General features: G+C 43.9%; 2 protein-coding genes across 2 annotated transcripts; both read right to left on the bottom strand.

The window, feature by feature from the left end:
- Positions 1-31,090: 31,090 nt before the first annotated feature.
- LOC306785697 (uncharacterized protein) lies at positions 31,091-42,670 on the bottom strand (the record flags this gene model as incomplete). Its single annotated transcript, XM_079280152.1, has 3 exons — positions 31,091-31,352; positions 31,467-31,752; positions 42,616-42,670. 3 exons carry the CDS (start codon positions 42,668-42,670, stop codon positions 31,091-31,093), a joined length of 603 nt encoding a protein of 200 aa, XP_079136278.1.
- A 629-nt stretch (positions 42,671-43,299) lies between these two features.
- LOC306785696 (uncharacterized protein) lies at positions 43,300-47,239 on the bottom strand (the record flags this gene model as incomplete). The annotated part of the gene is made up of 3 exons (XM_079280151.1): positions 43,300-43,561; positions 43,676-43,961; positions 47,200-47,239. 3 exons carry the CDS (start codon positions 47,237-47,239, stop codon positions 43,300-43,302), a joined length of 588 nt encoding a protein of 195 aa, XP_079136277.1.
- Positions 47,240-72,089: the final 24,850 nt, after the last annotated feature.

Raw genomic sequence — 72,089 nt, 5'->3', positions numbered from 1 at the left:
GCCCAAATATGCAACTTCACACGTCAATCTCAAAGATAATGATCTACTGGGTAGTGCTTCCTCATTTCTCTTCGTGCTCACCTGACTGGGCAGTAAGAAGAATGGATAAAGTAACATTTATATTGCATGTACAGATCAGACTTGTTGAAATAAACCAAAACAGCTTCTGAACCTTAAGTGGACAGACAACAGGTCCTACAGTCTAATATATTGTTCAGTTATAATGCTGCCTGATGGTTTGGACATTAGCAGTGGGGATAAGAGCTTTAAAATATTTCTAGACATCATCACGTATTCAGGTGATTTGGTAAAACTGTCAGAAGTTAAACAAGCAAGGATCAACAAGATGTGTCTGTTAAAATGAATCAGCATTTAAGCTCACAATAACTCTTTGAATTTGTATTCCTTTCCGTGGGAAAAGTCTGTGCTGTGCATCTCGAGTATGAATCTTCCCTCACTTAGTGTAGCGGTTTGCTTTCCCAAAACAAAACCTTTTGTGCCATCTAGTGACCACAAGACCAGCTATACACGCTAGCGTAATTACTAGATGTGACCACTGGAGGGCAGCATTTGTTTCTAACGCAACACGACCAGCTGTCACTCAGCAGTCCTCTCTCCTTTTTCGTTTTTTGCAAAGTGTCATTTCTTAGGGCATCTTTGAGTGAGAAGCAGCTGGAAACGGATGGGGAAAAATAAATGTATAAAGCTCTTATATTCATCATAAACAGCTAATGAGGTGCCCTAGAGCAAGGCACTTAACAGCCAACTGGTCCAGTGGAGCTGCTGAGTGGTTAAAAGTGGCAGACTGTGGTGCAAGCTGCAGGTCCTGGCTGTGAATGTGCGTAACTGGTTTGTAACGATGCAGGACAACAGTGACAATGCGCAACCAAAAACAACAGGCTGATGAATGCATTACTTAAGACTACAGAACGAGATGTTTATTTTTTTTAACTGCATTTAGCCATTTCAGTCAACATATGCTGAGGCATTTTCATTACTTTGTGAAAATATTTTACAGATTTAAAAAGTCAGTGTTGTAACTTCATTAAAAAAACAAAACAAGACAAACAATCCAAAGACTCACTTCTTTATTACCACATATTTAAAAATGACACAAACAGTATGAACAAAAATCTTCCAGAAGTCTGATAACATACAGCCTTTTCATAGGAAAAGTAGGTTTTCACACCATGAACATTTTAACACGAGAACATTACTTTTTCAAGTCGACAGCGAGGGTCTATTTGTTATTTTTGGTCTCTTTTAACCGCCAGACACTTCACTTTCAATATCTATAAACCAGTGAGTATCAGAGATTACCTTTACATGTTGAAGCCTTAAGTTAAGATCTCTGAATGTGCAGTAAATGGACATGTATTTCTACATCTCATGTCACCAGCAGTTTTGCTACCTGAGGTGATTGAAGGCTCGTAGCCAGTGTGAGCCCAACACCTCTCTCCCGTTGGCCCTTAGTCCTCTCCGGTGACTCCGGGTCCTCAGTCCTTTCAAAGCCTGAGCCAGTTCAGCCTCATCTCCGTGACCCCAGACCAGCTGGGCCCTCTGCTCCGCATCTTGATCCCCCGCTGACCTGAATAGTCTCTGTAGCTGACACAGATTCACGTCGCTGAAAATATTCGCAGAGCCAGCCTTCCTACTCCTCCTCTCAGCCAGCCGCCACAGTGAGGAGGGGCCCGCTCCTAATCATTGTCTTTAACAGCAAATACACACGTTTTATGTCACTCTCACACGGAGCCATCTAAAAATACATATTACAGGGAGGAACTGAGACAGAGCTCCAGTATTTATCCCACTATGACTACGTCCTCCTCAGTGAACTCATAGAAGGGAACCTCCAGCTTTAGAGGAGCAGGTCCCTTTCTTATCCTTCCTGAAGCATCGTAGTGGGAGCCATGGCACGGACAGTAGTAGCCTCCGAAGTCTCCGGCGTTGGCGATGGGCACACAACCCAGATGGGTGCACACACCGAGGACGATGATCCAGCGGGGGTTAATCACTCTATCCTTGTCATGCTGTGTGTGTTTGTGTGTGCAATCATAATTCCACATGTTTGAAACCCTTTTCCCCTGTAGGCGGTGCTGTCGGAGGCCTTCTGGGCTGCTGGCTGACCAGTGGACAGTTCAAAGTTCAAAGTAGCTTTTATTGTCAATTTCTTGCATGTCAGGACATATAAGGACTCGAAATAACGTTTCCCACTCTCCCACGGTGGAACATAAAGTGCAAGCACAACACATAAAACATAAAACACTTCCTAGGCTAAGTGAAGACAGATATCCTAGTTAAAACATATACTATACTACAATAAAACATTCAATACACATAAAAACGGGAAAAGTGGGCAATTAATATAATAAATAATTAATAATGTAAGGGCAGGTGGGCAATTGATATAATAATGATGGGAAATGGGTAATTAATATAATACTGTGTGTGTATGTGTGTGTGTGAAAAGTGGGCAATAAATATAATATAAATATAAATATGAATACATATTTACAGTACTTCTGTACTTTCAGCTTCAGCTTCCCGTCAGGCTGGAGGATATGATTGGGGGGAGTGAGGGGAGAGAGTTCAGTGTCCTGACAGCTTGGTGGGTGAAGCTGTTCTTTAGTCTGGTGGTGCGGCAGCGGAGGCTCCTGTACCTTCTTCCAGAGGGTAGGAGGCTGAACAGACTATGTGCAGGGTGACTGGTGTTGCTTGCAATTTGAATGGCTTTCCGGGTGAGGCGGGTGGTGTATATTTCCTGTAACGAGGAGAGTGGGGCACCGATGATCTGTCCGGCTGTCTTTACAATGCGTTGGAGTGCATTCCTGCTGTGTTGGGTGCAGCTACCACCCCACACAGTGATGCAGCTGGATAGGATGCTTTCAATGGTGCCCCTGTAAAATGATTTCAGCACTGATGTGGGGGCTTTTACTCTCTTCAGCTTGCGAAGGAAGTAGAGGCGCCGCTGGGCTCTCTTTGCCAGTGATGCGCAGTTGGTGGCCCAGGAGAGGTCGTCAGTGATGTGCACCCCCAGGAATTTGGTGCTTTCTACTTGCTCCACAGCAGCACCATCGATGGTCAGTGGCAGGTGTACAGTGTGGCGTCTCCTGAAGTCAACAACAATCTCCTTAGTTTTGGTGACATTCAGCAGGAGATTGTTGTCGCTGCACCACGTGGTCAGAAGGTTGACCTCCTTCCTATAGTTGGTCTCATTGTTCTTGGTGATGAGACCAACCAGAGTGGTGTCGTCTGCGAACTTCACCATGTGATTGGTGCTGTATGTAGGTTCGCAGTCGTGAGTCAGCAGGGTGAAGAGCAGGGGGCTGAGCACACAGCCTTGTGGGGCCCCAGTGCTTAGGGTGATGCTGCGTGAGGTGTTGTTGCCGACACGTACTGCTTGTGGCCTCTCACTGAGGAAGTCCAGGACCCAATTGCACAGTGGGGTGTTGAACCCCAGCTGGTCCAGTTTGCAGATGAGTTGTTGTGGGATTATGGTATTAAATGCTGAGCTGAAGTCTATGAAAAGTATTCTTACATATGAGTCTGCTTTTTCTAGGTGGGTGAGGGCTGGGTGGAGAGCAGAGCAGATTGCGTCCTCTGTGGAACGTTTTGCTCTGTATGCAAACTGAGAGGGATCCATGGTGGGGGGGAGGATGGACTTGATGTGGGCCATGACTAGCCGTTCAAAACACTTCATAATGATGGGGGTCAGTGCCACGGGGCAATAGTCATTGAAGCAGGATGGAGCCGGTTTCTTGGGTACAGGTATGATGATGGAGGTTTTGAGGTGTGATGGGACAGCAGCTTGACTCAGAGAAGTGTTGAAGATAACAGTGAAGATATCTGTTAGCTCCTCTGCGCAGTCCCTTAGTGTGCGGCCTGGGATGTTGTCTGGGCCTGTTGCTTTTCGGGGATTGATGGTGGAGAGTGCTCTTTTCACACTTGCAGCAGACAGGCACAGGGCCTGGTCGTGGGGGGAGGGTGAGGTTTTCTGTGGGCTAGTGGTGTTTGTTGATTCAAACCGTGCGAAGAAGCTGTTGAGGTCGTTCAGCAGAGAGATGTTGTCATCACAGGTCTGTGAAGCAGGCTTGTAGTCCGTTATGGTCTGGATGCCCTGCCACAGGCTGCGTGTGTCTCTGCTGTCCTTGAAGTGGTTGATGCTTTTTTCAGAGTAGTCCTGTTTTGCTTTTCTAATGCCCCGGGACAGGTTGGCTCTCGCTGTTTTCAGGCCATTTCTATCTCCGGCATTGAAGGCTTTGTCTCTGGCCCGCAACAGCTGATGGACGGCCCCTGTCAGCCAAGGCTTCTTGTTAGCCCTAGTGGTGATGGTCTTTTTAGCAGTTACATCATCTGTGCATTTCCGGATGTAGGAAAGAACAGTGTCTGTGAGCTCCTCATTGTCTATGTTGTTATTGTACGTAGCTGCATGTTTGAACATGTCCCAGTCTGTTGTAGCGAGACAGTCCTTGAGAGCAGATCTTGATCCTTCCGGCCACACTGTGATCTCTTTTCGAACCGGTTTTTTCACTCTCAGTTCAAACCGCTGCCTCAGATCATAATGGAGCTCAGTCCTCAGCAGCAGCAGAATCTTTATGGTATCTTCTGGCCGTGCTGGGAGACATTCAGTGGACAGATTTGGCTCAGCTAACTGCTCTAGTGATGGCCAACGCCACCCTGAAGCAGCAGCTGACGGCGACCCTTCTCGGGTACATCTCCAAGGAGCTCCAGTCGCAGGTGCACTACGTGGATTTGTGTCTGTGGAAGAACTGGGATACTCTGACTCAGGGGCCCACATGCTCAGAAGGTCTTTTGAAAAGAATGTGAACTGTTTGTATGACGATGGAGAGACTCTTTATCAAATATGAAATCACATATTGTAAATTTGCACAGACGCCATCACAGTCTTGGTTACAGGTTACTGTGAAAACAGCTGAATACCTGGATTCATTTATTATTGGAAGTACACTCATCAGATGAAGGAATTATTTATTCATCAATGGCACTGTTAATCATATAAGAGACAAAGTGGTTCTGTTTGTGATTACGGTTTTATACAAAATGTATAAATACATTTGACACACCACATGAAACATCACACAGGGGAGGAACGATGGAGCTTTCATCCTATCTTTATCCAAGAGCGTGTTCTTTCAATTTGAGAGCATCGCTCATTGAGTCCATGCTCAGATTTGGTACTGTCTTTAGCTTGATCCACTAATTGAGTTTTTATTTTCTAGTTCGTGTTGGTTTTCTAGAGGGGGCCGGGGACACGCTCACCTGGAAGAAAATGTTGTACATTTTAAAGTTAAATGCATCAGTCTGGTGCACTCTGAGACCAACATAGAACATGAACATAATTCATGCTGAAAGTAACGCAGTTTAAACTGACAAATGCAGGAAGGACAGCTGGCAAGAAATCACTAACTGTCATTCTGTAAATGAACCGATTTATAATATCACTGCTTCATCTATAACGCGATAGATCTGACTATAATAACACGTGTATTCACGTCAATGTTTTACTTTGATGTATTCTTATTCTTTCAGCCGAGACCCCAGCGATGTGAAACTGACTTTTGGGCAAATCAATCAAAATATATATAAATATAATTCGAAGCAGTAAGGAAGTTTCCTTCCATAACTTAAAATCACCCACACCAAACATTAAAGTAGCCGGAGACTGTAAGACACGACTCAAGAAGCCGACACACGTCAGTGAATGTGTGATGAGAGAATATTTACACATTTATTTTCTATTTACTTGCTGAGGGAGCAGAGGGGCAGAAAACGGTCTGAAGGCAATTCATTGGTGATATTTTGTCTTCAATAAATAAATGTTGGAAAACAATCACTTGAGTCGTCTCGTTGCACGACCCACAACTGTTACATATGTACCAGATGGAAGGTCACTGAAGATAGGAGTAATGATATACTATTTTATTAGTTTAAGGGGCTTTTGTTACCCACCAAGTTGCAGCGGAACCGGATGTTCCTCGTAGAACCTGTCTGAATGGACTTTTATCTGTTCACCTTTTCTTCTGGATGGTTCTCCTCTGACTCATCTCCCGAGTCAAAACCACACCCATTAATGCATTGCTGGTGAAATCCAGGCAACTGCCATTACATGTGAGGAGAACTGAGTCAGCACTATCACACTGGATTAGAATTCAGGGTGGACTTAACGGAAACACAGCATCGACTGTCCTGTACAATGGTTGGGAGTACTCGACATTCTCTGGTAAAAGCTTTGGATGGGACATCTTGGCAGGAAATTTGGAATAATGACAATAAGGGTAGAAATTACAACACAATTCAGACATCAGTCAGAGTGAGAAGTGATGGAAGTAAAAGTAGAAAAGAAGATGTTACTTTCAGATTCAGGTTCGGACATACAGGACTCAATGACACATTATACACATCATGAAAAAGACAGAGTGGGCTAAATGTGAGATATGCAACTGTAAAGAAACTGTAGAACATGAGCTGATAGAGTGGAGGAAGTTCAGGGTGGAAAGAGAAAGACTGAAGAACAGAGTGGTAGATACAGGAAGGGAGTGGAGCATCAAAGGACTGTTAGAGACAGGGGACAAACAAGTTCAGCTTAAAAGGGCTTTATTTAATATTTTGAATGGAACGGGTTAAAAGGCCAGAATATGACTGCAATATGAAGTTTATTTCTAATTGTTTCATTATATTTATAAATGACATTATTATTGTGTTTAAATGATAACTGTCATGAAGTCATGATGTTACACACTCCGGTCCAGTAGGTGGCGCCTTAAACATTGGTTTGTAGTCCGCCATTAAAGTGAAAGAAGAAGAATGAGAAGAAGACGAAGAAGAAGGAGGAGAGGAAGAAGAAGAGGACGAGGACTAATGTCGTGGTAGCCTATAAAGCTATTGAAGTTAGCTTAGCATGCTACCTGGAAACAGACGGACGGGGACGGAAGTGACCAACACAGCGCTAGTCAGAGTTTAATGAGAGTAAACGGTGTTTTTAACGGAGTTCGTCTGGAGGACAACTTTCTGTGGTTTAGTGAAAATGTCTAAAGTAGAAATGTTGAGATCTTTAATCAACCAGCGACTAACTGCGGCTGATGAAGACATATTTGGTCTGTTTGAAAGAACGATAGCAGAGTACGAGGAGGAACTCTCTCGTTCAAAAGAGGCGAATAAGCGACAACGGGAACTTCTGGACGCTGTTCTCAACCCGGAAATCCGGATACAAAGAGCACGTAGGTTCACTTTATTTAACACTGTTCATGCTCCGGCTGATAACTTGTAATGTAGTTTGGAGTGAGACTCTGTTGCAATTCGTCATTTTCTTCTTCTCCTGATTGAATACCTGCAAACATGTCGCTTTTCGGCGAAATAAGCAGTTTTGACTCAAAATATATTTTTATTTGTTTGGGGGGGGTGGTCAACTGGCCAGCCAGCGTTTATCAGATTTGAGTGAGACAAGGAGAACATGTGATGTCGTGATCTTCGCAATAAAACATTTGATGCGACACGTGTCGAGTCCTGGCCAAACAGCGTTAAGATGTCTACACCGTCTTCATTTCCCTCCGTTAAAGTTTAAGTTCCGTTACCGTTCAGACTTGTTGGGTTAAGTTAACATCCACTGCATGCGGAACTTTGTCAACAGCTAACGCTCATCATTATCAAGATTTAGGAGGAAAAAGCGTAACGTGATGAAACATGAATCACCCTCCGTGTTCCGGTTCAGTCCACGCGGTCACTCGTTAACGTTAAACCGGAACACCGGCGGTTCTGGTTTTTTTTGTTTAACTCAAAGTAGAATGAGGCGATTTCGTGGTGATAATAACTTGAAACATGAGGCCCAGATACTGATGAGATGATGAGGTCAGAGAGCTTCAGGAAGAGGATGTTGTGTGTGTAGCGCAGCTTGACGCAGGGCTGAGATGTGAGTGGAGCTGGGCCTGGATAAAGGTGGAGGTCTAAACAGACGTGAAGAGAGAGCAGTACAGCTTCCCGCTGTCAGTGTTTTAAATGCATTGATAAGGCAGGGTATGCTAACTGCAGCCTCTGCTCCAATGAGACGAAGTACAGCAACAAGGGCTCACGTGCCCTCTCATCACACTGTTCACTGTAATGACCACAGCCAGTGTACTTCCGGTCCCAACTGTCCCACGTGCAGTTGCTCCCAAAGGCCCTGAAGTAATGCGAGAGAGCGTTAAGGAGCCTGAACCTTCATGATTTCAATCATCGAACCGGATTGAATGCATATTAATTGTAAATAGAAGATAGGCCACAATTCTAACGGCTTTACAGTAACAGTGGAAGTTAATATTAAGCCATACAGTAACAGGGTTAAATGAAAACGAATCACTTCATTTTGTATAGGCGATGGTTCTCGCCACTGTAGAAATATGCGTGCTGTATTTACAGGCATTAAATGTATACATATTGTGAGGAATTTAAGTTTTAAAGCGCTCCTAGCGATGGATATAATGTGTTACAATATGTTTACTTTTAGAAGGTTTAAACTAAAGGGAGAGTTACTGAATTTGTTGAGCACTGTGAGAGAAACCAGAGAATTTATGACACCGCCATAAAGTCAGAGAGAGGGGGATGTTGCTGAAGAGTTTCTGAGCACAGCCTTCAAGAAGGGGGGTGAATTGGTGAAGGAAGTGGCAGACTGAAGTCCGACGGGTTCAGCCAATCACTGAGCTGATCGATGGGCTAAGGAATGTGTAATATGAGACATTTCAGAGACTTTGGAGGGACAAAGAAACTGAATCCCCGGAGATAATCAGACCTCATCTGGACCATGAGGCGGACACACCAGTCTGTCGTGTGGTGTGGATGGGGCCTCTATTTCATGAAATATTACTGCTGATAGTGTAATTCAGTTTGTAACTGCATTTTATTTTGTTAGTATATTAAATTCCTTTTGATTTAAACTTCAACCTGCTGATTCGGCCCTGCTTAATGATGGAAGAAAGAGAGCAGGGCAGGGGGGAGCTGCCTCTTCTCCTCTGCATGCTTCTTCTCTGGAACAAGGAGGGGGGCTTTTTCCTTTACCTTTTGTTTGAGACATTTTGAAGTGTATGTTCGTGTTCATTTGCAATAGTGTTGCGTGTGTCATAGAGCAAAGGTTTGAATCTCCGGGTGAGGCACTCACGCGCTCCCCGTACAAAGAGGGAGCTGTGACACGCAGGTGGTAGCTTAAAACGTATAACTAGTTGTGTTGTGAATCGGGTTAGTCGGTGGGATATTGTGCAGCAACCTGCAGGAACAGCACCTTCCCCATCCCTGAGACTCCAGGACTCCCACACACAATGTGGCCCAACCCTGGCTTGTGTGTGGGTGAAGATAATGCGTCCCTGTGCTGGACAAGTTCAAATAAAGTATAAAGATACAGGGCTCACAAAACACTGAGAGGAGAGGTGCGTATACGGAGCCCTGACTTTGTGTCTGTTGCTAGGGCTACTTAATCAATTCTTGTATTTTGTGAAACCATAGATCTGTTTTTTATGCTTTGATGCTTGACTTAATAAATTGTTAATACTTGTAGATCGTCTACCGTCTCCCCCCCCCCCCTCATTCACCGCTTATGAGTTTGCAGGTATGCTGATTTGTTCTCTCAGCTTCTAGATGACAGGAAATATTTCAACTTAAAGTACAAGTTTGCTCTCTTTGATAACACCACATGGATTTGGCAGCTTAAAATGGTTCATGTGTTCATGGTCACATAAGTTGATTACATTATTGTATTATCTGGTTCTAGTGATACTCTGGAAGTGTATGTCCAGGAGACTCTTTGCTCAATTCTAAAATGTCTTTGTAACCCCTCTGTGTGTGTTTACTGTTTTCCTGCAGACGTCCAGCAGCTGTTGTTGGTTAAAGAAGAGGTTCCCTCTGAGCAGCAGGAGTGGAGCTCCAGTCTGGACCAGGAGGACCCAGAGCCCTCACACATTAAAGAAGAACAGGAGGAACTCTGCACCAGTCAGGAAGGAGAGCAGCTTCAAGGTCTGGAGGAGGCTGATGTCAAGTTCTCATTGACTCCTGTGAAGAGTGAAGATGAAGAAGAGGAAGCTCAGTCCTCACAGCTTCATCAAAGACAAACTAAACAGATGGGAACAGAAGCTGATGGAGAAGACTGTGGAGGACCAGAACCAGACAGGAACTTGGATCCAGATAGACATCCAGAACCAGATACTGATGAGAAGACTGGAGAGTCTTCTGACACTGATGAGGGTGGTGATGGGAAGAAGACCAGAGAACCTCAGTCAGGTTTAAACTATGTGAAACCTGATGAAGTCCATGTCAGTGATTCAAGATGTAGCGCTGGTGAAAAACATTTTAGATGCTCTGAGTGTGAGAAAACATTTGGCCAGAGTGGAACTCTGAACAGACACATGAGAACCCACACAGAAAAACCTTTCAGCTGCTCAGTCTGTAAGAAATCTTTTAACCAGAGTTCAACTTTACAGACACACATGAGAACCCACACAGGAGAAAAGCCTTTCAGCTGCTCAGTCTGTAAGAAATCTTTTAACCATCGTTCACATTTACAGATACACATGAGAACCCACACAGGAGAAAAGCCTTTCAGCTGCTCAGTCTGTAAGAAATCTTTTAACCATCATTCAAATTTACAGAAACACATGAGAACCCACACAGGAGAAAAACCTTTCAGCTGCTCAGTCTGTAAGAAATCTTTTAACGATCGTTCAACTTTACAGAGACACATGAGAACCCACACAGGAGAAAAACCTTTCAGCTGCTCAGTCTGTAAGAAATCTTTTAACCAGCGTTCACATTTACAGAGCCACATGAGAACCCACACAGGAGAAAAACCTTTCAGCTGCTCAGTCTGTAAGAAATCTTTTAACCATCGTTCACATTTACAGATACACATGAGAACCCACACAGGAGAAAAGCCTTTCAGCTGCTCAGTCTGTAAGAAATCTTTTAACCATCATTCAAATTTACAGAAACACATGAGAACCCACACAGGAAAGAAACCTTTCAGCTGCTCAGTTTGCTGTAATAGATTTGTGTGCAACAGAGATCTGAAGGTACACATGAATACCCACACAGGAAACAATCCCCTTTAGCTGTTCTGGTTGCAGTAAAGTTTCCGTTTGTGATAAAAGCTTTCAGCACGAGTCACCTCTGAAGTTACACATGATTAACCGCGGTTCAACTCCACTGATTTCAATTCAAAAAGTTATTCACTGAATGAGTGCCAACTGTACAGTTTGAAATAGTTTTGATAGTGTGTAATGATAAAAATGTTTTTACATGTCCTCATCATATTTTCTGTGAGATATGTTGCTGTTAGAAAGTTCATTTGTCTGGATGTCTGAACACATTGACCTATTTGTTCTCGTACAAAGGTCACTTTTCTATCTTAGTCGGGACAAACAACCGACGTGTTCTTTCTGCAATCAACTGCTTCTTGTTAGACTAAACATTTCTGCCTTAGTCTCCTGTGTGTTATCTGCTCCTCTGTGCCGGCCGGTATGAATACCTTGTTTTGATTCTGCGTCTCTGGAGCATATTCACAGTTCACTGCAATACGTGGTTGTGTTCTCTGTTTGCAAACATTAAATTGACTTTTTGAAACTTTGATCATTCATCAAGACTCTGTTTTTATGTTAAACACTTTGGATAAAACTAATTTCACTCCTGAACTTTTGAAGGAAATATTCCACAACAGGTGTCACGGATCACAAACCTCACGGTTCGGATCACGGTTCAGGAGTCACGGTTTGGATCAACAAAGAAAAGGGGAGGAGCCAAATATAACTTTGCTTTCCATTTATTAATTAAAGAACTTCAAGAACACTTAAAGCAAAGAACTTTGGGCTATAGTCTTACATGAAAACAAAAATATTGAAGATGTCCAATTTGAAACAAAATTAAATCAACAAATAAAAATAATACATTCAAGAATTCTGTTAAGTTGCAAGTGCAACATGAGGTATGTTGATATCCTCGTCCTTTCATCAATACTGAAAGAAAGAAACAGCCAGTGAGCTAGCTTCCACTGTTTACACTGAACTGAACTGCTCAGCAACAACTTGGGTCTGTGTTTACTTCCTGTCAGGTTATGTCATTCAAATACACAACAATGTTTACCATTACTGTGACATTACTTTCAAAAAGATGAGAATATCTCCATTGTCTGGGGAGAGGGTCGACCTTTCTGTGGTGACTGGAATATTATTGGGCCTGTCTAGCTTCACTCTGACACTTCTGTCAGCACCTGAACCAGGTGTGTGTCTGTGTGACGCTCAGAGGGGGCGTGTCTACAGCGCCTGAACCAGGTGTGTGTCTGTGTGATGCTAACAGAGGGGGCGTGTCTACAGCACCTGAACCAGGTGTGTGTCTGTGTGATGCTCACAGAGGGGGCGTGTCTACAGCGCCTGAACCAGGTGTGTGTCTGTGTGATGCTCACAGAGGGGGCGTGTCTACAGCACCTGAACCAGGTGTGTGTCTGTGTGATGCTCACAGAGGGGGCGTGTCTACAGCGCCTGAACCAGGTGTGTGTCTGTGTGATGCTCACAGAGGGGACGTGTCTACAGCATTTTAACCAGATTTAGAAATCCTTTGTTTTCTACACCGGAGTGTCCCCGTCGCTGACATGCCCGATGTTTTGCCGTTGTCGTGTGTCTCTCTTTAAATAACGCCTACATACCGTAACGGTTTCGTCCACCACCCTCATCCGTCATTATATCTTACAGGGAAGACAAAATGTTTCCAAACTTGCGACTTAAATGACGTCGCGGCTTCTGACGTTCCTCCGCTCGCCATGACTTCACTGTTAAATGCTTCTAACCTGCTCCGTTCACGTGAACACACTACTGCTTTATATCTGTTCACTGACACTGCATTGATATTCGGGGACTTGTTACTTGAAAAGGAACAGCAACAGTCGAACTTTACACACTATGATGATTACACTGTAAAAAAAAAAATAGAAATACTGGATTGATCCGCGGTTCACGAGTGATCCGAACCGTGAGGGGTGATCCGAACCGTGAGGGGTGATCCGAACCGTGAGGGGTGATCCGAACGGATCACGGATCGATCCGTGATCCGTGACACCACTAGTTTTGATGATTATATTGATGATTGATTTGATGGTAATGTAAGACAAGAGGGCTTTTGTTGGGTCACATCCAAGTCTAACGAGGGACCCTGAGTACACACTGCGTCATCTTTAACACTGCATTGTGAGCTTATTTGTTTTGGTTAATGTCAAGTCTTAATTTAGTGACGATAGCTGCCAAATATATGTAGACGAGCAACGAATACTTCCCACTGAAATGCAGTGAGGTAGAGTCAAGGAGCATAATATGGATATTCTCAAGAGAAGCACCTCAGAGTTTCCACCACTGAACAGTGAAGAATGAGCTGAGGCACAATGAAAACCACTATTGCAGCTACAACTACTGCTGGATCATCATTCCACATCTACAGTCATAAGATTTATGGTTGAAAAGTTAAGATAAACTATATGAGGTAAAATTAGCTTACTTTACACAATAAGGGGAAGCTCAGCGCTTTGAGGATTACCTGAGCCAATCTGCTGCTTTCTCTGCACTGAGGGAGTCTGCTGAGGTTTCAGGACCTTATAAAGCTGCCCTACAGATGCCTCAGTTTGCCATTGCACCAGTCTGGCACTGCTGAGTAGATCCAGAATACACAGAAAGGACTTTGTCTCCCAGATTGCCTGTGAATCACTTTGCATCAGCCAGGAGGAGATGGAGGAAACTGAACATCTGGTGGATGCGAGGTAATCCGAGCCCAAATATGCAACTTCACACGTCAATCTCAAAGATAATGATCTACTGGGTAGTGCTTCCTCATTTCTCTTCGTGCTCACCTGACTGGGCAGTAAGAAGAATGGATAAAGTAACATTTATATTGCATGTACAGATCAGACTTGTTGAAATAAACCAAAACAGCTTCTGAACCTTAAGTGGACAGACAACAGGTCCTACAGTCTAATATATTGTTCAGTTATAATGCTGCCTGATGGTTTGGACATTAGCAGTGGGGATAAGAGCTTTAAAATATTTCTAGACATCATCACGTATTCAGGTGATTTGGTAAAACTGTCAGAAGTTAAACAAGCAAGGATCAACAAGATGTGTCTGTTAAAATGAATCAGCATTTAAGCTCACAATAACTCTTTGAATTTGTATTCCTTTCCGTGGGAAAAGTCTGTGCTGTGCATCTCGAGTATGAATCTTCCCTCACTTAGTGTAGCGGTTTGCTTTCCCAAAACAAAACCTTTTGTGCCATCTAGTGACCACAAGACCAGCTATACACGCTAGCGTAATTACTAGATGTGACCACTGGAGGGCAGCATTTGTTTCTAACGCAACACGACCAGCTGTCACTCAGCAGTCCTCTCTCCTTTTTCGTTTTTTGCAAAGTGTCATTTCTTAGGGCATCTTTGAGTGAGAAGCAGCTGGAAACGGATGGGGAAAAATAAATGTATAAAGCTCTTATATTCATCATAAACAGCTAATGAGGTGCCCTAGAGCAAGGCACTTAACAGCCAACTGGTCCAGTGGAGCTGCTGAGTGGTTAAAAGTGGCAGACTGTGGTGCAAGCTGCAGGTCCTGGCTGTGAATGTGCGTAACTGGTTTGTAACGATGCAGGACAACAGTGACAATGCGCAACCAAAAACAACAGGCTGATGAATGCATTACTTAAGACTACAGAACGAGATGTTTATTTTTTTTAACTGCATTTAGCCATTTCAGTCAACATATGCTGAGGCATTTTCATTACTTTGTGAAAATATTTTACAGATTTAAAAAGTCAGTGTTGTAACTTCATTAAAAAAACAAAACAAGACAAACAATCCAAAGACTCACTTCTTTATTACCACATATTTAAAAATGACACAAACAGTATGAACAAAAATCTTCCAGAAGTCTGATAACATACAGCCTTTTCATAGGAAAAGTAGGTTTTCACACCATGAACATTTTAACACGAGAACATTACTTTTTCAAGTCGACAGCGAGGGTCTATTTGTTATTTTTGGTCTCTTTTAACCGCCAGACACTTCACTTTCAATATCTATAAACCAGTGAGTATCAGAGATTACCTTTACATGTTGAAGCCTTAAGTTAAGATCTCTGAATGTGCAGTAAATGGACATGTATTTCTACATCTCATGTCACCAGCAGTTTTGCTACCTGAGGTGATTGAAGGCTCGTAGCCAGTGTGAGCCCAACACCTCTCTCCCGTTGGCCCTTAGTCCTCTCCGGTGACTCCGGGTCCTCAGTCCTTTCAAAGCCTGAGCCAGTTCAGCCTCATCTCCGTGACCCCAGACCAGCTGGGCCCTCTGCTCCGCATCTTGATCCCCCGCTGACCTGAATAGTCTCTGTAGCTGACACAGATTCACGTCGCTGAAAATATTCGCAGAGCCAGCCTTCCTACTCCTCCTCTCAGCCAGCCGCCACAGTGAGGAGGGGCCCGCTCCTAATCATTGTCTTTAACAGCAAATACACACGTTTTATGTCACTCTCACACGGAGCCATCTAAAAATACATATTACAGGGAGGAACTGAGACAGAGCTCCAGTATTTATCCCACTATGACTACGTCCTCCTCAGTGAACTCATAGAAGGGAACCTCCAGCTTTAGAGGAGCAGGTCCCTTTCTTATCCTTCCTGAAGCATCGTAGTGGGAGCCATGGCACGGACAGTAGTAGCCTCCGAAGTCTCCGGCGTTGGCGATGGGCACACAACCCAGATGGGTGCACACACCGAGGACGATGATCCAGCGGGGGTTAATCACTCTATCCTTGTCATGCTGTGTGTGTTTGTGTGTGCAATCATAATTCCACATGTTTGAAACCCTTTTCCCCTGTAGGCGGTGCTGTCGGAGGCCTTCTGGGCTGCTGGCTGACCAGTGGACAGTTCAAAGTTCAAAGTAGCTTTTATTGTCAATTTCTTGCATGTCAGGACATATAAGGACTCGAAATAACGTTTCCCACTCTCCCACGGTGGAACATAAAGTGCAAGCACAACACATAAAACATAAAACACTTCCTAGGCTAAGTGAAGACAGATATCCTAGTTAAAACATATACTATACTACAATAAAACATTCAATACACATAAAAACGGGAAAAGTGGGCAATTAATATAATAAATAATTAATAATGTAAGGGCAGGTGGGCAATTGATATAATAATGATGGGAAATGGGTAATTAATATAATACTGTGTGTGTATGTGTGTGTGTGAAAAGTGGGCAATAAATATAATATAAATATAAATATGAATACATATTTACAGTACTTCTGTACTTTCAGCTTCAGCTTCCCGTCAGGCTGGAGGATATGATTGGGGGGAGTGAGGGGAGAGAGTTCAGTGTCCTGACAGCTTGGTGGGTGAAGCTGTTCTTTAGTCTGGTGGTGCGGCAGCGGAGGCTCCTGTACCTTCTTCCAGAGGGTAGGAGGCTGAACAGACTATGTGCAGGGTGACTGGTGTTGCTTGCAATTTGAATGGCTTTCCGGGTGAGGCGGGTGGTGTATATTTCCTGTAACGAGGAGAGTGGGGCACCGATGATCTGTCCGGCTGTCTTTACAATGCGTTGGAGTGCATTCCTGCTGTGTTGGGTGCAGCTACCACCCCACACAGTGATGCAGCTGGATAGGATGCTTTCAATGGTGCCCCTGTAAAATGATTTCAGCACTGATGTGGGGGCTTTTACTCTCTTCAGCTTGCGAAGGAAGTAGAGGCGCCGCTGGGCTCTCTTTGCCAGTGATGCGCAGTTGGTGGCCCAGGAGAGGTCGTCAGTGATGTGCACCCCCAGGAATTTGGTGCTTTCTACTTGCTCCACAGCAGCACCATCGATGGTCAGTGGCAGGTGTACAGTGTGGCGTCTCCTGAAGTCAACAACAATCTCCTTAGTTTTGGTGACATTCAGCAGGAGATTGTTGTCGCTGCACCACGTGGTCAGAAGGTTGACCTCCTTCCTATAGTTGGTCTCATTGTTCTTGGTGATGAGACCAACCAGAGTGGTGTCGTCTGCGAACTTCACCATGTGATTGGTGCTGTATGTAGGTTCGCAGTCGTGAGTCAGCAGGGTGAAGAGCAGGGGGCTGAGCACACAGCCTTGTGGGGCCCCAGTGCTTAGGGTGATGCTGCGTGAGGTGTTGTTGCCGACACGTACTGCTTGTGGCCTCTCACTGAGGAAGTCCAGGACCCAATTGCACAGTGGGGTGTTGAACCCCAGCTGGTCCAGTTTGCAGATGAGTTGTTGTGGGATTATGGTATTAAATGCTGAGCTGAAGTCTATGAAAAGTATTCTTACATATGAGTCTGCTTTTTCTAGGTGGGTGAGGGCTGGGTGGAGAGCAGAGCAGATTGCGTCCTCTGTGGAACGTTTTGCTCTGTATGCAAACTGAGAGGGATCCATGGTGGGGGGGAGGATGGACTTGATGTGGGCCATGACTAGCCGTTCAAAACACTTCATAATGATGGGGGTCAGTGCCACGGGGCAATAGTCATTGAAGCAGGATGGAGCCGGTTTCTTGGGTACAGGTATGATGATGGAGGTTTTGAGGTGTGATGGGACAGCAGCTTGACTCAGAGAAGTGTTGAAGATAACAGTGAAGATATCTGTTAGCTCCTCTGCGCAGTCCCTTAGTGTGCGGCCTGGGATGTTGTCTGGGCCTGTTGCTTTTCGGGGATTGATGGTGGAGAGTGCTCTTTTCACACTTGCAGCAGACAGGCACAGGGCCTGGTCGTGGGGGGAGGGTGAGGTTTTCTGTGGGCTAGTGGTGTTTGTTGATTCAAACCGTGCGAAGAAGCTGTTGAGGTCGTTCAGCAGAGAGATGTTGTCATCACAGGTCTGTGAAGCAGGCTTGTAGTCCGTTATGGTCTGGATGCCCTGCCACAGGCTGCGTGTGTCTCTGCTGTCCTTGAAGTGGTTGATGCTTTTTTCAGAGTAGTCCTGTTTTGCTTTTCTAATGCCCCGGGACAGGTTGGCTCTCGCTGTTTTCAGGCCATTTCTATCTCCGGCATTGAAGGCTTTGTCTCTGGCCCGCAACAGCTGATGGACGGCCCCTGTCAGCCAAGGCTTCTTGTTAGCCCTAGTGGTGATGGTCTTTTTAGCAGTTACATCATCTGTGCATTTCCGGATGTAGGAAAGAACAGTGTCTGTGAGCTCCTCATTGTCTATGTTGTTATTGTACGTAGCTGCATGTTTGAACATGTCCCAGTCTGTTGTAGCGAGACAGTCCTTGAGAGCAGATCTTGATCCTTCCGGCCACACTGTGATCTCTTTTCGAACCGGTTTTTTCACTCTCAGTTCAAACCGCTGCCTCAGATCATAATGGAGCTCAGTCCTCAGCAGCAGCAGAATCTTTATGGTATCTTCTGGCCGTGCTGGGAGACATTCAGTGGACAGATTTGGCTCAGCTAACTGCTCTAGTGATGGCCAACGCCACCCTGAAGCAGCAGCTGACGGCGACCCTTCTCGGGTACATCTCCAAGGAGCTCCAGTCGCAGGTGCACTACGTGGATTTGTGTCTGTGGAAGAACTGGGATACTCTGACTCAGGGGCCCACATGCTCAGAAGGTCTTTTGAAAAGAATGTGAACTGTTTGTATGACGATGGAGAGACTCTTTATCAAATATGAAATCACATATTGTAAATTTGCACAGACGCCATCACAGTCTTGGTTACAGGTTACTGTGAAAACAGCTGAATACCTGGATTCATTTATTATTGGAAGTACACTCATCAGATGAAGGAATTATTTATTCATCAATGGCACTGTTAATCATATAAGAGACATAGTGGTTCTGTTTGTGATTACGGTTTTATAATATTATGTGGATGCCACATAATATTTAAAAAAGTCACGATGATGAATGATCTGAATGTATATGAAATCAAAATCACACCAGCAGTTTTGCTACCTGAGGTGATTGAAGGCTCGTAGCCAGTGTGAGCCCAACACCTCTCTCCCGTTGGCCCTTAGTCCTCTCCGGTGACTCCGGGTCCTCAGTCCTTTCAAAGCCTGAGCCAGTTCAGCCTCATCTCCGTGACCCCAGACCAGCTGGGCCCTCTGTTCCGCATCTTGATCCCCCGCTGACCTGAATAGTCTCTGTAGCTGCCACAGATTCACGTCGCTGAAAATGTTCGCAGAGCCAGCCTTCCTACTCCTCCTCTCAGCCAGCCGCCACAGCGAGGAGGGGCCCGCTCCTAATCATTGTCTTTAACAGCAAATACACACGTTTTATGTCACTCTCACACGGAGCCATCTAAAAAATACATATTACAGGGAGGAACTGAGACAGAGCTCCAGTATTTATCCCACTATGACTACGTCCTCCTCAGTGAACTCATAGAAGGGAACCTCCAGCTTTAGAGGAGCAGGTCCCTTTCTTATCCTTCCTGAAGCATCGTAGTGGGAGCCATGGCACGGACAGTAGTAGCCTCCGAAGTCTCCGGCGTTGGCGATCGGCACACAACCCAGATGGGTGCACACACCGAGGACGATGATCCAGCGGGGGTTAATCACTCTATCCTTGTCATGCTGTGTGTGTTTGTGTGTGCAATCATAATTCCACATGTTTGAAACCCTTTTCCCCTGTAGGCGGTGCTGTCGGAGGCCTTCTGGGCTGCTGGCTGACCAGTGGACAGTTCAAACCGCTGCCTCAGATCATAATGGAGCTCAGTCCTCAGCAGCAGCAGAAGCTTGATGGTATCTTCTGGCCGTGCCACCCTGAAGCAGCAGCTGACGGCGACCCTTCTCGGGTACATCTCCAAGGAGCTCCAGGCGCAGGTGCACTACGTGGATTAGTGTCTGTGGAAGAACTGGGATACTCTGACTCAGGGGCCCACATGCTCAGAAGGTCTTTTGAAAAGAATGTGAACTGTTTGTATGACGATGGAGAGACTCTTTGTCAAATATGAAATCACATTTTGTAAATTTGCACAGACGCCATCACAGTCTTGGTTACAGGTTACTGTGAAAACAGCTGAATACCTGGATTCATTTATTATTGGAAGTACACTCATCAGATGAAGGAATTATTTATTCATCAATGGCACTGTTAATCATATAAGAGACAAAGTGGTTCTGTTTGTGATTACGGTTTTATACTAAATGTATAAAATACATTTGACACACCACATGAACCATCACACAGGGGAGGAACGATGGAGCTTTCATCCTATCTTTATCCAAGAGCGTGTTCTTTCAATTTGAGAGCATCGCTCATTGAGTCCACGCTCAGATTTGGTACTGTCTTTAGCTTGATCCACTACTTGAGATTTTATTTTCTAGTTCGTGTTGGTTTTCTAGAGGGGGCCGGGGACACGCTCACCTGGAAGAAAATGTTGTACATTTTAAAGTTAAATGCATCAGTCTGGTGCACTCTGAGACCAACATAGAACATTAACATAATTCATGCTGAAAGTAATGCAGTTTAAACTGACAAATGCAGGAAGGACAGCTGGCAAGAAATCACTAACTGTCATTCTGTAAATTAACCGATTTATAATATCACTGCTTCATCTATAACGCGATAGATCTGACTATAATAACACGTGTATTCACGTTAATGTTTTACTTTGATGTATTCTTATTCTTTCAGCTGAGACCCCAGCGATGTGAAACTGACTTTTGGGCAAATCAATCAAAATATATATAAATATAATTCGAAGCAGTAAGGAAGTTTCCTTCCATAACTTAAAATCACCCACACCAAACATTAAAGTAGCCGGAGACTGTAAGACACGACTCAAGAAGCCGACACACGTCAGTGAATGTGTGATGAGAGAATATTTACACATTTATTTTCTATTTACTTGCTGAGGGAGCAGAGGGGCAGAAAACGGTCTGAAGGCAATTCATTGGTGATATTTTGTCTTCAATAAATAAATGTTGGAAAACAATCACTTGAGTCGTCTCGTTGCACGACCCACAACTGTTACATATGTACCAGATGGAAGGTCACTGAAGATAGGAGTAATGATATACTATTTTATTAGTTTAAGGGGCTTTTGTTACCACCAAGTTGCAGCGGAACCGGATGTTCCTCGTAGAACCTGTCTGAATGGACTTTTATCTGTTCACCTTTTCTTCTGGATGGTTCTCCTCTGACTCATCTCCCGAGTCAAAACCACACCCATTAATGCATTGCTGGTGAAATCCAGGCAACTGCCATTACATGTGAGGAGAACTGAGTCAGCACTATCACACTGGATTAGAATTCAGGGTGGACTTAACGGAAACACAGCATCGACTGTCCTGTACAATGGTTGGGAGTACTCGACATTCTCTGGTAAAAGCTTTGGATGGGACATCTTGGCAGGAAATTTGGAATAATGACAATAAGGGTAGAAATTACAACACAATTCAGACATCAGTCAGAGTGAGAAGTGATGGAAGTAAAAGTAGAAAAGAAGATGTTACTTTCAGATTCAGGTTCGGACATACAGGACTCAATGACACATTATACACATCATGAAAAAGACAGAGTGGGATAAATGTGAGATATGCAACTGTAAAGAAACTGTAGAACATGAGCTGATAGAGTGGAGGAAGTTCAGGGTGGAAAGAGAAAGACTGAAGAACAGAGTGGTAGATACAGGAAGGGAGTGGAGCATCAAAGGACTGTTAGAGACAGGGGACAAACAAGTTCAGCTTAAAAGGGCTTTATTTAATATTTTGAATGGAACGGGTTAAAAGGCCAGAATATGACTGCAATATGAAGTTTATTTCTAATTGTTTCATTATATTTATAAATGACATTATTATTGTGTTTAAATGATAACTGTCATGAAGTCATGATGTTACACACTCCGGTCCAGTAGGTGGCGCCTTAAACATTGGTTTGTAGTCCGCCATTAAAGTGAAAGAAGAAGAATGAGAAGAAGACGAAGAAGAAGGAGGAGAGGAAGAAGAAGAGGACGAGGACTAATGTCGTGGTAGCCTATAAAGCTATTGAAGTTAGCTTAGCATGCTACCTGGAAACAGACGGACGGGGACGGAAGTGACCAACACAGCGCTAGTCAGAGTTTAATGAGAGTAAACGGTGTTTTTAACGGAGTTCGTCTGGAGGACAACTTTCTGTGGTTTAGTGAAAATGTCTAAAGTAGAAATGTTGAGATCTTTAATCAACCAGCGACTAACTGCGGCTGATGAAGACATATTTGGTCTGTTTGAAAGAACGATAGCAGAGTACGAGGAGGAACTCTCTCGTTCAAAAGAGGCGAATAAGCGACAACGGGAACTTCTGGACGCTGTTCTCAACCCGGAAATCCGGATACAAAGAGCACGTAGGTTCACTTTATTTAACACTGTTCATGCTCCGGCTGATAACTTGTAATGTAGTTTGGAGTGAGACTCTGTTGCAATTCGTCATTTTCTTCTTCTCCTGATTGAATACCTGCAAACATGTCGCTTTTCGGCGAAATAAGCAGTTTTGACTCAAAATATATTTTTATTTGTTTGGGGGGGGTGGTCAACTGGCCAGCCAGCGTTTATCAGATTTGAGTGAGACAAGGAGAACATGTGATGTCGTGATCTTCGCAATAAAACATTTGATGCGACACGTGTCGAGTCCTGGCCAAACAGCGTTAAGATGTCTACACCGTCTTCATTTCCCTCCGTTAAAGTTTAAGTTCCGTTACCGTTCAGACTTGTTGGGTTAAGTTAACATCCACTGCATGCGGAACTTTGTCAACAGCTAACGCTCATCATTATCAAGATTTAGGAGGAAAAAGCGTAACGTGATGAAACATGAATCACCCTCCGTGTTCCGGTTCAGTCCACGCGGTCACTCGTTAACGTTAAACCGGAACACCGGCGGTTCTGGTTTTTTTTGTTTAACTCAAAGTAGAATGAGGCGATTTCGTGGTGATAATAACTTGAAACATGAGGCCCAGATACTGATGAGATGATGAGGTCAGAGAGCTTCAGGAAGAGGATGTTGTGTGTGTAGCGCAGCTTGACGCAGGGCTGAGATGTGAGTGGAGCTGGGCCTGGATAAAGGTGGAGGTCTAAACAGACGTGAAGAGAGAGCAGTACAGCTTCCCGCTGTCAGTGTTTTAAATGCATTGATAAGGCAGGGTATGCTAACTGCAGCCTCTGCTCCAATGAGACGAAGTACAGCAACAAGGGCTCACGTGCCCTCTCATCACACTGTTCACTGTAATGACCACAGCCAGTGTACTTCCGGTCCCAACTGTCCCACGTGCAGTTGCTCCCAAAGGCCCTGAAGTAATGCGAGAGAGCGTTAAGGAGCCTGAACCTTCATGATTTCAATCATCGAACCGGATTGAATGCATATTAATTGTAAATAGAAGATAGGCCACAATTCTAACGGCTTTACAGTAACAGTGGAAGTTAATATTAAGCCATACAGTAACAGGGTTAAATGAAAACGAATCACTTCATTTTGTATAGGCGATGGTTCTCGCCACTGTAGAAATATGCGTGCTGTATTTACAGGCATTAAATGTATACATATTGTGAGGAATTTAAGTTTTAAAGCGCTCCTAGCGATGGATATAATGTGTTACAATATGTTTACTTTTAGAAGGTTTAAACTAAAGGGAGAGTTACTGAATTTGTTGAGCACTGTGAGAGAAACCAGAGAATTTATGACACCGCCATAAAGTCAGAGAGAGGGGGATGTTGCTGAAGAGTTTCTGAGCACAGCCTTCAAGAAGGGGGGTGAATTGGTGAAGGAAGTGGCAGACTGAAGTCCGACGGGTTCAGCCAATCACTGAGCTGATCGATGGGCTAAGGAATGTGTAATATGAGACATTTCAGAGACTTTGGAGGGACAAAGAAACTGAATCCCCGGAGATAATCAGACCTCATCTGGACCATGAGGCGGACACACCAGTCTGTCGTGTGGTGTGGATGGGGCCTCTATTTCATGAAATATTACTGCTGATAGTGTAATTCAGTTTGTAACTGCATTTTATTTTGTTAGTATATTAAATTCCTTTTGATTTAAACTTCAACCTGCTGATTCGGCCCTGCTTAATGATGGAAGAAAGAGAGCAGGGCAGGGGGGAGCTGCCTCTTCTCCTCTGCATGCTTCTTCTCTGGAACAAGGAGGGGGGCTTTTTCCTTTACCTTTTGTTTGAGACATTTTGAAGTGTATGTTCGTGTTCATTTGCAATAGTGTTGCGTGTGTCATAGAGCAAAGGTTTGAATCTCCGGGTGAGGCACTCACGCGCTCCCCGTACAAAGAGGGAGCTCTGACACGCAGGTGGTAGCTTAAAACGTATAACTAGTTGTGTTGTGAATCGGGTTAGTCGGTGGGATATTGTGCAGCAACCTGCAGGAACAGCACCTTCCCCATCCCTGAGACTCCAGGACTCCCACACACAATGTGGCCCAACCCTGGCTTGTGTGTGGGTGAAGATAATGCGTCCCTGTGCTGGACAAGTTCAAATAAAGTATAAAGATACAGGGCTCACAAAACACTGAGAGGAGAGGTGCGTATACGGAGCCCTGACTTTGTGTCTGTTGCTAGGGCTACTTAATCAATTCTTGTATTTTGTGAAACCATAGATCTGTTTTTTATGCTTTGATGCTTGACTTAATAAATTGTTAATACTTGTAGATCGTCTACCGTCTCCCCCCCCCCCCTCATTCACCGCTTATGAGTTTGCAGGTATGCTGATTTGTTCTCTCAGCTTCTAGATGACAGGAAATATTTCAACTTAAAGTACAAGTTTGCTCTCTTTGATAACACCACATGGATTTGGCAGCTTAAAATGGTTCATGTGTTCATGGTCACATAAGTTGATTACATTATTGTATTATCTGGTTCTAGTGATACTCTGGAAGTGTATGTCCAGGAGACTCTTTGCTCAATTCTAAAATGTCTTTGTAACCCCTCTGTGTGTGTTTACTGTTTTCCTGCAGACGTCCAGCAGCTGTTGTTGGTTAAAGAAGAGGTTCCCTCTGAGCAGCAGGAGTGGAGCTCCAGTCTGGACCAGGAGGACCCAGAGCCCTCACACATTAAAGAAGAACAGGAGGAACTCTGCACCAGTCAGGAAGGAGAGCAGCTTCAAGGTCTGGAGGAGGCTGATGTCAAGTTCTCATTGACTCCTGTGAAGAGTGAAGATGAAGAAGAGGAAGCTCAGTCCTCACAGCTTCATCAAAGACAAACTAAACAGATGGGAACAGAAGCTGATGGAGAAGACTGTGGAGGACCAGAACCAGACAGGAACTTGGATCCAGATAGACATCCAGAACCAGATACTGATGAGAAGACTGGAGAGTCTTCTGACACTGATGAGGGTGGTGATGGGAAGAAGACCAGAGAACCTCAGTCAGGTTTAAACTATGTGAAACCTGATGAAGTCCATGTCAGTGATTCAAGATGTAGCGCTGGTGAAAAACATTTTAGATGCTCTGAGTGTGAGAAAACATTTGGCCAGAGTGGAACTCTGAACAGACACATGAGAACCCACACAGAAAAACCTTTCAGCTGCTCAGTCTGTAAGAAATCTTTTAACCAGAGTTCAACTTTACAGACACACATGAGAACCCACACAGGAGAAAAGCCTTTCAGCTGCTCAGTCTGTAAGAAATCTTTTAACCATCATTCAAATTTACAGAAACACATGAGAACCCACACAGGAGAAAAACCTTTCAGCTGCTCAGTCTGTAAGAAATCTTTTAACGATCGTTCAACTTTACAGAGACACATGAGAACCCACACAGGAGAAAAACCTTTCAGCTGCTCAGTCTGTAAGAAATCTTTTAACCAGCGTTCACATTTACAGAGCCACATGAGAACCCACACAGGAGAAAAACCTTTCAGCTGCTCAGTCTGTAAGAAATCTTTTAACCATCGTTCACATTTACAGATACACATGAGAACCCACACAGGAGAAAAGCCTTTCAGCTGCTCAGTCTGTAAGAAATCTTTTAACCATCATTCAAATTTACAGAAACACATGAGAACCCACACAGGAAAGAAACCTTTCAGCTGCTCAGTTTGCTGTAATAGATTTGTGTGCAACAGAGATCTGAAGGTACACATGAATACCCACACAGGAAACAATCCCCTTTAGCTGTTCTGGTTGCAGTAAAGTTTCCGTTTGTGATAAAAGCTTTCAGCACGAGTCACCTCTGAAGTTACACATGATTAACCGCGGTTCAACTCCACTGATTTCAATTCAAAAAGTTATTCACTGAATGAGTGCCAACTGTACAGTTTGAAATAGTTTTGATAGTGTGTAATGATAAAAATGTTTTTACATGTCCTCATCATATTTTCTGTGAGATATGTTGCTGTTAGAAAGTTCATTTGTCTGGATGTCTGAACACATTGACCTATTTGTTCTCGTACAAAGGTCACTTTTCTATCTTAGTCGGGACAAACAACCGACGTGTTCTTTCTGCAATCAACTGCTTCTTGTTAGACTAAACATTTCTGCCTTAGTCTCCTGTGTGTTATCTGCTCCTCTGTGCCGGCCGGTATGAATACCTTGTTTTGATTCTGCGTCTCTGGAGCATATTCACAGTTCACTGCAATACGTGGTTGTGTTCTCTGTTTGCAAACATTAAATTGACTTTTTGAAACTTTGATCATTCATCAAGACTCTGTTTTTATGTTAAACACTTTGGATAAAACTAATTTCACTCCTGAACTTTTGAAGGAAATATTCCACAACAGGTGTCACGGATCACAAACCTCACGGTTCGGATCACGGTTCAGGAGTCACGGTTTGGATCAACAAAGAAAAGGGGAGGAGCCAAATATAACTTTGCTTTCCATTTATTAATTAAAGAACTTCAAGAACACTTAAAGCAAAGAACTTTGGGCTATAGTCTTACATGAAAACAAAAATATTGAAGATGTCCAATTTGAAACAAAATTAAATCAACAAATAAAAATAATACATTCAAGAATTCTGTTAAGTTGCAAGTGCAACATGAGGTATGTTGATATCCTCGTCCTTTCATCAATACTGAAAGAAAGAAACAGCCAGTGAGCTAGCTTCCACTGTTTACACTGAACTGAACTGCTCAGCAACAACTTGGGTCTGTGTTTACTTCCTGTCAGGTTATGTCATTCAAATACACAACAATGTTTACCATTACTGTGACATTACTTTCAAAAAGATGAGAATATCTCCATTGTCTGGGGAGAGGGTCGACCTTTCTGTGGTGACTGGAATATTATTGGGCCTGTCTAGCTTCACTCTGACACTTCTGTCAGCACCTGAACCAGGTGTGTGTCTGTGTGACGCTCAGAGGGGGCGTGTCTACAGCGCCTGAACCAGGTGTGTGTCTGTGTGATGCTAACAGAGGGGGCGTGTCTACAGCACCTGAACCAGGTGTGTGTCTGTGTGATGCTCACAGAGGGGGCGTGTCTACAGCGCCTGAACCAGGTGTGTGTCTGTGTGATGCTCACAGAGGGGGCGTGTCTACAGCACCTGAACCAGGTGTGTGTCTGTGTGATGCTCACAGAGGGGGCGTGTCTACAGCGCCTGAACCAGGTGTGTGTCTGTGTGATGCTCACAGAGGGGACGTGTCTACAGCATTTTAACCAGATTTAGAAATCCTTTGTTTTCTACACCGGAGTGTCCCCGTCGCTGACATGCCCGATGTTTTGCCGTTGTCGTGTGTCTCTCTTTAAATAACGCCTACATACCGTAACGGTTTCGTCCACCACCCTCATCCGTCATTATATCTTACAGGGAAGACAAAATGTTTCCAAACTTGCGACTTAAATGACGTCGCGGCTTCTGACGTTCCTCCGCTCGCCATGACTTCACTGTTAAATGCTTCTAACCTGCTCCGTTCACGTGAACACACTACTGCTTTATATCTGTTCACTGACACTGCATTGATATTCGGGGACTTGTTACTTGAAAAGGAACAGCAACAGTCGAACTTTACACACTATGATGATTACACTGTAAAAAAAAAAATAGAAATACTGGATTGATCCGCGGTTCACGAGTGATCCGAACCGTGAGGGGTGATCCGAACCGTGAGGGGTGATCCGTGACACCACTAGTTTTGATGATTATATTGATGATTGATTTGATGGTAATGTAAGACAAGAGGGCTTTTGTTGGGTCACATCCAAGTCTAACGAGGGACCCTGAGTACACACTGCGTCATCTTTAACACTGCATTGTGAGCTTATTTGTTTTGGTTAATGTCAAGTCTTAATTTAGTGACGATAGCTGCCAAATATATGTAGACGAGCAACGAATACTTCCCACTGAAATGCAGTGAGGTAGAGTCAAGGAGCATAATATGGATATTCTCAAGAGAAGCACCTCAGAGTTTCCACCACTGAACAGTGAAGAATGAGCTGAGGCACAATGAAAACCACTATTGCAGCTACAACTACTGCTGGATCATCATTCCACATCTACAGTCATAAGATTTATGGTTGAAAAGTTAAGATAAACTATATGAGGTAAAATTAGCTTACTTTACACAATAAGGGGAAGCTCAGCGCTTTGAGGATTACCTGAGCCAATCTGCTGCTTTCTCTGCACTGAGGGAGTCTGCTGAGGTTTCAGGACCTTATAAAGCTGCCCTACAGATGCCTCAGTTTGCCATTGCACCAGTCTGGCACTGCTGAGTAGATCCAGAATACACAGAAAGGACTTTGTCTCCCAGATTGCCTGTGAATCACTTTGCATCAGCCAGGAGGAGATGGAGGAAACTGAACATCTGGTGGATGCGAGGTAATCCGAGCCCAAATATGCAACTTCACACGTCAATCTCAAAGATAATGATCTACTGGGTAGTGCTTCCTCATTTCTCTTCGTGCTCACCTGACTGGGCAGTAAGAAGAATGGATAAAGTAACATTTATATTGCATGTACAGATCAGACTTGTTGAAATAAACCAAAACAGCTTCTGAACCTTAAGTGGACAGACAACAGGTCCTACAGTCTAATATATTGTTCAGTTATAATGCTGCCTGATGGTTTGGACATTAGCAGTGGGGATAAGAGCTTTAAAATATTTCTAGACATCATCACGTATTCAGGTGATTTGGTAAAACTGTCAGAAGTTAAACAAGCAAGGATCAACAGGATGTGTCTGTTAAAATGAATCAGCATTTAAGCTCACAATAACTCTTTGAATTTGTATTCCTTTCCGTGGGAAAAGTCTGTGCTGTGCATCTCGAGTATGAATCTTCCCTCACTTAGTGTAGCGGTTTGCTTTCCCAAAACAAAACCTTTTGTGCCATCTAGTGACCACAAGACCAGCTATACACGATAGCGTAATTACTAGATGTGACCACTGGAGGGCAGCATTTGTTTCTAACGCAACACGACCAGCTGTCACTCAGCAGTCCTCTCTCCTTTTTCGTTTTTTGCAAAGTGTCATTTCTTAGGACATCTTTGAGTGAGAAGCAGCTGGAAACGGATGGGGAAAAATAAATGTATAAAGCTCTTCTATTCATCATAAACAGCTAATGAGGTGCCCTAGAGCAAGGCACTTAACAGCCAACTGGTCCAGTGGAGCTGCTCAGTGGTTAAAAGTGGCAGACTGTGGTGCAAGCTGCAGGTCCTGGCTGTGAATGTGCGTAACTGGTTTGTAACGATGCAGGACAACAGTGACAATGCGCAACCAAAAACAACAGGCTGATGAATGCATTACTTAAGACTACAGAACGAGATGTTTATTTTTTTTAACTGCATTTAGCCATTTCAGTCAACATATGCTGAGGCATTTTCATTACTTTGTGAAAATATTTTACAGATTTAAAAAGTCAGTGTTGTAACTTCATTAAAAAAACAAAACAAGACAAACAATCCAAAGACTCACTTCTTTATTACCACATATTTAAAAATGACACAAACAGTATGAACAAAAATCTTCCAGAAGTCTGATAACATACAGCCTTTTCATAGGAAAAGTAGGTTTTCACACCATGAACATTTTAACACGAGAACATTACTTTTTCAAGTCGACAGCGAGGGTCTATTTGTTATTTTTGGTCTCTTTTAACCGCCAGACACTTCACTTTCAATATCTATAAACCAGTGAGTGTCAGAGATTACCTTTACATGTTGAAGCCTTAAGTTAACATCTCTGAATGTGCAGTAAATGGACATGTATTTCTACATCTCATGTCACCTCACATTGCTCCCATTGTACCCGATTATACGGTTGCGTAACATACCACACAGATACAGGGACAGACAGTAGCTGGTAGAATGGTTGATAACTTCATCCATAGTGCAGGCATACATATCAGAACATCAGTTCTTTCAGCATAATAGGTCAGAGGAAGATGAGGCCATTTCTAAAGTGACTTTTTGCCTTATTAATCTTATTCACTTTCTGATTTACACCACTGAACTACAATACTTAAAGCAACAGTGTGTAGCATTTATATGAATCTATTGGCAGAAATGGATTATAATACGAATAAGAATGTTTTCTTAAAAGTGTGTAATAATCAACCGAAAATTGAAAAGAATCTCTGTGTTTTTGCTACCTTAAAATGAGCTGTTTTTAAATCTAAATCGGGGGTTGGGTCGTCTTCACAGTGTACGCCATGTTTGTACAGGAGCCCAGAAGGGACAAAGCAAACACTGGCGCTGATAGGGCCATTCACATTTTCACATTGGCCACCGTAGTTTTCCTATTCTCTTAGCACACGGGAGACGTTTCCATTGGTCGCAATCTGCAACCTCACCGCTAGATGTCCCCAAATCCTTCACACCCCACCTTTGAAAGTCACGTCACTGTCCATACTTATCAGTGTGCATGATTAGAGCGAGTGGTGGGATGACGTTATGCAAACACATAAGGCAGTTCATGGGAAGGTAACCACAACATAGAGGTGTGAGATAACAGGAGTCATTGAGAGTTTTGTGCTGCCTCCATTATTCAGGTGGAGATGTGTCTGCAACAAGTAACAGTGCAGTGTCAGCATAACGCCATCGGATCAGTGCCATTACGGCATCATCAGAAACTATTCGACCTGCAATACAATTTCTATTGTAACTGTTGCTTTTCCCAGGTGAGCAGGCTCTGCAGACTGAGGTGCCGGTCCGCTCTCGCACGAACTTGAAGTCAGTTTTGCATCTCAGAGCTTTTGGTCAAGTCAGTGGAGTATTCTGTGGAGGTATCTCTCTGAGTTGTTCTCTCCTCCTCTCCTCAGTCCTGAGCTGGTTCTGACTGGTCTCTCCGAAGTCCCTGCAGGGCCCTGGCTCTCAGTTAGTACCCCTGTGGCCGCTGTACCTCTTCCTGTTGTCCCTATGGAGGTGTGTCGGCGTGTCTCTGGACTGCTGTGTGCTCCTCCGGCCTCAGACACACTCTCCTCCCCGGGATCCTTCCCCTGGCTGCTTGGCGAGCTCTCTCCGATCCTGAACATAAATGTTGTTGAAAACAATATGGATGCCACATAATATTTAAAAAAGTCACGATGATGAATGATCTGAATGTATATGAAATCAGAATCACACCAGCAGTTTTGCTACCTGAGGTGATTGAAGGCTCGTAGCCAGTGTGAGCCCAACACCTCTCTCCCGTTGGCCCTTAGTCCTCTCCGGTGACTCCGGGTCCTCAGTCCTTTCAAAGCCTGAGCCAGTTCAGCCTCATCTCCGTGACCCCAGACCAGCTGGGCCCTCTGCTCCGCATCTTGATCCCCCGCTGACCTGAATAGTCTCTGTAGCTGCCACAGATTCACGTCGCTGAAAATGTTCGCAGAGCCAGCCTTCCTACTCCTCCTCTCAGCCAGCCGCCACAGCGAGGAGGGGCCCGCTCCTAATCATTGTCTTTAACAGCAAATACACACGTTTTATGTCACTCTCACACGGAGCCATCTAAAAAATACATATTACAGGGAGGAACTGAGACAGAGCTCCAGTATTTATCCCACTATGACTACGTCCTCCTCAGTGAACTCATAGAAGGGAACCTCCAGCTTTAGAGGAGCAGGTCCCTTTCTTATCCTTCCTGAAGCATCGTAGTGGGAGCCATGGCACGGACAGTAGTAGCCTCCGAAGTCTCCGGCGTTGGCGATCGGCACACAACCCAGATGGGTGCACACACCGAGGACGATGATCCAGCGGGGGTTAATCACTCTATCCTTGTCATGCTGTGTGTGTTTGTGTGTGCAATCATAATTCCACATGTTTGAAACCCTTTTCCCCTGTAGGCGGTGCTGTCGGAGGCCTTCTGGGCTGCTGGCTGACCAGTGGACAGTTCAAACCGCTGCCTCAGATCATAATGGAGCTCAGTCCTCAGCAGCAGCAGAAGCTTGATGGTATCTTCTGGCCGTGCTGGGAGTCATTCAGTGGACAGATTTGGCTCAGCTAACTGCTCTAGTGATGGGCAACGCCACCCTGAAGCAGCAGCTGACGGCGACCCTTCTCGGGTACATCTCCAAGGAGCTCCAGGCGCAGGTGCACTACGTGGATTAGTGTCTGTGGAAGAACTGGGATACTCTGACTCAGGGGCCCACATGCTCAGAAGGTCTTTTGAAAAGAATGTGAACTGTTTGTATGACGATGGAGAGACTCTTTGTCAAATATGAAATCACATTTTGTAAATTTGCACAGACGCCATCACAGTCTTGGTTACAGGTTACTGTGAAAACAGCTGAATACCTGGATTCATTTATTATTGGAAGTACACTCATCAGATGAAGGAATTATTTATTCATCAATGGCACTGTTAATCATATAAGAGACAAAGTGGTTCTGTTTGTGATTACGGTTTTATACTAAATGTATAAAATACATTTGACACACCACATGAACCATCACACAGGGGAGGAACGATGGAGCTTTCATCCTATCTTTATCCAAGAGCGTGTTCTTTCAATTTGAGAGCATCGCTCATTGAGTCCACGCTCAGATTTGGTACTGTCTTTAGCTTGATCCACTACTTGAGATTTTATTTTCTAGTTCGTGTTGGTTTTCTAGAGGGGGCCGGGGACACGCTCACCTGGAAGAAAATGTTGTACATTTTAAAGTTAAATGCATCAGTCTGGTGCACTCTGAGACCAACATAGAACATTAACATAATTCATGCTGAAAGTAATGCAGTTTAAACTGACAAATGCAGGAAGGACAGCTGGCAAGAAATCACTAACTGTCATTCTGTAAATTAACCGATTTATAATATCACTGCTTCATCTATAACGCGATAGATCTGACTATAATAACACGTGTATTCACGTTAATGTTTTACTTTGATGTATTCTTATTCTTTCAGCTGAGACCCCAGCGATGTGAAACTGACTTTTGGGCAAATCAATCAAAATATATATAAATATAATTCGAAGCAGTAAGGAAGTTTCCTTCCATAACTTAAAATCACCCACACCAAACATTAAAGTAGCCGGAGACTGTAAGACACGACTCAAGAAGCCGACACACGTCAGTGAATGTGTGATGAGAGAATATTTACACATTTCTTTTCTATTTACTTGCTGAGGGAGCAGAGGGGCAGAAAACGGTCTGAAGGCAATTCATTGGTGATATTTTGTCTTCAATAAATAAATGTTGGAAAACAATCACTTGAGTCGTCTCGTTGCACGACCCACAACTGTTACATATGTACCAGATGGAAGGTCACTGAAGATACGAGTAATGATATACTATTTTATTAGTTTAAGGGGCTTTTGTTACCACCAAGTTGCAGCGGAACCGGATGTTCCTCGTAGAACCTGTCTGAATGGACTTTTATCTGTTCACCTTTTCTTCTGGATGGTTCTCCTCTGACTCATCTCCAGAGTCAAAACCACACCCATTAATGCATTGCTGGTGAAATCCAGGCAACTGCCATTACATGTGAGGAGAACTGAGTCAGCACTATCACACTGGATTAGAATTCAGGGTGGACTTAACGGAAACACAGCATCGACTGTCCTGTACAATGGTTGGGAGTACTCGACATTCTCTGGTAAAAGCTTTGGATGGGACATCTTGGCAGGAAATTTGGAATAATGACAATAAGGGTAGAAATTACAACACAATTCAGACATCAGTCAGAGTGAGAAGTGATGGAAGTAAAAGTAGAAAAGAAGATGTTACTTTCAGATTCAGGTTCGGACATACAGGACTCAATGACACATTATACACATCATGAAAAAGACAGAGTGGGATAAATGTGAGATATGCAACTGTAAAGAAACTGTAGAACATGAGCTGATAGAGTGGAGGAAGTTCAGGGTGGAAAGAGAAAGACTGAAGAACAGAGTGGTAGATACAGGAAGGGAGTGGAGCATCAAAGGACTGTTAGAGACAGGGGACAAACAAGTTCAGCTTAAAAGGGCTTTATTTAATATTTTGAATGGAACGGGTTAAAAGGCCAGAATATGACTGCAATATGAAGTTTATTTCTAATTGTTTCATTATATTTATAAATAACATTATTATTGTGTTTAAATGATAACTGTCATAAAGGCATGATGTTACACACTCCGGTCCAGTAGGTGGCGCCTTAAACATTGGTTTGTAGTCCGCCATTAAAGTGAAAGAAGAAGAATGAGAAGAAGACGAAGAAGAAGGAGGAGAGGAAGAAGAAGAGGACGAGGACTAATCTCCTGATAGCCTATAAAGCTATTGAAGTTAGCTTAGCATGCTACCTGGAAACAGACGGACGGGGACGGAAATGACCAACACAGCGCTAGTCAGAGTTTAATGAGAGTAAACGGTGTTTTTAACGGAGTTCGTCTGGAGGACAACTTTCTGTGGTTTAGTGAAAATGTCTAAAGTAGAAATGTTGAGATCTTTAATCAACCAGCGACTAACTGCGGCTGATGAAGAGATATTTGGTCTGTTTGAAAGAACGATAGCAGAGTACGAGGAGGAACTCTCTCGTTCAAAAGAGGCGAATAAGCGACAACGGGAACTTCTGGACGCTGTTCTCAACCCGGAAATCCGGATACAAAGAGCACGTAGGTTCACTTTATTTAACACTGTTCATGCTCCGGCTGATAACTTTTAATGTAGTTTGCAGTGAGACTCTGTTGCAATTCGTCGTTTTCTTCTTCTCCTGATTGAATACCTGCAAACGTGTCGCTTTTCGGCGAAATAAGCAGTTTTGACTCAAAATATATCATCCACGTGAGTGTAACGTTAGATCCGTAGAGTTTTTATTTGGAGGGGGGGGGGTCAACTGGCCAGCCAGCGTTTCTCAGATTTGAGTGAGACAAGGAGAACATGTGATGTCGTGATCTTCGCAATAAAACATATTTGATGCGACACGTGTCGAGTCCTGGCCAATCAGCGTTAAGATGTCTACACCGTCTTCATTTCCCTCCGTTAAAGTTTAAGTTCCGTTACCGTTCAGACTTGTTGGGTTACGTTAACGTCCACTGCATGCGGAACTTTGTCAACGGCTAACGCTCATCATTATCAAGATTTAGGAGGAGAAAGCGTAACGTGATGAAACATGAATCACCCTCCGTGTTCCGGTTCAGTCCACGCGGTCACTCATTAACGTTAAACCGGAACAACGGCGGTTCTGGTTGCAGTTTTTTTTGTTTAACTCAAAGTAGAATGAGGCGATTTCGTGGTGATAATAACTTGAAACATGAGGCCCAGATACTGATGAGATGATGAGGTCAGAGAGCTTCAGGAAGAGGATGTTGTGTGTGTAGCGCAGCTTGACGCAGGGCTGAGATGTGAGTGGAGCTGGGCCTGGATAAAGGTGGAGGTCTAAACAGACGTGAAGAGAGAGCAGTACAGCTTCCCGCTGTCAGTGTTTTAAATGCATTGATAAGGCAGGGTATGCTAACTGCAGCCTCTGCTCCAATGAGACGAAGTACAGCAACAAGGGCTCACGTGCCCTCTCATCACACTGTTCACTGTAATGACCACAGCCAATGTACTTCCGGTCCCAACTGTCCCACGTGCAGTTGCTCCCAAAGGCCCTGAAGTAATGAGAGAGAGCCTTAAGGAGCCTGAACCTTCATGATTTCAATCATCGAACCGGATTGAATGCATATTAATTGTAAATAGAAGATAGGCCACAATTCTAACGGCTTTACAGTAACAGTGGAAGTTAATATTAAGCCATACAGTAACAGGGTAAAATGAAAATGAATCACTTAATTTTGTATAGGCGATGTTCTCGCTACTGTAGAAATATGCTTGCTGTATTTACAGGCATTAAATGTATACATATTGTGAGGAATTTAAGTTTTAAAGCGCTCCTAGCGATGGATATAATGTGTTACAATATGTTTACTTGTAGAAGGTTTAAATTAAAGGGAGAGTTACTGAATTTGTTGAGCACTGTGAGAGAAACCAGAGAATTTATGACACCTCCATAAAGTCAGAGAGAGGGGGATGTTTCTGAGCACAGCCTTCAAGAAGGGGGGTGAATTGGTGAAGGAAGTGGCCGACTGAAGTCCAACGGGTTCAGCCAATCACTGAGCTGATCTATGGGCTAAGGAATGTGTAATATGAGACATTTCAGAGACTTTGGAGGGACAAAGAAACTGTGAATCCCCGGAGATAATCAGACCTCATCTGGACCATGAGGCGGACACACCAGTCTGTCGTGTGGTGTGGATGGGGCCTCTATTTCATGAAATATTACTACTGATAGTGTAATTCAGTTTGTAACTGCATTTTCTTTTGTTAGTATATTAAATTCCTTTTGATTTAAACTTCAACCAGCTGATTCGGCCCTGCTTAATGATGGAAGAAAGAGAGCAGGGCGGGGGGGAGCTGCCTCTTCTCCTCTGCATGCTTCTTCTCCTCTGGAACAAGGAGGGGGGCTTTTTCCTTTACCTTTTGTTTGAGACATTTTGAACATAACAGTATTGTGTGTGTGTGTGCTCATTTGCAATAGTGTTGCGTGTGTCATAGAGCAAAGGTTTGAATCTCCGGGTGAGGCACTCACGCGCTCCCCGTACAAAGAGGTAGCTCTGACACGCAGGTGGTAGCTTAAAACTTATAACTAGTTGTGTTGTGAATCGGGTTAGTCGGTGGGATATTGTGTAGCAACCTGCAGGAACAGCACCTTCCCCATCCCTGAGACTCCAGGACTCCCACACACAATGTGGCCCAACCCTGGCTTGTGTGTGGGTGAAGATAATGCGTCCCTGTGCTGGACAAGTTCAAATAAAGTATAAAGATACAGGGCTCACAAAACACTGAGAGGAGAGGTGCGTATACGGAGCCCTGACTTTGTGTCTGTTGCTAGGGCTACTTAATCAATTCTTGTGTTTTGTGAAACCATAGATCTGTTTTTTATGCTTTGATGCTTGACTTAATAAATTGTTAATACTTGTAGATCGTCTACCGTCTCCCCCCCCCCCCCCCCCTCATTCACCACTTATGAGTTTGCAGGTATGCTGATTTGTTCTCTCAGCTTCTAGATGACAGGAGATATTTCAACTTAAAGTACAAGTTTGTTCTCTTTGATAACACCACATGGATTTGGCAGCTTAAAATGGTTCATGTGTTTATGGTCACATAAGTTGATTACATTATTGTATTATCTGGTTCTAGTGATACTCTGGAAGTGTATGTGCAGGAGACGATTTGCTCAATTCTAAAATGTCTTTGTAACCCCTCTGTGTGTGTTTACTGTTTTCCTGCAGACGTCCAGCAGCTGTTGTTGGTTAAAGAAGAGGTTCCCTCTGAGCAGCAGGAGTGGAGCTCCAGTCTGGACCAGGAGGACCCAGAGCCCTCACACATTAAAGAAGAACAGGAGGAACTCTGCACCAGTCAGGAAGGAGAGCAGCTTCAAGGTCTGGAGGAGGCTGATGTCAAGTTCTCATTGACTCCCGTGAAGAGTGAAGATGAAGAAGAGGGAGCTCAGTCCTCACAGCTTCATCAAAGACAAACTAAACAGATGGGAACAGAAGCTGATGGAGAAGACTGTGGAGGACCAGAACCAGATACTGATGAGAAGATTGGAGAGTCTTCTGACACTGATGAGGGTGGTGATGGGAAGAAGACCAGAGAACCTCAGTCAGGTTTAAACTATGTGAAACCTGATGAAGTCCGTGTCAGTGATTCAAGATGTAGCGCTGGTGAGAAACATTTTAGATGCTCTGAGTGTGAGAAAACATTTGGCCAGAGTGGAACTCTGAAGATACACATGAGAACCCACACAGGAGAAAAACCTTTCAGCTGCTCAGTCTGTAAGAAATCTTTTAACCGGCGTTCAAATTTACAGATACACATGAGAACCCACACAGGAGAAAAACCTTTCAGCTGCTCAGTCTGTAAGAAATCTTTTAACCAGCGTTCAAATTTACAGAAACACATGAGAACCCACACAGGAGAAAAACCTTTCAGCTGCTCAGTCTGTAAGAAATCTTTTAGCCATCGTTCAACTTTACAGAACCACATGAGAACCCACACAGGAGAAAAACCTTTCAGCTGCTCAGTCTGTAAGAAATCTTACAGCCAGAGTTCATATTTAAAGAGCCACATGAGAACCCACACAGCAGAAAAACCTTTCAGCTGCTCAGTCTGTAAGAAATCTTTTAAACATCGTTCAAATTTAAAGAGCCACATGAGAACCCACACAGGAGAAAAACCTTTCAGCTGCTCAGTCTGTAAGAAATCTTTTAACCAGCGTTCAGATTTACAGAGACACAACACAGGAAAGAAACCTTTCAGCTGCTCAGTTTGCTGTGATAGATTTGTGTGCAACAGAGATCTGAAGGTACACATGAATACCCACACAGGAAACGATCCCCTTTAGCTGTTCTGGTTGCAGTAAAGTTTCCGTTTGTGATAAAAGCTTTCAGCACGAGTCACCTCTGAAGTTACACATGATTAACCGCGGTTCAACTACACTGATTTCAATTCAAAAAGTTATTCACTGAATGAGTGCCAACTGTACAGTTTGAAATAGTTTTGATAGTGTGTAATGATAAAAATGTTTTTACATGTCCTCATCATATTTTCTGTGAGATATGTTGCTGTTAGAAAGTTCATTTGTCTGGATGTCTGAACACATTGACCTATTTGTTCTCGTACAAAGGTCACTTTTCTATCTTAGTCGGGACAAACAACCGACGTGTTCTTTCTGCAATCAACTGCTTCTTGTTAGACTAAACATTTCTGCCTTAGTCTCCTGTGTGTTATCTGCTCCTCTGTGCCGGCCGGTATAAATACCTTGTTTTGATTCTGCGTCTCTGGAGCATATTCACAGTTCACTGCAATACGTGGTTGTGTTCTCTGTTTGCAAACATTAAATTGACTTTTTGAAACTTTGATCATTCATCAAGACTCTGTTTTTATGTTAAACACTTTGGATAAAACCAATTTCACTCATGAACTTTTGAAGGAAATATTCCACAACAGGTGTCACGGATCACAAACCTCACGGTTCGGATCACGGTTCAGGAGTCACGGTTTGGATCAACAAAGAAAAGGGGAGGAGCCAAATATAACTTTGCTTTCCATTTATTAATTAAAGAACTTCAAGAACACTTAAAGCAAAGAACTTTGGGCTATAGTCTTACATGAAAACAAAAATATTGAAGATGTCCAATTTGAAACAAAATTAAATCAACAAATAAAAATAATACATTCAAGAATTCTGTTAAGTTGCAAGTGCAACATGAGGTATGTTGATATCCTCGTCCTTTCATCAATACTGAAAGAAAGAAACAGCCAGTGAGCTAGCTTCCACTGTTTACACTGAACTGAACTGCTCAGCAACAACTTGGGTCTGTGTTTACTTCCTGTCAGGTTATGTCATTCAAATACACAACAATGTTTACCATTACTGTGACATTACTTTCAAAAAGATGAGAATATCTCCATTGTCTGGGGAGAGGGTCGACCTTTCTGTGGTGACTGGAATATTATTGGGCCTGTCTAGCTTCACTCTGACACTTCTGTCAGCACCTGAACCAGGTGTGTGTCTGTGTGACGCTCAGAGGGGGCGTGTCTACAGCGTCTGAACCAGGTGTGTGTCTGTGTGACGCTCAGAGGGGGCGTGTCTACAGCGCCTGAACCAGGTGTGTGTCTGTGTGATGCTCACAGAGGGGGCGTGTCTACAGCATTTTAACCAGATTTAGAAATCCTTTGTTTTCTACACCGGAGTGTCCCCGTCGCTGACATGCCCGATGTTTTGCCGTTGTCGTGTCTCTCTCTTTAAATAACGCCTACATACCGTAACGGTTTCGTCCACCACCCTCATCCGTCATTATATCTTACAGGGAAGACAAAATGTTTCCAAACTTGCGACTTAAATGACGCCGCGGCTTCTGACGTTCCTCCGCTCGCCATGACTTCACTGTTAAATGCTTCTAACCTGCTCCGTTCACGTGAACACACTACTGCTTTATATCTGTTCACTGACACTCTGCATTGATATTCGGGGACTTGTTACTTGAAAAGGAACAGCAACAGTCGAACTTTACACACTATGATGATTACACTGTAAAAAAAAAAATAGAAATACTGGAGTGATCCGCGGTTCACGAGTGATCTTAACCGTGAGGGGTGATCCGAACCGTGAGGGGTGATCCGAACCGTGAGGGGTGATCCGTGACACCACTAGTTTTGATGATTATATTGATGATTGATTTGATGGTAATGTAAGACAAGAGGGCTTTTGTTGGGTCACATCCAAGTCTAACGAGGGACCCTGAGTACACACTGCGTCATCTTTAACACTGCATTGTGAGCTTATTTGTTTTGGTTAATGTCAAGTCTTAATTTAATGACGATAGCTGCCAAATATATGTAGACGAGCAACGAATACTTCCCACTGAAATGCAGTGAGGTAGAGTCAAGGAGCATAATATGGATATTCTCAAGAGAAGCACCTCAGAGTTTCCACCACTGAACAGTGAAGAATGAGCTGAGGCACAATGAAAACCACTATTGCAGCTACAACTACTGCTGGCTCATCATTCCACATCTACAGTCATAAGATTTATGGTTAAAAAGTTAAGATAAACTATATGAGGTAAAATTAGCTTACTTTACACAATAAGGGGAAGCTCAGCGCTTTGAGGATTACCTGAGCCAATCTGCTGCTTTCTCTGCACTGAGGGAGTCTGCTGAGGTTTCAGGACCTTATAAAGCTGCCCTACAGATGCCTCAGTTTGCCATTGCACCAGTCTGGCACTGCTGAGTAGATCCAGAATACACAGAAAGGACTTTGTCTCCCAGATTGCCTGTGAATCACTTTGCATCACCCAGGAGGAGATGGAGGAAACTGAACATCTGGTGGATGCGAGGTAATCCGAGCCCAAATATGCAACTTCATACGTCAATCTCAAAGATAATGATCTACTGGGTAGTGCTTCCTCATTTCTCTTCGTGCTCACCTGACTGGGCAGTAAGAAGAATGGATAAAGTAACATTTATATTGCATGTACAGATCAGACTTGTTGAAATAAACCAAAACAGCTTCTGAACCTTAAGTGGACAGACAACAGGTCCTACAGTCTAATATATTGTTCAGTTATAATGCTGCCTGATGGTTTGGACATTAGCAGTGGGGATAAGAGCTTTAAAATATTTCTAGACATCATCACGTATTCAGGTGATTTGGTAAAACTGTCAGAAGTTAAACAAGCAAGGATCAACAAGATGTGTCTGTTAAAATGAATCAGCATTTAACCTCACAATAACTCTTTGAATTTGTATTCCTTTCCGTGGGAAAAGTCTGTGCTGTGCATCTCGAGTATGAATCTTCCCTCACTTAGTGTAGCGGTTTGCTTTCCCAAAACAAAACCTTTTGTGCCATCTAGTGACCACAAGACCAGCTATACACGCTAGCGTAATTACTAGATGTGACCACTGGAGGGCAGCATTTGTTTCTAACGCAACACGACCAGCTGTCACTCAGCAGTCCTCTCTCCTTTTTCGTTTTTTGCAAAGTGTCATTTCTTAGGGCATCTTTGAGTGAGAAGCAGCTGGAAACGGATGGGGAAAAATAAATGTATAAAGCTCTTCTATTCATCATAAACAGCTAATGAGGTGCCCTAGAGCAAGGCACTTAACAGCCAACTGGTCCAGTGGAGCTGCTGAGTGGTTAAAAGTGGCAGACTGTGGTGCAAGCTGCAGGTCCTGGCTGTGAATGTGCGTAACTGGTTTGTAACGATGCAGGACAACAGTGACAATGAGCAACCAAAAACAACAGGCTGATGAATGCATTACTTAAGACTACAGAACGAGATGTTTATTTTTTTTAACTGCATTTAGCCATTTCAGTCAACATATGCTGAGGCATTTTCATTACTTTGTGAAAATATTTTACAGATTTAAAAAGTCAGTGTTGTAACTTCATTAAAAAAACAAAACAAGACAAACAATCCAAAGACTCACTTCTTAATTACCACATATTTAAAAATGACACAAACAGTATGAACAAAAATCTTCCAGAAGTCTGATAACATACAGCCTTTTCATAGGAAAAGTAGGTTTTCACACCATGAACATTTTAACACGAGAACATTACTTTTTCAAGTCGACAGCGAGGGTCTATTTGTTATTTTTGGTCTCTTTTAACCGCCAGACACTTCACTTTCAATATCTATAAACCAGTGAGTATCAGAGATTACCTTTACATGTTGAAGCCTTAAGTTAACATCTCTGAATGTGCAGTAAATGGACATGTATTTCTACATCTCATGTCACCTCACATTGCTCCCATTGTACCCGATTATACGGTTGTGTAACATACCACACAGATACAGGGACATACAGTAGCTGGTAGAATGGTTGATAACTTCATCCATAGTGCAGGCATACATATCAGAACATCAGTTATATCAGCATAATAGGTCAGAGGAAGATGAGGCCATTTCTAAAGTGACTTTTTGCCTTATTAATCTTATTCACTTTCTGATTTACACCACTGAACTACAATACTACTTAAAGCAACAGTGTGTAGCATTTATAGGAATCTATTGGCAGAAATGGATTATAATACGAATAAGAATGTTTTCTTAAAAGTGTGTAATAATCAACCGAAAATTGAAAAGAATCTCTGTGTTTTTGCTACCTTAAAATGAGCTGTTTTTTAATCTAAATCGGGGGTTGGGTCGTCTTCACAGTGTACGCCATGTTTGTACAGGAGCCCAGAAGGGACAAAGCAAACACTGGCGCTGATAGGGCCATTCACATTTTCACATTGGCCACCGTAGTTTTCCTATTCTCTTAGCACACGGGAGACGTTTCCATTGGTCGCAATCTGCAACCTCACCGCTAGATGTCCCCAAATCCTTCACACCCCACCTTTGAAAGTCACGTCACTGTCCTCCACAACTGTTGCTTTTCCCAGGTGAGCAGGCTGTGCAGACTGAGGTGCCGGTCCGCTCTCGCACGAACTTGAAGTCAGTTTTGCATCTCAGAGCTTTTGGTCAAGTCAGTGGAGTATTCTGTGGAGGTATCTCTCTGAGTTGTTCTCTCCTCCTCTCCTCAGTCCTGAGCTGGTTCTGACTGGTCTCTCCGAAGTCCCTGCAGGGCCCTGGCTCTCAGTTAGTACCCCTGTGGCCGCTGTACCTCTTCCTGTTGTCCCTATGGAGGTGTGTCGGCGTGTCTCTGGACTGCTGTGTGCTCCTCCGGCCTCAGACACACTCTCCTCCCCGGGATCCTTCCCCTGGCTGCTTGGCGAGCTCTCTCCGATCCTGAACATAAATGTTGTTGAAAACAATATGGATGCCACATAATATTTAAAAAAGTCACGATGATGAATGATCTGAATGTATATGAAATCAGAATCACACCAGCAGTTTTGCTACCTGAGGTGATTGAAGGCTCGTAGCCAGTGTGAGCCCAACACCTCTCTCCCGTTGGCCCTTAGTCCTCTCCGGTGACTCCGGGTCCTCAGTTCTTTCAAAGCCTGAGCCAGTTCAGCCTCATCTCCGTGACCCCAGACCAGCTGGGCCCTCTGCTCCGCATCTTGATCCCCCGCTGACCTGAATAGTCTCTGTAGCTGCCACAGATTCACGTCGCTGAAAATGTTCGCAGAGCCAGCCTTCCTACTCCTCCTCTCAGCCAGCCGCCACAGCGAGGAGGGGCCCGCTCCTAATCATTGTCTTTAACAGCAAATACACACGTTTTATGTCACTCTCACACGGAGCCATCTAAAAAATACATATTACAGGGAGGAACTGAGACAGAGCTCCAGTATTTATCCCACTATGACTACGTCCTCCTCAGTGAACTCATAGAAGGGAACCTCCAGCTTTAGAGGAGCAGGTCCCTTTCTTATCCTTCCTGAAGCATCGTAGTGGGAGCCATGGCACGGACAGTAGTAGCCTCCGAAGTCTCCGGCGTTGGCGATGGGCACACAACCCAGATGGGTGCACACACCGAGGACGATGATCCAGCGGGGGTTAATCACTCTATCCTTGTCATGCTGTGTGTTTGTGTGTGCAATCATAATTCCACATGTTTGAAACCCTTTTCCCCTGTAGGCGGTGCTGTCGGAGGCCTTCTGGGCTGCTGGCTGACCAGTGGACAGTTCAAACCGCTGCCTCAGATCATAATGGAGCTCAGTCCTCAGCAGCAGCAGAAGCTTGATGGTATCTTCTGGCCGTGCTGGGAGACATTCAGTGGACAGATTTGGCTCAGCTAACTGCTCTAGTGATGGGCAACGCCACCCTGAACCAGCAGCTGACGGCGACCCTTCTCGGGTACATCTCCAAGGAGCTCCAGGCGCAGGTGCACTACGTGGATTAGTGTCTGTTGAAGAACTGGGATACTCTGACTCAGGGGCCCACATGCTCAGAAGGTCTTTTGAAAAGAATGTGAACTGTTTGTATGACGCTGGAGAGACTCTTTATCAAATATGAAATCACATGTTGTAAATTTGCACAGACGCCATCACAGTCTTGGTTACAGGTTACTGTGAAAACAGCTGAATACCTGGATTCATTTATTATTGGAAGTACACTCATCAGATGAAGGAATTATTTATTCATCAATGGCACTGTTAATCATATAAGAGACAAAGTGGTTCTGTTTGTGATAACGGTTTTATACCAAATGTATAAATACATTTGACACACCACATGAAACATCACACAATGGAGGAACGATGGAGCTTTCATCCTATCTTTATCCAAGAGCGTGTTCTTTCAATTTGAGAGCATCGCTCATTGAGTCCACGCTCAGATTTGGTACTGTCTTTAGCTTGATCCACTAATTGAGTTTTTGTTTTCTAGTTCGTGTTGGTTTTCTAGAGGGGGCCGGGGACACGCTCACCTGGAAGAAAATGTTGTACATTTTAAAGTTAAATGCAGCAGTCTGGTGCACTCTGAGACCAACATAGAACATGAACATAATTCATGCTGAAAGTAACGCAGTTTAAACTGACAAATGCAGGAAGGACAGCTGGCAAGAAATCACTAACTGTCATTCTGTAAATTAACCGATTTATAATATCACTGCTTCATCTATAACGCGATAGATCTGACTATAATAACATGTGTATTCACGTCAATGTTTTACTTTGATGTATTCTTATTCTTTCAGCCGAGACCCCAGCGATGTGAAACTGACTTTTGGGCAAATCAATCAAAATATATATAAATATAATTCTAAGCAGTAAGGAAGTTTCCTTCCATCACTTAAAATCACCCACACCAAACATTAAAGTAGCCGGAGACTGTAAGACACGACTCAAGAAGCCGACAGACGTCAGTGAATGTGTGATGAGAGAATATTTACACATTTATTTTCTATTTACTTGCTGAGGGAGCAGAGGGGCAGAAAACGGTCTGAAGGCAATTCATTGGTGATATTTTGTCTTCAATAAATAAATGTTGGAAAACAATCACTTGAGTCGTCTCGTTCCACGACCCACAACTGTTACATATGTACCAGATGGAAGGTCACTGAAGATAGGAGTAATGATATTCTATTTTATTAGTTTAAGGGGCTTTTGTTACCCACCAAGTTGCAGCGGAACCGGATGTTCCTCGTAGAACCTGTCTGAATGGGCTTTTATCTGTTCACCTTTTCTTCTGGATGGTTCTCCTCTGACTCATCTCACGAGTCAAAACCACACCCATTAATGCATTGCTGGTGAAATCCAGGCAACTGCCATTACATGTGAGGAGAACTGAGTCAGCACTATCACACTGGATTAGAATTCAGGGTGCACTTAACGGAAACACAGCATCAACTGTCCTGTACAATGGTTGGGAGTACTCGACATTCTCTGGTAAAAGCTTTGGATGGGACATCTTGGCAGGAAATTTGGAATAATGACAATAAGGGTAGAAATTACAACACAATTCAGACATCAGTCAGAGTGAGAAGTGATGGAAGTAAAAGTAGAAAAGAAGATGTTACTTTCAGATTCAGGTTCGGACATACAGGACTCAATGACACATTATACACATCATGAAAAAGACAGAGTGGGATAAATGTGAGATATGCAACTGTAAAGAAACTGTAGAACATGAGCTGATAGAGTGGAGGAAGTTCAGGGTGAAACTGGGAAACAGGGAGAAAGACTGAAGAACAGAGTGGTAGATACAGGAAGGGAGTGGAGCATCAAAGGACTGTTAGAGACAGGGGACAAACAAGTTCAGCTTAAAAGGGCTTTATTTAATATTTTGAATGGAACGGGTTAAAAGGCCAGAATATGACTGCAATATGAAGTTTATTTCTAATTGTTTCATTATATTTATAAATAACATTATTATTGTGTTTAAATGATAACTGTCATAAAGGCATGATGTTACACACTCCGGTCCAGTAGGTGGCGCCTTAAACATTGGTTTGTAGTCCGCCATTATAGTAGCTACATCAGGTCAAAATCTTATATCCATCTTTCAGTTGTTTGGTTCTGTTATTTAGATAGCTATGCCTTGTCTGAATAAAATAATACAAAGATCATGTAATTCGGTCAAGGCGTTACAAAGTTATTCCACTTTGAAGATGGTAGAAACGTGTGGATTAATGAATAAATTTCCATGCATCTGTATTATAGGCAATGGCACCGTAATGTGGAGGATTATCACAAATTTGGCAAACAAAATGTAACCATTTGCTCTGAATTATACTTGCAGCAATGAAATTTGGATCTTGGCACAAACAAAAGCCGATCTTCAAGATGACAGTGACAAATTTTATTTTTATGAATGTGTTTGCTCTGTTATCTATGAATCGATTCCCAATAGGTATAAGGCATATATTTCACGGCTAGGAGAATTTAATTTGGTTCTATATCTTTTTTATTGAGTTTGATCAACTTGAAATGTGATCCAGAGATAGCCAAGTTAAAAAAAGGCCGTATCTGGTTTAATTTCACTTCCCAACCCTGCTGGAGCACACATGGACTCGTCCGCCATGTCTCACACTGAGCGCGTGACGTCACAGAAAGGGGTTATGGCTTTAATGGCATCGCCCAAGGCAGCCGGCGTTTGCGGCGGGAAGGGTGGGTCAGAAAAACATTAATTTACAGCCGATTAATCAATTTATAGGGATTTCTGTTACTTACCAACAGATTCTATGTACTTTTTGCTACAAGATACAGTGAAATCGATTTTCTGAAAGTGATGATAGACGCATGATTTTGCTAACTGAAAGCTCAAAACTGAAAGTCAACAAACTTCTCGTGTACTTAGAAATCTCGTTGACCCACCTGCATGGAGCTGCGATCGTCTGCTTCAATCGTGACTACTCTCGGCTGTTCCAAATAAGGTTCGGTAACAACCGTAAATGGTTTTGTGTAAGTCGCGTCATTGAAACTCCGTGCCGTGCAGCGAGGCGGCGGTGGAACCCCCGTTACTCGCCTTCTCGGGCTAGTTCGTCACAATGTATGCGAGCAATGAATACAGATGTTTTGATATTATTAATCTACATTTTATAACCTTTCCATAGATACAAACCGTTTTGTTCTAGCCCGAAAAATAAATTCACAGCAGCAGAGTTACCGCGCCAGGTCTTGTGTACGCTGATATTCTACACGGATCCACTCTGGATCTGATGTCCCTAATTATAGTGAAAGAAGAAGAATGAGAAGAAGACGAAGAAGAAGGATGAGAGGAAGAGGTCTAATCTCCTGGTAGCCTATAAAGCTATTGAAGTTAGCTTAGCATGCTACCTGGAAACAGACGGACGGAGACGGAAGTGACCAACACAGCGCTAGTCAGAGTTTAATGAGAGTAAACGGTGTTTTTAACGGAGTTCGTCTGGAGGACAACTTTCTGTGGTTTAGTGAAAATGTCTAAAGTAGAAATGTTGAGATCTTTATTCAACCAGCGACTAACTGCGGCGGTTGAAGAGATATTTGGTCTGTTTGAAAGAACGATAGCAGAGTACGAGGAGGAACTCTCTCGTTCAAAAGAGGCGAATAAGCGACAACGGGAACTTCTGGACGCTGTTCTCAACCCGGAAATCCGGATACAAAGAGCACGTAGGTTCACTTTATTTAACACTGTTCATGCTCCGGCTGATAACTTGTAATGTAGTTTGGAGTGCGACTCTGTTGCAATTCGTCGTTTTCTTCTTCTCCTGATTGAATACCTGCAAACGTGTCGCTTTTCGGCGAAATAAGCAGTTTTGACTCAAAATATATCATCCACGTGAGTGTAACGTTAGATCCGTAGAGTTTTTATTTGGAGGGTGGGTGGTCAACTGGCCAGCCAGCGTTTCTCAGATTTGAGTGAGACAAGGAGAACATGTGATGTCGTGATCTTCGCAATAAAACATATTTGATGCGACACGTGTCGAGTCCTGGCCAATCAGCGTTAAGATGTCTACACCGTCTTCATTTCCCTCCGTTAAAGTTTAAGTTCCGTTACCGTTCAGACTTGTTGGGTTAAGTTAACGTCCACTGCATGCGGAACTTTGTCAACAGCTAACGCTCATCATTATCAAGATTTAGGAGGAAAAAGCGTAACGTGATGAAACATGAATCACCCTCCGTCTTCCGGTTCAGTCCACGCGGTCACTCGTTAACGTTAAACCGGAACAACGGCGGTTCTGGTTGCAGTTTTTTTTGTTTAACTCAAAGTAGAATGAGGCGATTTCGTGGTGATAATAACTTGAAACATGAGGCCCAGATACTGATGAGATGATGAGGTCAGAGAGCTTCAGGAAGAGGATGTTGTGTGTGTAGCGCAGCTTGACGCAGGGCTGAGATGTGAGTGGAGCTGGGCCTGGATAAAGGTGGAGGTCTAAACAGACGTGAAGAGAGAGCAGTACAGCTTCCCGCTGTCAGTGTTTTAAATGCATTGATAAGGCAGGGTATGCTAACTGCAGCCTCTGCTCCAATGAGACGAAGTACAGCAACAAGGGCTCACGTGCCCTCTCATCACACTGTTCACTGTAATGACCACAGCCAGTGTACTTCCGGTCCCAACTGTCCCACGTGCAGTTGCTCCCAAAGGCCCTGAAGTAATGAGAGAGAGCGTTAAGGAGCCTGAACCTTCATGATTTCAATCATCGAACCGGATTGAATGCATATTAATTGTAAATAGAAGATAGGCAACAATTCTAACGGCTTTACAGTAACAGTGGAAGTTAATATTCAGCCATACAGTAACAGGGTAAAATGAAAACGAATCACTTAATTTTGTATAGGCGATGGTTCTCGCTACTGTAGAAATATGCGTGCTGTATTTACAGGCATTAAATGTATACATATTGTGAGGAATTTAAGTTTTAAAGCGCTCCTAGTGATGGATATAATGTGTTACAATATGTTTACTTGTAGAAGGTTTAAATTAAAGGGAGAGTTACTGAATTTGTTGAGCACTGTGAGAGAAACCAGAGAATTTATGACACCGCCATGAAGTCAGAGAGAGGGGGATGTTGCTGAAGAGTTTCTGAGCACAGCCTTCAAGAAGGGGGGTGAATTGGTGAAGGAAGTGGCAGACTGAAGTCCGACGGGTTCAGCCAATCGCTGAGCTGATCGATGGGCTAAGGAATGTGTAATATGAGACATTTCAGAGACTTTGGAGGGACAAAGAAACTGAATCCCCGGAGATAATCAGACCTCATCTGGACCATGAGGCGGACACACCAGTCTGTCGTGTGGTGTGGATGGGGCCTCTATTTCATGAAATATTACTACTGATAGTGTAATTCAGTTTGTAACTGCATTTTCTTTTGTTAGTATATTAAATTCCTTTTGATTTAAACTTCAACCTGCTGATTCGGCCCTGCTTAATGATGGAAGAAAGAGAGCAGGGCGGGGGGGGAGCTGCCTCTTCTCCTCTGCATGCTTCTTCTCCTCTGGAACAAGGAGGGGGGCTTTTTCCTTCACCTTTTGTTTGAGACATTTTGAAGTGTATGTTTGTGTTCATTTGCAATAGTGTTGCGTGTGTCATAGAGCAAAGGTTTGAAACTCCGGGTGAGGCACTCACGCGCTCCCCGTACAAAGAGGGAGCTCTGACACGCAGGTGGTAGCTTAAAACTTATAACTAGTTGTGTTGTGAATTGGGTTAGTCGGTGGGATATTGTGTAGCAACCTGCAGGAACAGCACCTTCCCCATCCCTGAGACTCCAGGACTCCCACACACAATGTGGCCCAACCCTGGCTTGTGTGTGGGTGAAGATAATGCGTCCCTGTGCTGGACAAGTTCAAATAAAGTATAAAGATACAGGGCTCACAAAACACTGAGAGGAGAGGTGCGTATACGGAGCCCTGACTTTGTGTCTGTTGCTAGGGCTACTTAATCAATTCTTGTATTTTGTGAAACCATAGATCTGTTTTTTATGCTTTGATGCTTGACTTAATAAATTGTTAATACTTGTAGATCGTCTACCGTCTCCCCCCCCACCTCTTTCACCGCTTATGAGTTTGCAGGTATGCTGATTTGTTCTCTCAGCTTCTAGATGACAGGAAATATTTCAACTTAAAGTACAAGTTTGTTCTCTTTGATAACACCACATGGATTTGGCAGCTTAAAATGGTTCATGTGTTCATGGTCACATAAGTTGATTACATTATTGTATTATCTGGTTCTAGTGATACTCTGGAAGTGTATGTCCAGGAGACTATTTGCTCAATTCTAAAATGTCTTTGTAACCCCTCTGTGTGTGTTTACTGTTTTCCTGCAGACGTCCAGCAGCTGTTGTTGGTTAAAGAAGAGGTTCCCTCTGAGCAGCAGGAGTGGAGCTCCAGTCTGGACCAGGAGGACCCAGAGCCCTCACACATTAAAGAAGAACAGGAGGAACTCTGCACCAGTCAGGAAGGAGAGCAGCTTCAAGGTCTGGAGGAGGCTGATGTCAAGTTCTCATTGACTCCTGTGAAGAGTGAAGATGAAGAAGAGGAAGCTCAGTCCTCACAGCTTCATCAAAGACAAACTAAACAGATGGGAACAGAAGCTGATGGAGAAGACTGTGGAGGACCAGAACCAGACAGGAACTTGGATCCAGATAGACATCCAGAACCAGATACTGATGAGAAGACTGGAGAATCTTCTGACACTGATGAGGGTGGTGATGGGAAGAAGACCAGAGAACCTCAGTCAGGTTTAAACTATGTGAAACCTGATGAAGTCCATGTCAGTGATTCAAGATGTAGCGCTGGTGAAAAACATTTTAGATGCTCTGAGTGTGAGAAAACATTTGGCCAGAGTGGAACTCTGAAGATACACATGAGAACCCACACAGGAGAAAAACCTTTCAGCTGCTCAGTCTGTAAGAAATCTTTTAACCAGAGTTCAACTTTACAGGGCCACATGAGAACCCACACAGGAGAAAGACCTTTCAGCTGCTCAGTCTGTAAGAAATCTTTTAACAGGCGTTCAAATTTACAGAAACACATGAGAACCCACACAGGAGAAAAACCTTTCAGCTGCTCAGTCTGTAAGAAATCTTTTAACCAGCGTTCAGATTTACAGAAACACATGAGAACCCACACAGGAGAAAAGCCTTTCAGCTGCTCAGTCTGTAAGAAATCTTTTAACAGGCGTTCAAGTTTACAGATACACATGAGAACCCACACAGGAGAAAAGCCTTTCAGCTGCTCAGTCTGTAAGAAATCTTTTAACCAGCGTTCAGATTTACAGAAACACATGAGAACCCACACAGGAGAAAAGCCTTTCAGCTGCTCAGTCTGTAAGAAATCTTTTAACCAGCGTTCAAATTTACAGATACACATGAGAACCCACACAGGAGAAAAGCCTTTCAGCTGCTCAGTCTGTAAGAAATCTTACAGCCAGAGTTCAAATTTAAAGAGCCACATGAGAACCCACACAGGAGAAAAACCTTTCAGCTGCTCAGTCTGTAAGAAATCTTTTAACCAGCGTTCAGATTTACAGAGACACAACACAGGAAAGAAACCTTTCAGCTGCTCAGTTTGCTGTGATAGATTTGTGTGCAACAGAGATCTGAAGGTACACATGAATACCCACACAGGAAACAATCCCCTTTAGCTGTTCTGGTTGCAGTAAAGTTTCCGTTTGTGATAAAAGCTTTCAGCACGAGTCACCTCTGAAGTTACACATGATTAACCGCGGTTCAACTACACTGATTTCAATTCAAAAAGTTATTCACTGAATGAGTGCCAACTGTACAGTTTGAAATAGTTTTGATAGTGTGTAATGATAAAAATGTTTTTACATGTCCTCATCATATTTTCTGTGAGATATGTTGCTGTTAGAAAGTTCATTTGTCTGGATGTCTGAACACATTGACCTATTTGTTCTCGTACAAAGGTCACTTTTCTATCTTAGTCGGGACAAACAACCGACGTGTTCTTTCTGCAATCAACTGCTTCTTGTTAGACTAAACATTTCTGCCTTAGTCTCCTGTGTGTTATCTGCTCCTCTGTGCCGGCCGGTATAAAAACCTTGTTTTGATTCTGCGTCTCTGGAGCATATTCACAGTTCACTGCAATACGTGGTTGTGTTCTCTGTTTGCAAACATTAAATTGACTTTTTGAAACTTTGATCATTCATCAAGACTCTGTTTTTATGTTAAACACTTTGGATTAAACCAATTTCACTTCTGAACTTTTTGAAGGAAATATTACACAACAGGTGTCACGGATCACAAACCTCACGGTTCGGTTCGGATCACGGTTCAGGAGTCACGGTTTGGATCAACAAAGAAAAGGGGAGGAGCCAAATATAACTTTGCTTTCCATTTATTAATTAAAGAACTTCAAGAACACTTAAAGCAAAGAACTTTGGGCTATAGTCTGACATGAAAACAAAAATATTGAAGATGTCCAATTTGAAACAAAATTAAATCAACAAATAAAAATAATACATTCAAGAATTATGTTAAGTTGCAAGTGCAACATGAGGTATGTTGATATCCTCGTCCTTTCATCAATACTGAAAGAAAGAAACAGCCAGTGAGCTGGCTTCCACTGTTTACACTGAACTGAACTGCTCAGCAACAACTTGGGTCTGTGTTTACTTCCTGTCAGGTTATGTCATTCAAATACACAACAATGTTTACCATTACTGTGACATTACTTTCAAAAAGATGAGAATATCTCCATTGTCTGGGGAGAGGGTCGACCTTTCTGTGGTGACTGGAATATTATTGGGCCTGTCTAGCTTCACTCTGACACTTCTGTCAGCACCTGAACCAGGTGTGTGTCTGTGTGATGCTCACAGAGGGGGTGTGTCTACAGCACCTGCCCCAGGTGTGTGTCTGTGTGATGCTCACAGAGGGGGCGTGTCTACAGCACCTGCCCCAGGTGTGTGTCCGTGTGACTCTCACAGAGGGGGCGTGTCTACAGCACCGGACTAAGAATCACTCCGCCTTGGTGAAAGCAGTCTTTTCCTTCTCATAGAGGTCTGGAACAGCTTCACACTGAAGTGGGTGCGTGAGTGGACTTCGTAGCGTGGCTCAAGCATTTTAACCAGATTTAGAAATCCTTTGTTTTCTACACCGGAGTGTCCCCGTCGCTGACATGCCCGATGTTTTGCCGTTGTCGTGTGTCTCTCTTTAAATAACGCCTACATACCGTAACGGTTTCGTCCACCACCCTCATCCGTCATTATACTGTAATGTTCCACTTACAGAGTCGGAGACAGGGTCCTTTCAATAGGTTTATTCAACACAACCGTCACTCTTATTTCCGAGTCTCTAGCGAACATTAGTCGTCAAACTACTCCAGTGTTACACAACAACAACAACAACAACACTCCTTCCGGTTCCGGTCTAACCCCACAATCACTAGCTACCGACACAGAACCGGCAAACCCACTTTACAGGGTCGCTACACTACCCCCCCACTACAAAGTTCCTTGCCCTCAAGGAACAACCCGAGCAACGTAAACAATGCACATAAACACTCCCACCCCATGCTGACGGGAAAACACGAGTACATTTTCTTTTTGTTATGTTTTCTTTTTATAATTTTTCCTGCTCCTTGAATGTCATGAGCCACTGCAGAGCAGAGTGGTCCGTCCTCACCGTGAACGGCAGGCCACACAGATAGTACTTGAAGTGCCTGATTGACAGCACCACTGCCAAGAGCTCCCTGCGGGTAACGCAGTAGCGGCGTTCAGCTTTGTTGAACGCCCGGCTGAAGTACGCCACCACTCGCTCTCCCTCGGGTCCCGCCTGGGAAAGCACTCCTCCGACGCCTGCTCCGCTAGCGTCCGTGTCCAGCCTGAAGGGTAAGCTGGGGTCGGGTGGGGCGAGCACTGGAGCCTCAGTCAGTGCGCACCGAAAGCTGCTGAACGCCGTCTGGCATTGCTCTGTCCACGAAAAGTCTCTGTCTTTCTGCAGCAGCTGAAACAGGGGCGCAGCAGTGCAAGCAAACCCTCGCACAAACCTTCTGTAGTATGAGGCCAGGCCCAAAAAACTCTTCAGCTGTTTTTGGTTGGTGGGGATGGGCCAGTCAGTGACTGCCTGCACCTTTTCCTGCATGGTGCCGATGCCTTCTCCCCCTACCCGGTGTCCCAAAAAGGACACCTCTCTCTGCATGAAGTGACACTTATCCGGGTGCAACTTCAGGCCTGCTGCTCTGATCTTTTCCAGCACCACCCGTAGTGACGCCAGGGCTTGCTCGAATGAGTTACCATGAACCAGGATGTCGTCGAGGTAAACCAGACACTGCTGACGTGGAACCCCTTCCAACACCTTGTCCCTCAACCTCGCGAAGGTGGCAGGGGCATTACAAAGTCCAAAGCTAAGGACCTTGAACTGCCACAGTCCCCGTCCGGTGCAGAAAGCTGTTTTAGGCCGGGCCTCCGGGGCGAGTGGCACCTGGTAATACCCACTGCGGAGGTCCAAGGAGGAGAACCACGAGGACCACGAGACCAGGTCCAGAGACTCAATGCGGGGCAGTGGGTATGAATCCTTCTTTGTTACTCCATTTACAGGCCTGTAGTCAGAGCAGAGTCGCCAGCCGCGTATCTTTTTTGGAACCATGACAACTGCTGCTGCCCAGGGGCTGTCAGAAGGCTCGATGATCCCCGCCTGCAGCATGCTCGTGACCGCTTCATCACAAGCCTGCTGTCGAGCCAGCGGGAGGCGGCGTGGCCGGCACTTGATAGGACGCGCGTCCCCTGTGTCAATTTCGTGCTGTACTAGATGAGTTTGCCCTACCTCGTCCTCACTCCTGGCAAAACTGCCTCGAAACTCTAGCAGCAGCTGCCACAGTTGTCCCTGCTGCTGAGGATGTAAACCGCCACAGTTCTTGCTCCACACCTCCCTTACCGCAACTAGAGTCCCCTCCTCCTCCTCCAACCCAGGCAGGGTTGCGTAGACCATGGTGGGATCAGATGGGGAAAAGGCATCCTGAGTGGGTTCCTCGGGGAGGCAGGCGATGGGTGGCAGGTTGCCAGATACAGTCTCTGGGGTAGAGGCACCCCCTGTGGGTTCCTCGGGGAGACAGGCGATGGGTGGAAGGTTGCCCGATACAGTCTCTACCGCACTTGTGGATGGTGTGAGAGGTCTGGGAGGAGGCACAGTAGGGGTGTGGATGGTGGACATCGTGATAGTAGGCCCCCCTTTGAACCTCACTGTGCCTCGTTGCAGGTCCAGCTGGCAGCCTATGGCCTTCAAAAAGTCCAAACCCAGAATACATGGATCCTGCACTGAAGCTATCCACACCCGGTACAGTACAGTCATCCCTCCTACAGACATAGTCAACAGACATATGCCTTTCATGGGTGCCAGCTCTCCGGTGACTGTGCGCAAACGCACCGCGGTGGGGTCGAACGGAGTCCCGACCGGGACCATATCTGGCCTCACCAACGTTACTGTTGATCCTGTGTCCACTAATGCAAAGCAGGGTGCTCCTTCCACAGTGACAGGGACGAAACAAGAATCGCCCTTACCGGTACGTCCCACTGCAATGACAGGCTCCAAGCATGTGCTGTCATCTGCTTCTGGGGGAAGTGGAGCCTGGCTCCAACGGCTGTGATGTTGGGCTCCTCCATCTGATGTGGAGGCTTGTGAAGACAGGGTTGGAGTTAGGGGCGGGGTCCGCATATCCTCCTCTATGCGGACCCTGAGCCGTTTCCCTGAAACTTGGTTGACTTGGGGCACTCCCTGGCAAAGTGCCCTGGTTGACCACACTCCCAGCAGACCCTGGGCCCAGGGCGTGGCCGGTGTGTTTGCTGTACTGACACAGCCCTAATCAATTCAGTCACCTCCGTCAACCATGCCGGTTTCTCTTCTTCTGAGGGGCTCTGCATTGCAGCCCTCACAGCAGGTAGCCCGTCCCTTTGACAGTTTCCAGCCGCTACACCCCACACATTCTCTCTCTCCACAGCCATCTCCAAGGCTGTCTGCAAATACTGTGGGTGTTGCAGCTGTACCTGGACACGCAGTTCAGTGGGGAAGATTGCTCTGATGAACTGGTCCCGTGCCAGCTCACTCTGTACTTTGGGTGGCATGTGTACATAAGCCCGCCGCGACAGGCTTTCAATGTCGTTAGCTAATGCCCGCAGCAGCTCCCCAGGTTTTCTGCAACGATTATTGAGTTCATTATGCAGGAGCTCAGGCTGCAATCACTGTCCAAAACGCCTCTGAAGAGCCCCCACTAGCACCTGATAACTTCGTCTCTCCTCCGGACTCAGCAGCAGAAGACAGGACAGCGCATCATCTGTGAGGCACAAAGCCAGCTGCAGTGCTTTAGTCTCTATGGACCATCCCCCGGCGTCTGATAGTAACTCAAATTGGGCCAGGAAAGCTTCCCAGTCAGACCTACCGGAGTATTTGGGTGTTTTCACCGTCGAGACTGCTACTGAGTGTCGCCGGGCGCCGCCATCGTTATTCCCATTGTCCGGAGAAATGGCGCCAAACGTTGATGAGGGAGCCATACCCGCGTCTCTAGCCATCCTCACCGCAGCCTCTCTCAGGCGATCCCTCGCCACACTTGAAGCTCTCGTGAACTCTCTGGCTCTGTCCTCCGACCACCCGCACGCTCCTTCCTCTTCCTTCTTCACCTCCGTCCTGCCGATACCATCCATGATTAAAGCAGGCTAACTGGCTAACTCCCGACCGAAGCTAGGTAAGCTCACGAACGGATTTGGCGTTACGTCTACGTCCGTTACAAAGTCGCTTCTGACACCAGTGTAATGTTCCACTTACAGAGTCGGAGACAGGGTCCTTTCAATAGGTTTATTCAACACAACCGTCACTCTTATTTCCGAGTCTCTAGCGAACATTAGTCGTCGAACTACTCCAGTGTTACACAACAACAACAACAACACTCCTTCCGGTTCCGGTCTAACCCCACAATCACTAGCTCCCGACACAGAACCGGCAAACCCACTTTACAGGGTCGCTACAATACGTTACAGGGAAGACAAAATGTTCCCAAACTTGCGACTTAAATGACGCCTCGGCTTCTGACGTTCCTCCGCTCGCCATGACTTCACTGTTAAATGCTTCTAAGCTGCTCCGTTCACGTGAACACACTACTGCTTTATATCTGTTCACTGACACTCTGCATTGATATTCGGGGACTTGTTACTTGAAAAGGAACAGCAACAGTCGAACTTTACACACTATGATGATTACACTGTAAAGAAAAAAATAGAAATACTGGATTGATCCGCGGTTCCGTGGTATAGAATTGTCATCTTGTCTGACACAAACTCAAAAAGGATGAAAAAGGTCCTGAGATAAAGCAATCTACACATTCTTTGGAGTCACAAACCAACAACATCCTGATCTGGATCTATAGTTCCTTCCAGTTGATCAACAGGCCGACACATTCCTGAATGTGTTCACAACTTGTCGATACTTTTTTAGATCGTATATATCATTACACTAATTACTGGTCCACGCTCTAATTACAATGCAGCAGGGACACATTCAACTCTCAGATCCTTGCTCGTGTAAAATCTCCATACGGCTTCCGTTGTCAATCATACACAATCACAGACGCAATCCCAGAAAACCCGGAAAAAGCTTGTTTCTTCTTCCCCCAGTCTTTCTTTTGGATATCAGATCTGCTCCCAGTGTTCTCCGTACAGCTGTCACTCCTCTCTTTCTTCATCTTTTGTCAGCTTTACCTCGACTCACCCGTGCTGAGATGTCTGGAAAGAAGTGCCAAAAAAAGAGATAAGCATATTTGAAATATGAGAATGAGCTTCTGTTAAAAAGGACATAAAACACATACATCATAAAAAGTTACTGTCTCTCAAAATGGCAGATATTTGGCTGATTTAGGGGACAGGAAAAGGGCAGAGCACAACCTACAAATACCGTACTTTGTTTGGTTTTGGCCAAAATGGCAATTGTTAACCACAAAGGACTGAACTGGACACAGAAATGCATGCCATTTACAAAACCATTGCACAGAAATTTCAGTTTTCATTCACTACTGAATTGGCCTCGTGATATTAAAAGCATAAAGGAACTCATTGATATGCACATAATTTAGAAAAGTGCTAAGATGTGCCTGTTGCCTGCAAGGCACCAGTGTACCACAAAGGAATCTCAGTTTGCCATCACGCTGCTGTTGTACACAGAACTATAATGGCTACAAGTACAGGAGTCAGCATGATTAGATTCTCTCTGCAACTCTGTTATAATTGAACGCAGATTTACATGCTGCTTTTTCTCTAGTCAGTGTGACTCAATGCAAAGTTTTGATTTAATTCTACAACCAATAGAGTGAATATTACGAAGAACGTGTCTAAAGGCGGTGATTCTCCGAGGTGTTAGTCTATTACCTCACCGGGATGAACTGAGGTTTACTGAACAATGAACTGATTAATGGGATAAGAGAGAAAAAGAGTTATTATACTTGCTCAAATGTGTGCTTTATTGTGAAATACTAGATCATCTTTGGGCCTCAAACAGTTTTTTAAAGTAAACCAACTGAGAAGACAAGAGGGATTTTGTTGGGTCACATCCAAGTCTAACGAGGCACCCTGAGTACACACTGCGTCATCTTTAACACTGCATTGTGAGCGTATATGTTTTGGTTAATGTCAAGTCTTAATTTAGTGATGATAGCTGCCAAATATATGTAGACGAGCAACGAATACTTCCCACTGAAATGCAGTGAGGTAGAGTCAAGGAGCATAATATGGATATTCTCAAGAGAAGCACCTCAGAGTTTCCACCACTGAACAGTGAAGAATGAGCTGAGGCACAATGAAAACCACTATTGCAGCTACAACTACTGCTGGATCATCATTCCACATCTACAGTCATAAGATTTATGGTTGAAAAGTTAAGATAAACTATATGAGGTAAAATTAGCTTACTTTACACAATAAGGGGAAGCTCAGCGCTTTGAGGATTACCTGAGCCAATCTGCTGCTTTCTCTGCACTGAGGGAGTCTGCTGAGGTTTCAGGACCTTATAAAGCTGCCCTACAGATGCCTCAGTTTGCCATTGCACCAGTCTGGCACTGCTGAGTAGATCCAGAATACACAGAAAGGACTTTGTCTCCCAGATTGCCTGTGAATCACTTTGCATCAGCCAGGAGGAGATGGAGGAAACTGAACATCTGGTGGATGCGAGGTAATCCGAGCCCAAATATGCAACTTCACACGTCAATCTCAAAGATAATGATCTACTGGGTAGTGCTTCCTCATTTCTCTTCGTGCTCACCTGACTGGGCAGTAAGAAGAATGGATAAAGTAACATTTATATTGCATGTACAGATCAGACTTGTTGAAATAAACCAAAACAGCTTCTGAACCTTAAGTGGACAGACAACAGGTCCTACAGTCTAATATATTGTTCAGTTATAATGCTGCCTGATGGTTTGGACATTAGCAGTGGGGATAAGAGCTTTAAAATATTTCTAGACATCATCACGTATTCAGGTGATTTGGTAAAACTGTCAGAAGTTAAACAAGCAAGGATCAACAAGATGTGTCTGTTAAAATGAATCAGCATTTAAGCTCACAATAACTCTTTGAATTTGTATTCCTTTCCGTGGGAAAAGTCTGTGCTGTGCATCTCGAGTATGAATCTTCCCTCACTTAGTGTAGCGGTTTTCTTTCCCAAAACAAAACCTTTTGTGCCATCTAGTGACCACAAGACCAGCTATACACGCTAGCGTAATTACTAGATGTGACCACTGGAGGGCAGCATTTGTTTCTAACGCAACACGACCAGCTGTCACTCAGCAGTCCTCTCTCCTTTTTCGTTTTTTGCAAAGTGTCATTTCTTAGGGCATCTTTGAGTGAGAAGCAGCTGGAAACGGATGGGGAAAAATAAATGTATAAAGCTCTTCTATTCATCATAAACAGCTAATGAGGTGCCCTAGAGCAGTGATTCTTAACCAGTGGGCCGCGGCCCATGATTGGGCCGCGAGCGCCACCTAGAGGGCCGCGAAAAACTTTCAGTTTTGCACCTGTGGGCCGCGAGGGCCGCGGGACCGCATAGGTTATCAATCGAAGACACCAGAGATATTACTGTTATCCATGAGACGCTCAGTTACAATATAGCTTCCCACCACCTGGTGGCGGTAATGCGTCAGTCAGTTGTTTAACAAGCTGCAATAAGCAGAAGAAGACACTCAGCTAGCCGCTAGCCTGTAGCGAAAGTTATGGATAAGTTATTAAAAAGAAAAGATGAAGACGACAGTGGTGCCATACCCCCCAAAAGTCTAAATGTGTGCGCAAGTACAACCCTGACTTTCTTAAGTACGGCTTTGTGAACGGCGGCAACGAGGCAGAGCCGAGGGCTCAGTGTGTGGAATGTGGGCTAATGCTATCAAACGAAGCACTGAAGCCTTCAGAAATAAAGAGACACGTAGCGACGAAACATCCAACGCTCGTGGGAAAGTCTGTTGGGCTTCTTGTTGTGTGTGCAGGTTTACATACACATGATAATAAATGTCTTTGTGATCATCACATTCTATCATCTCATTTATTTAACAAGGGTTTTGCCTGTTCAACACCGGCATCCTCGATCCCCTCCCCTTCCGTTCCTACGGCTTGTTTGCGCAAATACGTCACAAAACATGTCCGTGTTTGGTATCCCAGCATGCCCAAAATCCTCATCCTTGCAAAGAAATCATCGATTTTCTTTAATTTCTTATGGTTTCTCCACAAAAGGAGCCCACACATACACTGTCCAAAGTCGCCATAACCGCTGCAAGTCGTATCTTGCAGCATTTCGACGGAAAAAGACACATTACAGACCCGACAACGTACTAGCGGATGTTACCATGGAGCTAGTGCCTTCAGAAAACGCTAGTACTTATAGTACAAACCTTATCCTACTCTTCCATAAGCCGTCAACCAACGTTTGCGTAACTGAGCTATTTTCATTCTCGTTCGTGCGCTCGGTCTCAGCCATTAAGCACAGCAAGTCCGCTACTCACACACCATGTCTTCCACCATATATACATAGTTTTTGCAATTTGCAAAGGCTTATAATAAAAGTAAAATAATATAATATCACAATATAAAGGGAGAAACACCTTTAGTGTGTCAGAATATCATGTGGTTACCATGTGTCCATTTGGGTCTCCAAATGTCCTTTTAGAGCTCCGCCTGGATCTCTTCATGGAGAAACTCTGTAGAATGATCATACTTTGTCCAATCTTCTTCAGATTTGAGGCAGTTGTTCACTGATAGTGTAGTTACAGCCCTATACTGTCCTTTACCTGTACAGATACAGCAACCGCGGACAAAAATCTTAAATTTTTACTGACTCCAAAGGCCCACTGCTCTGTTTCTGTATGACCTGCAGGTTGTCTGACACTTTTGATGCATATAGTCAGAGTGGGCCCCGGGACACTTTGTCCTTGAAAAGTTGGGCCCCGACGTCAGAAAGGTTAAGAACCCCTGCCCTAGAGCAAGGCACTTAACAGCCAACTGGTCCAGTGGAGCTGCTGAGTGGTTAAAAGTGGCAGACTGTGGTGCAAGCTGCAGGTCCTGGCTGTGAATGTGCGTAACTGGTTTGTAACGATGCAGGACAACAGTGACAATGAGCAACCAAAAACAACAGGCTGATGAATGCATTACTTAAGACTACAGAACGAGATGTTTATTTTTTTTAACTGCATTTAGCCATTTCAGTCAACATATGCTGAGGCATTTTCATTACTTTGTGAAAATATTTTACAGATTTAAAAAGTCAGTGTTGTAACTTCATTAAAAAAACAAAACAAGACAAACAATCCAAAGACTCACTTCTTAATTACCACATATTTAAAAATGACACAAACTGTATGAACAAAAATCTTCCAGAAGTCTGATAACATACAGCCTTTTCATAGGAAAAGTAGGTTTTCACACCATGAACATTTTAACACGAGAACATTACTTTTTCAAGTAGACAGCGAGGGTCTATTTGTTATTTTTGGTCTCTTTTAACCGCCAGACACTTCACTTTCAATGTCTATAAACCAGTGAGTATCAGAGATTACCTTTACATGTTGAAGCCTTAAGTTAACATCTCTGAATGTGCAGTAAATGGACATGTATTTCTACATCTCATGTCACCTCACATTGCTCCCATTGTACCCGATTATACGGTTGCGTAACATACCACACAGATACAGGGACAGACAGTAGCTGGTAGAATGGTTGATAACTTCATCCATAGTGCAGGCATACATATCAGAACATCAGTTCTTTCAGCATAATAGGTCAGAGGAAGATGAGGCCATTTCTAAAGTGACTTTTTGCCTTATTAATCTTATTCACTTTCTGATTTACACCACTGAACTACAATACTACTTAAAGCAACAGTGTGTAGCATTTATAGGAATCTATTGGCAGAAATGGATTATAATACGAATAAGAATGTTTTCTTAAAAGTGTGTAATAATCAACCGAAAATTGAAAAGAATCTCTGTGTTTTTGCTACCTTAAAATGAGCTGTTTTTTAATCTAAATCGGGGGTTGGGTCGTCTTCACAGTGTACGCCATGTTTGTACAGGAGCCCAGAAGGGACAAAGCAAACACTGGCGCTGATAGGGCCATTCACATTTTCACATTGGTCACCGTAGTTTTCCTATTCTCTTAGCACACGGGAGACGTTTCCATTGGTCGCAATCTGCAACCTCACCGCTAGATGTCCCCAAATCCTTCACACCCCACCTTTGAAAGTCACGTCACTGTCCTCCACAACTGTTGCTTTTCCCAGGTGAGCAGGCTGTGCAGACTGAGGTGCCGGTCCGCTCTCGCACGAACTTGAAGTCAGTTTTGCATCTCAGAGCTTTTGGTCAAGTCAGTGGAGTATTCTGTGGAGGTATCTCTCTGAGTTGTTCTCTCCTCCTCTCCTCAGTCCTGAGCTGGTTCTGACTGGTCTCTCCGAAGTCCCTGCAGGGCCCTGGCTCTCAGTTAGTACCCCTGTGGCCGCTGTACCTCTTCCTGTTGTCCCTATGGAGGTGTGTCGGCGTGTCTCTGGACTGCTGTGTGCTCCTTGTGATGGGAAAATATGTCAGTCTACTGTTTTAGGGTTAAGAAATGTGAGTTTTAGAAGAGCAGGCACTAAACCTTGTGTCTTCTAAATGATTCTCGTAAGTTTTGCATCCAGGTGTCTTATCTGTTATTTGTTATCTGTTATCTGTTTTCCTGTGCATTATTTGTCTTCAAAGACGGCGACACACAGAGGTCTGTCTAGATTACGGTACTTCCTGATGAGCATCAGCTGAAGAGCATGACCCTTTTTAGGTATTTATGATGGGTGACGATTCACAGGTTTATTCCGTCTCTGCAATACTGTGACTTAACTCTTTGACTAGTTCACAGTGACATCAAAGGAAGCATCTGATGTCTCCATAAATATTGTGGGACAAACTGATAAATAAGGGATTCGTAAACCGGCCATAAAGCGCCATCAGGGTATCGTAAAGACAGGACACTGTGCTTCAAAGGAAAACATCTGCCTTGACTGGTTTCCTTCTTCTTGTTTATTCTTGTTTGCGAATCAAGATAACAGCATGCTGTTTGGGTATAAATGTCTATGCATTTAACTGTGTCATTAGAGCACCTCTCGCAGATGACGGTGATGTGTCTGTGAGACGGTGTTCTCTTTGCTTGCAAGCAAATAAATTGACTATTACAACTTTGATCGTTCATCCAGACTCTGTTTCATTTGACATTGATTTGTTAACACTTTAACACTCTTCTCCCGACAATTCACAGAAATATTCCACAACAATTTGGCGTTGTCGGCAGGATTCGCTGACTGTCTATCAGAGCTCCAGAGGGACTGACCGGAGGAGAAGGCCTCTCCAGGAATCCACAAACTGAAGTTTCCTGTCTCATACCTCATTAGCCGAGAGAGAGAGAGCCGGCAGACCCGAGGGAGTTTCTGATTGACGGCACGCGAATCCAACGAAAAAGAATTAATTTCTACAAACGGGTAAGAAAGTTAAAATTCCAATTGTAAAAGTAATGGTAAAATTATACTAAGGTCATATGATTTAACAGACACAGATGAATGGTCAAGTAGTCATTTTTTATTTTTTATTATTTGGGTAACAATTGTTTTTGACGTTCGTGGTTTCGTTTTACATATGGTTCATTTAAACTCCTTTTTTTCATTTTCTGGCATCTCACTATTTGCACGCTTTTACGTAGAAGACAGGATTGTGTTATACGGTGATAGTAGACACAGATCGCTTGACTACAATTGGTTTGTTGTAAGACCGTGGTTAAAATTACGTGAATTCTATACTGATAGAATAAGAATCGTGATAAATAACTAACGTGAACTTCAAATAACATTTGAAATAAGAATCGTGGTTTTCCACAACATAACGTGAATTTCAAATAAAGTTTGAAATAAGAATCGTGGTTTTCCACAACATAACGTGAATTTCAAACAAGTTTGAAATAAGAATCGTGGTTTTCCACAACATAACGTGAATTTCAAACGAGGTTTTTTGCAAAAAGTTTTCCTTCGAGAGAATAAACATACGCTGTATGGTGACGACTGTACTGTAAAGGTAACGTTAACGTATCCACGCCTGAAAGATGGGTGGAAAAAGTAGTAAAAGCGCAGAGCCCTCGGGTCCAATAATTGATATGATGCAACAGAAATATGGAAACTGGTGTTTAGAATGCCTCACGTGCTGGTCAAAGGAGTTTGGTTTTCCTGAAAACGGCTGATTGAGCGCCGCTAAACTCAAAATGTTAAGAGGGGATTTAGAAGGTAAATTGAAACAGATTAAATGTACGAAGAAAGACCGAGTCAAAGACTTAGAAATAAAAGTGAAACATTTGGGAATGATAAAAGTCATAGAATGAGTCTGAGCAGCCCGATGCCAAGGTCTTACCTCCGATAATAAATAAATGTGGGACAAGGACAATCACACTGCCAAATAATTGGAAGAATGAACTAAATTGGGATTCCCTGAAAGAGGCAGTTTTAGCCTACGATTAAAATTTGATCAACTCAAAACGTGCTTGGAGCAGAGAAAAAGGTGAAGCAGATACAAATAAGTTGATGTCCAAGAGGAAACGAAAATAGGTGTAACTGTTTAAAATAGACAGAGAGGCATATGAGCAGAGAGAGAGAGGAATGCAGGGGTGAGACACACACAGACACACACACACACACACAGACACCATGCTCGCTTGCAGCAGCTGAAAGAGGGGTCACACACACACACACACACGCACCCACAGAGGCACGCACACACAGAAACACAGAGATCTAAGCATTGTATCTCTACATGAGACAACGTTGTCTAACATTTACTGCTGAACTTTCGGCAGCTGTTTTGTTTTGTTTGTTTTGTTAATTTTTAGTCCTTGGTCCTGATCTGGAGATTCCGCTTCCTGCTGTATGCTCCCCAGCCACAAACAACTTGAACGACACCCACCACTCAACACGTCGAGGATGAAGAAGACGAACGAGACTCGTCAAAATCTACAGGTACCATGTCAATGCTACAGAAAATATCTGCGGCATTCAAACCTGCAGTGAGTTGCATACGAGAATGGTGAAAACTGGCCATATAAACATGCGGTGACAGCTCTGACTGAACTTTGTAAGAAGGCTTTCCGCCATCCATAAGCCTGGAGAACATCACACAAGAGAGTTGTGTGACATGCAGCATGCTGAACATGAGGATCAGTTCAACAACGGACAACAGAGAAGTTTCGTCAGCACAGATGCAAGCATGCCCAGCTGATAATGTATCAGGGCATGAGAGGAAGCTGAAAGACACTTTGAGACTTTGACACACACCAACTGAAGACTTTGTGTGCCATAAATGTGGCAGCTTGAACATTGAGGAACAGATGCTCACGCTCCATGAACAAGGAGTGGTGGGAGGGCTCGACAATCAGCCATCAAAGGGGGGTGCAGCAGGGACCGGAGTGAGACCAGAGCTGGACCAACGACGCGCACACAAATACAACACAGAGGGTGAGTTAACTTTAGATTCTTTAGATGACAAACTTGTACATTTAATACACACATTAGAAACTAGACAAACACCACTCACACCCACATATGTATTCGAATGAGATTGAAGGATTTAGAAAGTTACAGCAAGTCACGTTAACTGTTAAGAAAAAAAAAGAAAAAGAGAAAATGTTTAGACTGTCACATGCAGGCTGATTCACTTCACTGCACAGCACATGGGTTACGTGAACGAGATGCAAGGTTAGAGGAAGTATGATTTAGAGAAGTGGAAATGATATAATGGTATAATAAGAGTTTGTTGGACAAAAAAGTACTGCTGCTGTCTGTTTCTCTGTGTCCCACACAATCTGAGTTTGTAGAGGGGGAGGATTCCACATGTTTCCACATGTTTCCACATGGTACAAGCCCAGGACTGGTGTGAAGGACATGTCTGACTGGCAGCAAGTCAGACTCAATTCACTGACTTCAGCAATATAGAGGATCCTGGTAATGTACAGAAACAAAGGTGACTTACACAAATCAATTTTATCAGTAAAAAGAGTCATTCAACTTATGTTTGATAAAACACACACACACACATCTGTCAACATGGCTGAGCTGTCTCAAATGAGAGGCTATTGAAAGTATTACACCTGTTTTTGAGTTTTTATTGAAGGCTGTATTAATAATGGAGTGTGATGATTAACCAGTGTGCGCACTAAAATTTACCGGTAAAGCAAATTCATGATCTGAGGGAACCAATTGAGTGACGATTTGGCGAACATTTGTAAGCAGGTTTGGTGCAGCCGCGAGCACCTCAAATTTCTAACCCACTCACCATTATGTCACTCATCCCTCCAGACTTATTTCGTCGTCGACTTGGCCACTGCATATTTTATTTTATTTGATTTGATTTGATTTTTTTATTTTTCCTGTACCTGTGCACAAGGACAGTCAATTTTTATTTTGCTTTCTCATAAAGGAAGAGTCTCTACCTGGACCCAGGTGTCCTTAGGGTTATTCAGAAAGGTTAGATTAGATTAGGACAACTTTATTAATCCCCAGTGGGGAAACTCTTTTGCCACCCAAAAGCCCTGGTGTATTTAACAAAGCCTTGTGAAACAATCTGGCTGATTTACACTTACCAAATGGTTCAGCCTTTTTACCATATGTTGATGATATCATGATTTGCAGGCCAAAGAAGAAGCATGTAAATTAGAATAATTTAGACTTACAGTTGTCCTATTTAGGTTTTGGCTCAAGCCTAACCGTCCACATTGCAATTTGCTCTCGATAAAGTTTCATATCTGGGACATGTGATCACAGCAGAGGACAAAAACCCTCCCTCCAAAAATATTACAGGCAATTCAAACTGTGCCTAAACTATAAACTAAGAAACGAATGATGAGCTTCTTAGGTATGACGTCATATTATAGAAAGTGGATCCCAAACTAGTCAGAAAGAGAGGTACTCCTCTCTTCCATGATTCATGGTAATATCTTTATGCGCAAGACAAACTGACCCAGACTGATTACTTGACTGCTGTTTTTAATGACATAGAGGACGCATTACTATCAGCTACACTTGGACTATCTGAACTTGACACACTGTTCATATAATACGTTGACCTGAGAGACGGTTACATGACATTAGTTTAGACTTAGGAACAGGGGGGAAGACAAAGGCCTGGTTACTTTACTAGGTTAGACCTCACAGCACCAGGACCTCCTCTGTCTGTATGCTGTTGCACGTGATATTGCGACATGTTTCCTTATGCTGTTTTTTACAGATTAGAGCAAATGAATACAATAGATTTGCCTAACACTGCTTTGAAACGATGTACGACCCTTAATCCTAACACGTTTTCCTCCTCCAGCAGATGGAAGGCTGATTAACTATGTAGGTTCTGTTCTACAGGTCTGCATACAGAGACCTGACCTCACCGACACTCCCACTAACGCTTTTGATCCCATTTCAACAGGAAATGCTGGAGCTGATGTTGTGAAGGCGATTTCTTTTTCTTTTAGGTTCGGTGTGTCTACGGACATATTTCTCACTTATGATATTTACTTGTTATAAAATTATGTATGGCTTAGCTTAGATAGATTGCTATGTGGTCTCTTCCATTGTTACGCTAAATTAGGTTACAGCAGAGCTTATCGTACTCATGGAAGCCTGCAAACTCGCAGAGGGTAACACTGTGACTATTCACACTGGCTGCAGATATGATTTTGGCGCATTATGGAAACACGGACGGTTTTCTAAAATCTGACGGTAAAACTTGTTTGCCTAAACATTATTTTTCTCACTAAGTTGACTCATGGGTTAGACCATGTGTCAAAAGGGGGGATGTTAAATGTTAAGCATTAAATGAAACACTTAAGACCAAGTTAGCTAAATGTTGTGCTGACACAGGTCTGCCTTGGACAAAAGCTTTGGTTTTCCTCCCCATGTGGGCACGGAAGCACCGAGAGCACCATTTCCCTCAAACCGCCTTATGCGAACATTTAAAATGTAAACATATTGTGCACAATTGTCGTTTGCTCTATCTAACATAAGACAACAGGTAGCAGCTGCCCTCCAGAGACCAGCTGAAGGACCTCTCCATAAGCTGGTGATTTCGAGGTGGTGAAAGACTTCAGAAGGAAGTCCATTCCAGGTCCTCCTCGTCACTCAGACGGCTGTCAAAGTAGCTGAGAGGGCAACTTGGGTTCACGCGTCACATTGCAAAAAGATTCCAGATCCAGGAGAAGCTTCAGGTGAGCGAGCACCTACACCAAGTGTCAGCCAACCGGCACCACCGAGGGACGAGAGACGGACGACGGTGCCATCGACAGATGAGATGCAGTGATTCACGGACGGGATCACGACGGGCAGTTAGCCGACAGACACGTGCGTGTTCTGTGTTAACTGTCTACAACTGGACGTGGATGCCACGCAAGAAAGACGGCTGGAAGAGCCCCTCTCGACACGTGTTTATGCCAACAAACACAAGAAAAGGACAGCGGTCAGGCCTCTAAAGGACGAAAAACTTTTCATGATAACTATATTCACATTATTGCTCGTTTTGTTTTCATTTTATTTCTGTATAATTCAATCTGTCTGAGCGGACCAAAAGAGTGGCGAGATAACAGTGTCTCTGACAGTTTTGTGGAAACCTCACGGTGACAACAAGCGAAACTGCTCACACAAACCAGTTGCTCGGGTGAACTCCATACAAGCTGGTGGCTGTTGCACTCAAGACAGTTTTTGATTTTTAACCTTTGTGTTAATTGAATTATATTGCCTGCTACATTCATGGGATCTTTTATCTCACAAGAACAGTTTTTCTTCAGTTCTCTCAAGTAACGTATTTTCAAATCATACTTGTGGGTAATACTTCTGTTGTTATTGAAATGTCCTTATAACATATTTTTACTATATTGTGTGATTACTATGTAATCAAAGAGTGGAATGTGATGGGAAAATATGTCAGTCTACTGTTTTAGGGTTAAGAAATGTGAGTTTTAGAAGAGCAGGCACTAAACCTTGTGTCTTCTAAATGATTCTCGTAAGTTTTGCATCCAGGTGTCTTATCTGTTATTTGTTATCTGTTTTCCTGTGCATTATTTGTCTTCAAAGACGGCGACACACAGAGGTCTGTCTAGATTACGGTACTTCCTGATGAGCATCAGCTGAAGAGCATGACCCTTTTTAGGTATTTATGATGGGTGACGATTCACAGGTTTATTCCGTCTCTGCAATACTGTGACTTAACTCTTTGACTAGTTCACAGTGACATCAAAGGAAGCATCTGATGTCTCCATAAATATTGTGGGACAAACTGATAAATAAGGGATTCGTAAACCGGCCATAAAGCGCCTTCAGGGTATCGTAAAGACAGGACACTGTGCTTCAAAGGAAAACATCTGCCTTCCTTCTTCTTGTTTATTCTTGTTTGCGAATCAAGATAACAGCATGCTGTTTGGGTATAAATGTCTATGCATTTAACTGTGTCATTAGAGCACCTCTCGCAGATGACGGTGATGTGTCTGTGAGACGGTGTTCTCTTTGCTTGCAAGCAAATAAATTGACTATTACAACTTTGATCGTTCATCCAGACTCTGTTTCATTTGACATTGATTTGTTAACACTTTAACACTCTTCTCCCGACAATTCACAGAAATATTCCACAACATCCTCCGGCCTCAGACACACTCTCCTCCCCGGGATCCTTCCCCTGGCTGCTTGGCGAGCTCTCTCCGATCCTGAACATAAATGTTGTTGAAAACAATATGGATGCCACATAATATTTAAAAAAGTCACGATGATGAATGATCTGAATGTATATGAAATCAGAATCACACCAGCAGTTTTGCTACCTGAGGTGATTGAAGGCTCGTAGCCAGTGTGAGCCCAACACCTCTCTCCCGTTGGCCCTTAGTCCTCTCCGGTGACTCCGGGTCCTCAGTCCTTTCAAAGCCTGAGCCAGTTCAGCCTCATCTCCGTGACCCCAGACCAGCTGGGCCCTCTGTTCCGCATCTTGATCCCCCGCTGACCTGAATAGTCTCTGTAGCTGCCACAGATTCATGTCGCTGAAAATGTTCGCAGAGCCAGCCTTCCTACTCCTCCTCTCAGCCAGCCGCCACAGCGAGGAGGGGCCCGCTCCTAATCATTGTCTTCAACAGCAAATACACACGTTTTATGTCACTCTCACACGGAGCCATCTAAAAATACATATTACAGGGAGGAACTGAGACAGAGCTCCAGTATTTATCCCACTATGACTACGTCCTCCTCAGTGAACTCATAGAAGGGAACCTCCAGCTTTAGAGGAGCAGGTCCCTTTCTTATCCTTCCTGAAGCATCGTAGTGGGAGCCATGGCACGGACAGTAGTAGCCTCCGAAGTCTCCGGCGTTGGCGATGGGCACACAACCCAGATGGGTGCACACACCGAGGACGAAGATCCAGCGGGGGTTCATCACTCTATCCTTGTCATGCTGTGTGTGTTTGTGTGTGCAATCATAATTCCACATGTTTGAAACCCTTTTCTCCTGTAGGCGGTGCTGTCGGAGGCCTTCTGGGCTGCTGGCTGACCAGTGGACAGTTCAAACCGCTGCCTCAGATCATAATGGAGCTCAATCCTCAGCAGCAGCAGAAGCTTTATGGTATCTTCTGGCCGTGCCACCCTGAAGCAGCAGCTGACGGCGACCCTTCTCGGGTACATCTCCAAGGAGCTCCAGGCGCAGGTGCACTACGTAGATTAGTGTCTGTTGAAGAACTGGGATACTCTGACTCAGGGGCCCACATGCTCAGAAGGTCTTTTGAAAAGAATGTGAACTGTTTGTATGACGCTGGAGAGACTCTTTGTCAAATATGAAATCACATATTGTAAATTTGCACACCATCACAGTCTTGGTTACAGGTTACTGTGAAAACAGCTGAATACCTGGATTAATTTATTATTGGAAGTACACTCATCAGATGAAGGAATTATTTATTCATCA

This window comes from Melanostigma gelatinosum (genome assembly GCF_949748355.1).
Source record: "Melanostigma gelatinosum genome assembly, chromosome: 12".
NCBI lineage: Eukaryota > Metazoa > Chordata > Actinopteri > Perciformes > Zoarcidae > Melanostigma > Melanostigma gelatinosum.
The sequence above is the reverse complement of the archived record's forward strand: the minus strand, read 5'-3'. Positions and strand labels throughout refer to the sequence as shown.